Source organism: Micropterus salmoides, unplaced genomic scaffold, assembly GCF_014851395.1.
Source record: "Micropterus salmoides isolate LMB-PRFRI ecotype aquatic unplaced genomic scaffold, ASM1485139v1 Ms_hic_scaffold_5, whole genome shotgun sequence".
Taxonomy (NCBI): Eukaryota; Metazoa; Chordata; class Actinopteri; order Centrarchiformes; family Centrarchidae; genus Micropterus; species Micropterus salmoides.
In genome coordinates this window covers 3745222-3817310 of record NW_024044237.1, presented here as the reverse complement: position 1 = coordinate 3817310, position 72089 = coordinate 3745222, and positions in this window count along the sequence as shown.

Here is a 72089-nt window from a genome sequence, read left to right as displayed (position 1 = left end):
ATTAGCAACAGTAAGTAAGTCGGTCGGGGGCATAGCGACGGGTCAATTATTATTAATTAGTGGAGATGCACTTTCAAACAGCATTGCTCAAATCCAACAGTGCTTTTAATTAAGAGAGGTTTCACACTCTTGTAAATAGACAATTACCTCAAACCATCTTATTAACATTATCCTTTCCTGAGAACAGACAGCCATTATGAAAATAGCTTTCAGTGACTTTAAGCCAGGGCGGTGTGAGGGCTTGAATAACGCCCTCACACATGAACTTGTCATAAAGTGTCATGGATAGGAAGTTTAAAATTTACAAGACAGGTGTTAGATTCAGGGCCATGTGTCGTGAATGAAGTTCAGCGTTGGGTGGGGGGAAACCCCAAGAGCAATTACTCAGTTCAAGAGGCAAACACCAAAATTTGCTCCATTGTGATCTCAAACACACCATCCTCAACATCTAGAAGGAAGTCTCTCCAGTGCCCTTCCACTCTCTTTTCTAGTTACCAGTCGGGACAGTGTCGCTTGGAACAGGGAGATTAAGTCTGTGGCCTTTAGAGGCCTCTCAGATGAAGAAAACACCTTGAAGATGGTGGGGTGAATTTTCATCAGGTCCAGGACACAGTCCTTCAGAAGTGTGTTCAGTCCTTCAGAAAGCCCAAACATTTTCCTCAAAAAATAAGTCAAATCTGGTCCAACTGCTGGAGCATGTTATAAGGCTTCTTTTGTCTTTCCTTCCATGTAGAAACTTGGTGCAGCCTGAACCAACTGGTCCCGTCCCTCCATAGTGGTTACATGCCTCAGGGACCCCAACAAGGACAGGCTCTCTACAGCTTCCTCAATGGCAGCTCTAGCCTCTGTAATATCTCTCACTGATCTTTTTGAGTTTCCACTGCAAATCTGGATCTGCTACCTCTTGGAGAGTGGGTGGTGATGTGGGAGTAGAGCAGAGGTTTTCTCCTCCATGCACCAGTGCCACAGCCATCATAACTCTGTAGCATCTTTGAATTTGAATTTATTAAAGGATAGCCTCTTGAGATGCATCATCTCATCATCTAAGAGGGTCGTATAAACACAAATACAGAATACAAAAGACAAAATCATAAGCAAAAACATTACGTAACATACATTACAGATACACATACAAAACTCGTTAATACACAAAGTCGCTCACCAATGCACACCAACCCCAATCTGAAGAGACCTTTGTTTAATGCTCTTTGCATATGTTGTCTACTTCACTGCTCCAGGCCTGGTCCCTTTCCTGGTCAGTTTGCAGACTTTGTATGTATTGCTCATCTTGTCCTGCGTAAAGCGCACGCCACTCATGTAAGTCATCAGCAATATCATCTACTTCCACTATCTCTGTGTCATAAGATTCACGTACGACACCGGTATTGACATGAGTGCCTATATCATCTTGGTCCAGGCTTTGGCCAGAGTCCAGGACTTCTGTTGCATCATGACAACCATTAAGTTCTCTGCTGGCTTTCAGCACAGATGGTGATAGTGGTGTAACTTTTGGTGATGTTTTTAAGAGTGGCTGAGTCCAGAAAATCAAAAATGATTAAATCCAAATGAGCTAACGAAACAGACATCCAAAACAGGTAATCCAAAACTCCACGAGACAGAGCAACTCCAAGCCACGACAGACAGGGCTTAACACGAACAATGACCGGACAAGGGCTGAACAGAAACACCACACATACAGTATATACCAGGGATAATGACAAGGGCAGGAGCAACACAGGTGAAAGACATGAGGCTTACGAGACACAGAGAGACAGCAGGGAAAACAGAGAGACACCAATAAAGCCATAAGGAAACTAATAACCAGGAAGAAACAGAATATAAATAACTGATCCAGAACATAAGCAGACAGATCACAAATATACCAATAACTTCAACTAACAGGGAAAACAGACTGAACTAAGATTAAACAGAACACAGCACAAACATGGACAAAGTACACAGACCAGTGGCCTGTACTACGAAGCGAGGTAACTGGCTTATCCAGGTAACTTCAGGAGTAACTTTGTGACGTCGGGTGTAACTTCCCGATTAACCCGTACTACAAAAGGTGGATAGGTGTTAACCAAGGTCTGTTGCCATGGCAATTTATGCTGCATATGTCATAAAAATCAAATCTTCTGAATCCGCCCAATCCACGGCAAAGTCGCTAAGGTGCATGATAATATAGTGATTGTGGGCTAAACTCATGAGTAATTCCTCACTGCTAAATCCGACTGCAAAGTTTAATATAAATTTCCAATGCACGCTACTACACAGCAGAGGTGTGTGTGTGTGTGTGATGTTGCAGTTTCCCTCATAAATGTGTGAAAAAACTCTGCCTGCATGGACGAATACACCCCTTTTATTTGAACGCACATCAACTTCAATTGATTTAAAACCTTAACACAGACAGCTAACCAACATCTTATCCACCTTTGTAGTACCATTTAACTCTAGTGTAGATGTTTGTCAACACTGAGTTTGCCTGATAACCCCGAGTTCTGAGTAGGTTGAACTCCCTTCATAGTACAGGCCACACGAATGACACTAAACAGAGCCAAACAGAAAGACACATGAAACAATGAAGTAGGTTAAGTATGCCTATGTAGATTTATCCTTATGGATTTAGGCCTATCATGTTTTTAGGAGTCTGTTTACACTGATATAAGCAAATGTTAATTTTGCGATGAATTGAAAATATGGCAAATTGAAAGTCAGGCCCCTATAGTGTCTGCTTACGAAAATTCGTGACCATATACACACACACACATACAACAAATAGTCCAGCTGCACACAGCCGTAAAGAGGGCATACGTCCAACTAATGACAGGTAGTTTGATTACCTGGAGAAATGCAGACTTATAGGCTACTGGAGCCTAAGCCTGGTTCACACTACACGATTTTTAGCCCAGGTTGCCGATCGGCGAGCTCGGAGACCGTCAGGCTGGGATCGGGAGTAATTCAGCGGTTGATCTGCGGTCACCAGTCGTTATGTGTGAATTACTCAACAACGCATCAAAACGGCTCCCTGACACATTTCTGACACATCACCGACCTCACAACGACTTCAAGACTCCCATCACAAGACGGCAAGTTGTGCAGTGTAAAAGGCCATCGGCCAACACTGATCATGTAGTCTGCACGAGCCTTAACTAACGCTGATCCTTCATCACTGATACTGCCTCATAACACAAAAGACATAGGCCTACCGTTTTTTCTCCTTGAAGCACAAACATGTTTTCACTTTCCTACCATTCATGAAACTGCCTTCCTTCTGCATCAATTTTTTTTGTCTTGGACATTTAGGGATTGTTTGTATACATTTCTCATCTTCACTTGTTGGAAAACTACCGTAGTGGATGTGGAAACTTCGCAGTCTAGTGGCGGGATGCCGTCACTTCTCGAGTCACAAAAAACATGTATTGTGGGAGATGTAGTTTATGGCAGCATAGACTTTTATTTTAGGACAATCATGAATCTTTAAAGCTTTCGCATTTGACACACGTGGTGTAAATGATATGCTGCATTTATATTCAAGAATATAACTAGGCTATAAGGTCGAGGTGGTGTCCAGCAAACAATGTGGGCTTTGTAGATCATTGGCAGACTTTCTGGGGAAGACCTGGTCTGATTCGGAGACACGGCATCCATCCCACTTGGAAAGGAGCAGCTCTCATTTCTAGAAATCTGGCCAAGTTTATTAGTGGACCAAATCCATGTCAAGAGTTGAGACCGGGAGGCAGAGTCGCAGTCTAACACACTTCTCTGCTCCTCCATTTCAGGAGTTACTTAGTGAAAATCCTATAGTGACGGTGTCTGCCCCCCGACCATTGAAATTATTTAAAAAGTTAAACAGAAGAGGAGTTGTGCCTAAAAACCTCATAAAAATTAAAACCACATAGTGCAAATAAATAGGAAAATGAAATGTGGACTCTCTCTTCTAAAGCTGTACTAGTAAATGAACTAATATCAGATTATGATATTGATTTATTACTGAAACCTGGCTGGGTGATGGAGAATATGTTAGCATCCTAAATGAATCCACCCCTCCCAGTCATATTAATACTCACATTCGAGGTGGAGTTGCAGCTATCTTCAACTCTAGCCTACTAATCAGCTTTAAACCTAAACTAAACTATAATTCATTTGAAAGCCTTGTTCTTAGTCTTTCGCACCCAAGTTGGAAATCACTGCAACCAATTCTCTTCGTTATAGTGTACCAAGCACCTGGCCCGTACTCTGAATTCTTATCTGAATTTGCAGAGTTTTTGTCAACTTTAGTCTTTAATATTCATGTGGATGTTGAGAATGACAGCTTCAGTACTGCGTTTATCTCTCTGTTAGATTCCATTGGCTTCTCTCAAAGTGTTCATAAACCGACTCACCTTGTTCTGTTATATGGTATTGAAATTGAACATTTAATAGTGTTCCCACAGAATCCCTTTATATCTGACCACTGTTTTGAGTTTGTATTGCTGAATTACATACCATAGGGCAAAAATTTCTACACAACATGTCTGTCTGATAGTGCTGTAGCTAAATTTAAGGATGCGACACTCGACTCTGTAGCCCCTCTAAAAAAGAAAATAATAAAACAAAGACGGTTAGCTCCATGCTATAATACTGAAACTCGCAAATTAAAGCAAATGTTGCAGAAACTTGAGAGGAATTGGCGTTCCACCAAACTGGAAAATTCTCATTTACTTTGGCAAGATAGTCTTAAAACTTATAGGAAGGCCCTCTGTAATGCCAGAGCAGCGTACTACTTGTCAGTAATAGAGGAAAATAGGAACAACCCAGGTTTCTTTTCAGCACTGTAGCCAGGCTGACAGAGAGTCACCTCTCTATTGAGCCAAGTATTCCCATAGCTCTCAGTAGTTACGATTTCATGAGCTTCTTTAATGATAAAATTAAATAAAAACTATCAGAAAAAAAATTCACTAAGACCTGACCCTAACTAGCACCAACTTACCTCTAAACTCAGGAATCAGGAATAGGCAGGAAACAGCTGTAGAACCAGATATGTTTAGACTGCTTTGCTTCCCTCAGTCTTTACCAACTAACTTCAATAATTTCTTCATCTAAACCATCAACCTGCCTCTTCCCCATCCCGACCAGGCTGCTTAAAGAAGTTTTACCCTTAGTCAGCACTTCTCTACTAGATATGAACAATTTATCTTTATCAACAGGCTATGTACCACAGTACTTTAAAGTAGCTGTAATTAAACCTCTTCTGAAAAAGCGCAACCTTGATCCAGATGCCAACTATAGACCTATATCTAACCTTCCGTTTCTCTCTAAGATCCTGGAGGAAGCAGTTGCCAAACAGCTGTGTGACTTTCTACATAGAAATAGTTTTAGGATTTTCAGACAGCACTGGTGATAATGACTAATGACCTCCTAATTGCATCAGACAAAGGACTTGTCTCTGTACAGGTTTTATTAGATCTTAGCGCTGCATCTGATACCATTGACCATCAGAACCTATTGCAGAGACTGGAACATTTCATTGGCATTAAAGGAACCGCTCTAAGCTGGTTTAAGTCCCATTTATCAGATCAATTTCAGTTTGTAAATGTTAACGATGAGTCCTCCATGCACGCCAAAGTTAGTCATGGAGTTCCACAAGGATCTATGCTCGGACCAATCCTCTTCACTTTATATATCCTTCCTTTAGTTAATATTATCAGGAAACACTCCATAAACTTTCATTGTTATGCAGATGATACTCAGTTATATCTATCGATCAAACCAGATGAAACTCATCAGTTAGCTAAACTTCAAATGTGCCTTCAGGATGTTAAAACCTGGATGACCTGTAATTTTCAAATGTTAAACTCAGATATAACTGAAGTTATTCTTCTGGGGCCCAAGACATGTCGATAAAGTCTCACATTAAGCGAATTTCAAGGACCGCCTTTTTCACCTACGTAATATTGCAAAAAACAGGAACATCCTGTCTAAAAATGATGCAGAAAAACTAGTCCATGCATTTGTTACTTCTAGGCTGGATTACTGCAATTCCTTATTATCAGGCTGCTCAAAAAAGTCCATTAAGACTCTTCAGCTGATTCAGAATGCTGCAGCACGTGTTCTGACAGGAACCAGGAAAAGAGATTATATTTCTCCTGTCTTAGCTTCTTTGCATTGGCTTCCAGTAAAATCCAGAATAGAATTTAAAATCATTCTTCTTACCTACAAGGCTCTTAATGGTCAGGCACCATCTTATCTTAAAGAGCTCATAGTAGAATTATTGGTAGAATTATTCCAGATGCTTTTCTTTCAGTTACTTATTTAAATTAATTGTTATTATTCCAGCTCTCGTGGCTGTGCTGTGTTGCTTATTTAGCGTGCTGGACTGTTTCTTGTTTTCATTTTTCTCTTAGTTGTCTTACTATGTCAGCTGTTTATTGCTGCTGTTGGGCTGGTTGTCTTTTACTATTATTATTATTTTTTATTGTTTGTTTTTGTTTGTGTTTGTTTGTTGTTGTTTTTCTCCTCCCCAAACCCCCCTCTCTGTTCTATTGCAGATTTTGTTGCTTTCTGCAGTTGGTGTTTCCCTCTGCTATTCCCTGTTGTCCCCACCTTCCATCCCCCTTCTCTTACAGGTCTTGTCCTTTCTCTGTGCTGTCTGTTTGTACCCCCCCTATCCCCGTGTCTGACAAAGGAGTATATTAATACTCTCTTGTTAAAGTAAAATCTGTCTGGCACAATATGGTATCCAGGTCATCATACTCTATACCAGGCTGCTGGGAAGGACAGCTTTGAAAAAAAAAACAACAAAAAATAAATTAAAGAGGTCATAGTACCTTACTACCCCACCAGAGCACTGCACTCCCAGAATGCAGGGTTACTTGTGGTTCCTAGAGTCTCCAAAAGTAGGCTAGGAGCCAGAGCGTTCAGCTATCAAGCTCCTCTCCTGTGGAACCAGGTTCCAGTTTGGGTTCAGGAGGCAGACACCATCTCCACATTTAAGAGTAGGCTTAAGACTTTCCTCTTTGATAAAGCTTATAGTTAGGGCTGGCTCAGGTGAGTCCTGAACCATCCCTTAGTTATGCTGCTATAGGCCTAGACTGCCGGGGGAATTCCCATGATGCACAGAGCTACTGTCTCCTCTTCTTTCTCTCCCTCTGTACGCAACCTCATCCCATTATTGCATGTTACTATGTAGTGAACCAACAGTGTGGATTTGTGCATTTTATATTAAATAATTTGGACACTCAATTCCTCTTTTCTCTCCCAGAGAGAAGGAGGAGGGGGTTTGATTATCAACCCTCTACAGACGGCTGAAGAGACCCCAACAGAAGGGGGGTTGAAAGGTCACTTTCCCTAAGTGCTATTCCTGAGCAGTTGATCGAAAAACTGGCCACCTTTGGCAACAGCCGGGATAAGCCTCTCGGTGCCTGAATTGTTAAAATGACAATGAAACTAACCAGAAATTACAAACAGCCTACCAAATCTCTTCTTAAAAGGGGGCAGGAAACTCAAAACTGCTCCCCCTCCCTACACACACGTAACTGTTGCAACTGACCTTGCTCTGTGTTTCATTACCTCATCAAAGAGATGCTCTTTTTCACGCCTAGATGAAAACCTCCAGGCCTTCTTGAGCTAAAACAATGTTTCATTATAAACTGTAGTTCTCTTCAAGCGATAAAATGTTACCATGTTGTTGCTATCTGTTGTTGATATTATTGCTGAAAAGAATCTAAATAAGTTACTTTTGCAGTGTTTTAATTTTCAGCAAGGTTAATGACATTCCTTCATTTTATGTGTAACCAATGCTTGTTCACAATGCTTTCTGACAACACCTTTAGAAATGATGATAAAGAAATGTCATCCTACACTGTATTAGTTGCCAGCTTGAATTTAAGGCTAAATAACTGAATTTCCCAGTTCCTGAGCAAAGATCGTTTTAGGATTAATCAGAGCTTTCCTCATGTAACCTGAGCTCCCCCAAGTGGACGAAATAAGTATTACATACCATCATCAGAAATGCCGTTAATGTATAAATGTCACTCATTATTTATCGTGACCAATAATTTCTGTTACCAAATGCTTAAACTTAGAACGGTACAACTGTTTGACCAGTGAGGTTTGATTGTGGAAAATATTTGATTATAATACGCACAAATAGATTTTCTTTTCCTTTTTTTTAGACATATTAAAAGTTTAGAAAGACAGTCCCTCGGGAAACCGGAAACGGCCACTAAGGACTCTGGGGAACCACGCCACGAAGAGACGGACCCCGGAGCAATTCCCTGGCAGAGAAAGCGACTGGCCGACGGCTTGAAGCTGTCCTAAACGAGAATGCACGGACTCTGCCAGTGTGAGGCCGTTGACCAACACCCGGTGGGGAGAAACACAAGCAGTAAGACCAAAACCCTGCATTCTGTAGTCAGTGAGGTCCAATAGTTGTTAATCCATTCTCTTTAGTCCTTAGAAGGAACCTCCATTCTTATTGTTTAGCCATTGTTTATTTCTCTAGTGTATTTAACTGCATTTTTATATCACCTTAGTTAGTTAATAAGCTCACTGTATTCAAGGAATTGTGTGTGTTGCCTATTTCTAAGCCAAGCCCTGCCAAGAGAATTTACCTTTCAGATGAGATTGACTGACTGATTTAAGATAATTGAGCAATTATTAACTAATTGATCACTAGTGAATAATTGTATAATTATTAAAATGCTACGCAGAGGTCCAGAGACTTTGGGTTAATAACAACTCCGGTGGTGCCATGAAACAGGAGATTTATGGATTAATATTTTCTGAATATTAAAATTTATAATTGGGTATACTCATAAATTTATTCAAAATAATACTAGCTTTAGACCTGCTACAACTGACTCGACTTCTCCCCTTTCTGGTAGTCTTGTGCTTTCTCGTCCCTCTCCTCTCTCCTCCTATCACTTCCTGCACGTGTTTCTGGCTCTGGAGCTGTGGAGTCTGGATCTGTGGTTGCGATTCACCTGCTGCTACAATTATTGTTACTAGTCCTATTGTTATTCTAATCATTAATATTACGATTATAATCATTAACACTACTATAAATATCATCATTCATTCTATAGCAACATCACCTTTACTGTCTGTACTTCTGTCTGTATATTGTGTAGGCTGCCTCCCTCCCCTCTCTCTCCTTCCATCCCTCTCTCTCTGTCACTCTCTTGCCCCCAACCGGTCGAGGCAGATGGCCGCCCACCCTGATCCATGGTTCTGCTCGAGGTTTCTGCCTCTTAAAAGGAAGTTTTTCCTTGCCTCTGTCGCCTAGTGCTGCTCTTGGTGGGAATTGTTGGGCTTCTGTAAATAACATCACAGAGTACGGTCTAGACCTGCTCTTTTATGAAAAGCGCTGTGAGACAACAGTTGTTGTGATTTGGCGTTATATAAATAAAATTGAATTGATATTGAATATAACATAATATACAACAGCAGCGAGTAGATGACATCAAAAGAGCCACTGCGTGCGGACGTGCCCTTCACAGATGCAGAGCGCAGGCGAACAACCTGCATGGTGAAGGCGTAACGCATAGAATTGAAGAAATTATTCTGTATATGCCTGAAATGTGGAGATGCTGTTTATGGGAAATGCAAGCCAAGGTGCTGAATGTTTGCCAATGTGTGTTGGACCAACATGTAGCAGAAACAATCACAAAATGCATTTTAATAGCTGGTAGATTTGACCCATTTTGGTGGTTATAGGTATACAACAAACCCTGGTGGTTCTAGTGTTCACCTGTGACTTGTGATGAAGATGTCTTGGTTTTTGTTTGTAGTCCTGCAGTTACCTTTATGAATACTGTCAGGAACTGCATGTTCCATAAGTCACCACAATTTACCAGAAACAGTTGTAGAACATTTCTACACAACAGAACATTTTTTGAGTTGCATATTTTTACAAAGCAGTGCAAAATAAAGTTGTTTGAGTCCCTGTAATGATATAACATGTATATTAAAACCTGGAGGTGTAGCATAGTGTCATAGAAATGGTGTTAATTGTGGTTTGTGTTCCGAGTAACACACCTAAATTGCAGTGTATGTGGGCAGAGGGAGCAGTGAAATTTAATGAGTGATACGACCAGGGAATAGTATGAAAACCACATCATGTAAGGAATCATCAAGAATGCCATTGTGCCATTTTGTTTGCGATTATCTTCTAATTTTCTTGTGGTGTTTGTCTCTTTTAGTTTCCTTTCTCTTTTTCTCTCTAAAAGCTCTACTTGTCATTAACATCAGTCACATTTCTTTACAAACTGATGTTGCTTAGATCACAACCTGAAAAGCACTTTACTGACAGGTATCTAAAGGATGGGTTCTCATTAAAAGGCTGGATAGCAATGAGGCAGTCTGGCTGTCACAAAACAAGATCATCCTTAAATCCTGGTATTCTCCTCTCCCTGCTTTTCTGCTCTATTAAGATACTAGTTCAGTTTTTTCTAAATAAATTGCGAATCAGTTTGTGTTTCCCTCAACTAATGTTATTATTACAAGTTACAAGGTAGTTTATTAGTCATTATACAGCACAAGGCTGCATAATGAAACGAATTTTGTAGTTCCTTCATGCTACACACACAACATATTAAGTGTAGGCCTATATTGAAACATGGTAACATATAAAAATAAAATAAAACAGTATATACAGTTATTTACATTGGCTACACATATACACCCCAAACACTCCACAGTGCATTTTTTGAATTTGCATCTGGGCTGAATGTAAACAGCAGCAAGCAGATGATAACATGAAAGTTTCATCTTCATAATAAATAATCTGACATCTGGGAAACAGAGTCCACCTCCTCTCATCTTGCGCTCACAGCTTGGAACATGGACCGATTGCCGAGTGCTTGATCCGGGATGTTGATGGGGCAGGTCTCTGTAACAATGTGGGCACAACAGTCTCTTAATTCTGTTATCTGGTCAGTACGAGTCCCATTTTGTCCAGACCGGATCTCTAGGAGCAGAATTAAATCCAAGCTGGGCCAGAATGGCTCCTCTCCTGACTCTCTTTCCTCTCCTCTGAGCGATCACCGCGCCGGTTGTTTGGGCCGGGTGGATCGCGGTCCGCTGCTCTTTAATCCAAAAACCCCGTCTTCATCTTCCAATGACTGTACTTATGTCAGAGGTAACAAGTGTTTCAGCAAGAAAGCCGGAAAAAACAGTGTGGCGAAGTTTGAAGGAGCTACCGGCTGCTGCTTCTACAACAGCAAAGTAAATCTGCACATCCTTGCAATCTAGTTGTTGCTCGAAGATTGGTGACATAGTGACTACTGGCAGGGCAGATTCTTGATGGACCACTATGACCTGCGAGGTGACAGTAATGTGGCTAAGAGGTAGCTGAACTAGAACTACTGCTAGCAGTAGTTATTGGCTGATTAGCTCACTTTTTAGTTTTTCTCATCTTTCAAGAACTGTTGTCTTGAGTGTTTCTTAATAAAGAACCTTCTTACAATACAACTAGACATGATAGCAAGGCTATTTCTGTCAGTTGTCTCCAGGCAGGTGTATTGTAGTCGGGGGAAAGAAACCAAAGAGCACCTTCAATGCAAGACCCACCTCACTGATATTCTAATGTGGGAGAAAAAAAATATTTACCTGTCTCACAGAACTTGTCAGCTGCTCCTTCTGTGGCATGTCCTCAACACCCTGTCCTCTTCTGTTCCTCTCCTCCTCATGATGGATGGTGAAGGCTCTGAGTCCAACGGGGTCATCAGGGTCTTAGTGAAGACGGGACAGTAAGGACCCGGGGAGTGGAGTCTCACCTGCATGCTTGATGCGTCTCACAGTCTCAATCGACATGGCAGCCTAAAGATATGTTAGTGTTGGCATCTGATACTGCTGTAAATATAACCCGTTGGTGGCCATATGTCCACCAAAGGGGTTTTCCTGAGGCCAGCATTTTTATTTTAATTGTTTGCTAAAGTATTATAAACTAATCATAACACATCTGCTCCTTGATGTGAAGTTGACATTTGCCTGTTGGAGGACTTTTGACAGCCGTGCAAGATGTGGCAATATGTCAGCCTGGAGGTACACCGATGACACAAACCTGTTGGTCTCACAAAAGGTCTACAGGCCCTTTCCAACCACTCATCGTTTAAGCTCTGCCTCCTCTGCCAATGTGGAAAGCACAGCTGTGAGATTTGTTTGGAGTATCTCAATGGCCAGGTGTTGAGATAGGCAGCTTGTGTCTTTTACCTCCTGAAAATAATAATCCTGTGTTAATGTTAGTATAGACTTCCAATACTAGTTAGCAGGGTGCGAATTATACAGTGACAACCGGGGGGGTCAACTTTTTTTCCAGGTCAAAAAAGGAAACCCAGTACACCGCAGGCGCGAGCTTCAGTGTACTAAAATCCTACAATGCTTACAATATCCTTGCTTTTTAACTAATGTCTGCAGTCTGTAGATGACGACAAATCTAACTCCATCTTACACCACTTTACGGGTGCCCCATACCGCACAACAACTTTTGTAGACAGGGGTCACCAAGTATTGTAGAGCAAAACTGCCAGAGAGTCAGACACACAACAGCAGACCATCATGACTGCTCAAAACAAACCCACAAAATGCTGAACCAGAACCAAAGACACTATCATAAAATACAGTCTGCATTATCATCTCTAATTGTTACCATTCTCATGAAGTGTAAAGTTTCAACTTGCTCTTTTTTTAAGCAAACATCTCCTTTCCTCTTGCTCATGTTGACTGTGAATGATGTAATCTTCGTCCAGTAAAGCAGTAGTCATACACTGTTGTTGGGGAATAGGGAAATAGGAATTCCAGAGTTTAAAAAAAAGGCCATGTTTAATGTGAAAGGACTCACAAAACACTTCAAATGAAATAATAAACTCTATATTGATGTAAAAATCTTTACAATAACTAATCCCCAATTTCATTGCTCATGCCTAGGCTCCAGTGTTAGCTGACAATTACATAATAATGAAATTATGGGGTGGGCTCTAGCTAGCTAACATCAGATAGTTCATTTTAAATAAAAGAAATGCTAATTGCAAAACTCTGAGGTTAAGTTAAGTGTAGATACTTAACTACTGACATTAACCTGCACCGTCTCCATTGGCGTGTGATGCACCGGACTGGATCAGCTGCCGCTGTGAGTGATGCAGACAGACAAGACGTTCAACTGATGTCAAAGTTAGGAAATGGTACGGTCCATTTTAGAGGTGTCTGAAATCGTATTTCAAGATTCTTGATTATAAGGCATGAGTATGGGAAATATATTGTAATATTTACAATTACAGGTAAGAAAGATCCCCCTGAACTGTTTTTGCCTATTTTGGGGGGGGTCCAAGCCTTAACTAGGGTGTAATTCGAACCATGCACTGAGTAGATGGGAAATACAAACTGAATGGTAATATACGTGATAAATAGTAGGTCAGACAGTCCCAGGGTGGTAGCTGCTGCCTTCAGTGCTACAGTCTGGTTTGCACTGTGATGGAAGTACAAGTGTAGTGGTCCCATAAGGCCAACATATTTTTCACATCATTTGACACATCCTCACAAGCCAGGGAAAGGCAGTGGGCAGCACAAGCCACAGCAATGATCATGGGAAATGTGTTGGTCAGCGGCTTACCAACCCAGTTTACACGTCTTGTGTTTACGTGTCCGATAACACAGCAAGGCAACTTGCATAAAGCACACCAACATGTAGGGATGTCACGATACCAGAAATTTAGCAGGCAATACCAATACCAGTGAAATTCCACGACTCTCAATACCTACTTTGATACTGCGGGGGGGAACAAAGCAATAAATCCCATGCCAAATTACGTAATTAACATACACTCGCTAATTTAATAAAAACAACAATAGCAACATGGTGCCTTCAAGTAGGCAAAAAAATAAAAAGCCCAGGGGTGAAAGGAGAATTATGAGATTTCAGTTATCAGGAAGGCTAAATGTCAATGACTGTAAGAAAACAGCAGCCCACACACACACACACACACACACACACACACGGTGAAAGACAATTAGTCTGGAAATATTTATTTACAAGGCTAACGTTATGTTTTGGTGACAGATGACACAGACTGAAGAGCAATGACTTCTGCCTACTACTATGAGCTGTGTTTACATTACATTAGCATAATCACGGCAGCCTTATGGAAAATAGTTGGCTAGGCTATACAGCAATGCCAGCATCTCAAACAAAAATAATGGCAGTGTTTAAAGAAAAGGATACAAGAAGGCTAACACTTGGGATATGTTGATAATGTAACGTGAATTGAAACTCAGTATGAGGTGCTTCGCTAAGTTCAAAGTGTTAACCTATTAATCTGAAAAGTTCAATGGCACTGTTTGCATACTGGTTTTTGCGAGTTTATTATTAATCCTGCTGTACGAGTTGGATCTACGGAACCTCCAAAAACAAGTTTGTTTTTCAGAATTTTGGTATTGACTTTACCCTACTCTACACGAACACGGGTATTTTTCAAAACCGTGACATTTTCTATGTGGTTTGGCCGTCCATACACACGGAATCGAAGTATCAGGTCACTGAAACCGAACACATTTGAAAACCCCTGCCAGGGTGAGAATTTTAAGAAACACCGGTTCCTGTGTTGTCGTCTGGACAGGAAAACCACAACTTTTTGCCTTGCGACGTCAGAGTGCACGCTGTTATCTGCTGTTTCATGTCAGATTGTGCACCACTGCCTGCTTTGTTTACTATTTTATTAGGCTCCGAACAAGGTTAGGATCATGTCGTCGCCTGGTGGTTTGGCATGCTCTTGACAACGCTTGAGAGTGTGATTTTGGCATTTTCAAGATTTTTTTAATATGAAGGAGGAAAAACTCTGGTTATAAAAATACCCATGTATGTGTGGACCATGCCTTGGTACCAAAGTATTTGTTTTTGTGACATCCCTACTAACATGGAATGGTATAATGATCATAGCCGTTATAATTGCTGCTCCATCAGTGCCAAGACGACAGAGTTTCTTTGTTGGCACCTGTTTGTCACTGCTTTGAAAGCTGCTCTGCAGAACAATGGTGTCTGCCTAGCCATCACTGACTAACAGTGAGGAACTGGTTAAAAAACAAAAACAGCATTAGGTTTAGCATGGTAAGGGGTTTGATAAAGATAACTCGAAAACAAAGAGCTAAAGGGGGAAAGCAGTTATTCATGTCTTTACTAGCATCTGTTACTCCAACTACAGTAGAACCCTCCTAATTCTTCCCCCCTGACAACCTCTTCTACGGGTTCCAAATTGAGCACCACGGTGCTGGCTTCATAAATGAGCTTTTGAATTTGAATTTTCCCAAACTCCTTCTGCTGGGGGTTATATTATCTGCAGGCTTTGTAGGAAATGCTCATCCTCTGAAAGAGGAGGTGGGACAGGTGCAGCAGGCCTCCTCAGGACTTGGAGAAGAAGCCTCTCAATCTCTGGCTGCTTCTCAAGTGTCTTATTTGACGTTTCCTCGCTGGAACTGAAGTTGCGGACTGTCTCAGAGCTCTTATTTGCGTTTCGAGGAGCGAGGATTGAGGATCCAGGAGCGACCTCTGAGGAGCTATGAGAGATACACCAGTGCATCCTTTGCGGAAGTTTTTTACTGACCGACACGCCCCCCTTACTAGGTAGCCGTTATATTAATTGGACGCTGCAGCTGATACTGGCCCACAGAGCAGTGGGTGGAATGCCTGAATTCAGTGAAACTGACCAAATCTGCATTTTACATGAGAGTATATTCTGTATTGTAGAGCTATGTGGTTGGTAAAGACAGCATTATAGAGCCTTTGAACTCAGCCCAGCACCTACAAGAACATTCACTCTCGTGGCACTCAGTAAACTCTTTATACTTATCCACTTGTTGACTACAAGATTGGAGCAACCCGCATGGTGACTTTGAAAAGGCATATTGAAATCAAAGGTGCGCTTACCTTTTGCATGGATCTATCACATGTTTGTTTAGTAACAAGGTGTATATGTAGAGTTTGTTATGTAACTGTTCTCACCTACTCTTTTTCATAATTCTATTCCAGGGTGTCTGCAGTTCCTTAAAATGTCTGAAATTTAATTGTATAACTATTAAGTCATAAGTCATTCAAACGTCTTTAATTTGAAATCATTAGGTCTTAATTTCAACATTACCTTTTTCAACTTATTTTGGTGGTTACCTAAGTTCTGCATCAGAGGTAGCATTTCTAATATTAAGACTTTTAAGCTTACCACTGAAGCACATCCTTCTTTTACTCTTATATGCCGGGAAAATGAGCCAGCTCACATTATAGGGACCCACAGAGGGAAAACCCAGAAAATCTAAAGGAAAATGATAAAATTTCAGTTCATAAAATCATCTATTTTAACAACCCACCATATTCCTACTTAACACTGACCTCTGGTGTGAACCAGATTTACAGTACTAAGCTTAACACTTACCTGCAGTGATGTCTTTTTGGGGAAAAGCTGATTCGATCAAAAATGTAGTAATGTCTGAAATGTAGTTGGAATTTATCTTTTTTGGTTATCTGTTTATTTTTATTATAAACTTAAATACCAGCCACATGCAAGCAATTGTAAAAGTATGCTTTTAACACTGAATTTAAGATATAACATTTTTGGATGTCTGATGTCTAATTCTTTGTCATAATGCAAAAACTTGAGGACTCAAAGGCAGACTCGGTACAGTTCGAAGGGGTGACAAAAGGGTTTTATTGATAGGTCAAACAGGGCAGAATGGAGAACACGGAGGAAGGGAGTAAGTCCAGGTAAGATAGGTGCAGAGCGGGGTGTGGCGTTCAGCAGGGTTCCCGGAGGTAGTGTGATCCTGGGCACAGAGAAAAACAGGTTAATCCAGGGAGAAACAGAAATTACTAGGACTCTTACAGGAGAAGGAGATTGTCAGCCTTGACACATGTACCACATGTGGTTAACTGACAATCTGGCGAAGAACGTGAGGAGGACTGGGGTTGAAATACTGCAGGAGCTTGATTAGTGGAATGAGAACCAGGTGCGCCGCTGGAGCCAGAGAGTGTAGCCACGCCCAGACAGACACAGACAGGGAGGACAGACAGAAAACACAGGGAAGGGGGGAACAAAAGAACACAAGGTAGTGGGGAGATTCTGTAGCACCACAACAATTTTTTTGTGTCTTTTGCAGAGTAAACAGCTTTGAAGATGCGGACTCCTGTGATCCTTAAGATCATCCTGACTGATGACAGCTCGGAGGATTCCTTGTTTGGAAATGAGTTCCTCAACCTTACCTCAATTTCAGAAGTAGAAGACAAAGGTACTGTTAGAGTCATTGATATGTCAATGGCCCCCACTTTGCCGTATAATGATGAGAGGGGTTCTCCAGTCCTAATACCAGTATTCAACCCTTCATGTTCCTCTTTAAGTGACTCTTCGTCCCTCTCAGGTGGATCTGTGGATACAGATGTACTGTCATCGTGTGAGTCGACGAGCTCACGCTCTTCTTGGCCAGCTGTTTTTCATGTGCCTAAGTTCTCCTACGATGCTGAATTAAAACTTCAGCAGGCAAGTTTAGCCTATATTCGAAATGGCACTGTACTGATTCCAGATCCCATGTTGAAGTCAGCCGTCCTTGATGGTTTAGTGCAGGAAATTGTGCAGTATAAAGTTTAGAACAGGTAGCCCAGTGTCTTATCAAGACACATCCATGTTTAACTGAGAAGGGGTCCTGCAGTGGATGTGCCGTTTTAACCTTTCTTCTATTTACTTATTATCTTCATAGTTTTCTCTACTTGCTCTTTTGTTCTGAATCTTCCTTGTCAGTCTACTTACTACATGATTTAGAGCTCACAGAAAGGCTTGTACCATCATAGGGACCCTGGTTTTATATTCTCAGAGAGATATGTACCCTTATGACAGTTTACAGCAGTAGTTGACTTTAAAATAAAGCAGACGAGCTGCATGAAGACACTAATTAAGAACATTTCCTTTCAGTGTGATGATGTGGATACTGGACGAGAGTGTATCATTAAGGGAGCATGTATCTACGTGGGTGAAGATCCAGAAAACACATGAATCTGTGCTTACTTTTCCCCTTATCTTCCACTCTGCTATTGTGTTTCTCTGTAATCATTTGAGCTGAAATGATCTAACGATGTGCAGCATGTCCATACTGACATATTGATCATACGTTTAAAGATTAATATTTGTATTAACGATCTAAGTAGCTTAGAAGCTTCTAAAGCGGACGACCACACGGGGTTAAAGAGGTTTTATACATCCAAAGAACTTCTATAAAAACCAGATCAGGTGTTTAATGGAGACCTGTGTTTATTTGTCAAAATGTGTTCCCACACCAGGCCATACCATACCAGGGGTAGGCGGCTGTTTGGGACTCGGCTATTGATTGAAGTTTTATGGTAGTTGATTTCATCTAGATATCAAAACTTGTTAAATTCAGGTTTTCCCTCCTAAACATAAAGACAGGTGAGATGTGATAAGCATTAGCATGATAACATCTAAGCTAACTAACGCAGGTAGAGTGCAAACGCTGTGCTCAGTTGCAGACCTTTAGTGGTGAAGAAATATATGGTCCACTTTAAACACTCATTGATTTGAATGTACTAGTTACACGGAAAAACTTTAAAAAGGTCATATTATGCTCATTTTCAGGTTCATAATTTTTATTTAGGGGTTGTACCAGAACAGGTTTACATGGTTTCATTTTCCTAAAACACCATATTTTCTGTCATACTGCACATTACTGCAGCCCCTTTTTTGCACCCTGTGTGTTGAATGTGTTTTGTACAAGATCTTTGTTGGGAGTTGCAAATGCGCAGTTCCTAGTTAAGGACTACTAACCAATCAGAAGCAGAGCAAGGCGAGTCCTGAAAAGCCGGTAAAAGCACGGCTTCAGTTCAGCTGAACATGTTGCTGGACCAGCTTAGCAACATAGACTGGAGCAAGATTTTCAGAGTGGTGAGTTATTAATCTGTAACAAAAGTCTCTTTCATCCATAAAGTTTTAACTGAGCTCTGTCTCTACATCACAGTAACAACTTTATGTCAATTGACTGCCTGAAGGGTAGCTAATGTTTGAAAGGGAGTGGAGAGGCAGCAGGCGGACGTTTTGTCACTAGCCGTGTTTCATCAACATCAACATTTTTTAATGCGCATTTTGAAGTATCGCATTAGAATAGGTTGATGGAAATCCTTAATTTTGCAATAAAAAATTTACACTCGCTTGAGGTTTTTTTCCTTTGTCGAAAAAGAGTAAATGCGCTAAATGGGAGATGGAAACACTTTCCGAATAAGTTCTGAAGTAGCGAACTTGTAACTCACGTCTGATCAGCTGTTTCTGCTGTCGGCGTGGGGAGACATGGCTGGTAGCAAGCACAGGTGCAGCGAGCCCAATACTGGTTGAGAGACCCACTCCCAAAATGGACAATTAGCTTCACAACTCAGCTCCTTTCCATACCAGTTTTACCTCTACTTCCATGTATACTAGCACTCTGCCAGCTAGTAGCCTGCCCGATCCCCGATCTACTAGTAGCCTGTCTGGTCCTCTGCCTGCTAGCTATGAACTAGCGAGCAACAGGCCTGCTAGCAACCTCTGGTATTCACCTCAGCCAGCCAGCATCTGCCTGCCTGATCCTCTGCCTGCTAGTCGTGAGCCCTTGGACTGCTAGGTCACGGCCTGCTAGCCATGGTCAAGCTAGTCCTCTCGTGCTTGGTTCCCGTCTTTCTAACAAGCCAGCCAGCAGCCACCAACCAGCCTGCAACCCACCTGCTAGCCTCCTGTTTGGTAGCATTCTCCTGCCTGCTTCATCTGCCTGCTGTGGTGGCTAGCCATATGCCTGTCCCGCCCGCCCAACCTGCACCAACTGCCTGTTACGGCTAGTACTGCAGCGTCTACGACTGAATTTGTACAGCAGCATTCCCTGGCTTCATCAGCCCTCAGTCGGTCTCCAGTCCTCCTGCCTCTGTCCCTAAGCCAGCTTCTGTTGTCAATTCTAAGCCCGGCTATCCTGTTCACGGTTCCCACCCTGGCTTCTCTGTTGCCGGTTCCAAGGGATACCGTCACGATTCTGCCTGTGTGTGATTATTTGGTCTGTTCTATATTAGTTATTTTATTCTGCTCTGTATTTGGTTTATTGGTCCATGTTTTCTGCCTGTCTGTGTTCCCCGTATCAGCGTTCTGTTGTTCTGTTTTGTTTGGTGTTGTTCTAGTCCTGTGTCCCCTTGTCTGCTTGCCTGATTGGTATCCCCTGGTGTCTCTTTCTCCCCGCTCGTTTGTGTCTCTACATATATACCCTGTGATGTGTTCAGTCTTTGTCGGATTTTTGTCATGTTATGTTGAGTGAGTTTCCCTGTTTTTCCCTGCTTTTGATTGTTTGGACTGTTAGTTACTTTGTTAGTTCCTTGCTATCAGTACACTTTTGGTTAATAAAACATCAGAACTCTTACTACCGGCTCTGTGATTTATTGTGATATTTTAAAGTGATCTTATTGATATCTTAATGTAGAATAAAAGAAGTAAAATAATTGTATCAAGCAGAAATAGCTAAATTAGAGGTATCAACAAGCAAAGCAAAGTGTATTCCGTAGAAATAACCATGTCACTGTTACATATTTTATTTAGCATTTAGCCATGATGTGTGAATATGTTAGATGCCTAGCTTGATTAGGATAATGATAAACATGTTTATTAGAATAATGTTTAAGGTGTTTATTTAAAGATACACTGACCTTTGAGGGACAGTTCACTCGCTCAGCCCTGTTACTCTCTCATGCTGCGGCCGAGGCAGACCCAGACCATAGACTTCACAAACAACACACACTCACACACCTCACATAGTGCAAAGACACACACACCCAGCCAGCAAGGCCAGAGGGGAAGTTAGGTGACAACCATGATTCCAAATGAATTAAGTATCCAAACGAGAGACAATAAGGCCTTGTTGGATTCTCTCATAAAGTTGATAGCACCTGGAGCCAGGCTTGATAGGAGTAAACTAAGATTTATAAACAAAGGAGGCCCGGGTAATGAGGGCCTGATAAGGGAAGGAAATTAGATTTATGAACACAAAGGGGCCCTTGCGAGGAGGCTGTAATGCTGAAGGTCAGCATGTGATGTCACCCACAGCCAGCGTTGGGAGTAACGCGTTACAAAAGTAACGCAATTACAGTAATGTATTGCTTTTTGCTGTAACGCAGTAATATAATGCATTACTAAATAAAATTTGGTAATATTTTACCCATTACAATCTCAGTAATGCGCGTCACAATGCATTTTAAGTCGAAATGAATTGTGTTTTGTTTATTTAATAATTCACCAACATGCAAACCTTTCGGCACCAGAAAAACAAATCCATGAGTAAGAGTAACATTATTTCCTGTTGCGGGAATCCGATGGTCGAGATGTAGGCAGGGTGCAAACTACGACCCTGATGGATCATGCATAAATAGATTTCTATAGGCTATGTGTTTCTGCTCTAACGATTTACTTTCCTGATCAGAGAGGCTGCTGTCAGTTCATCCTGACCGATCCTGTCGGATTGTCCGGAGATTCAAATAATCAATGACATAATGCTGCTGTACCTCGTGCGTAAATGTGCACAGCGTCTTTCTTTCATTCGTTCATTTTAATGACGAAGACCCAGCCACATCACTAGAACCCACCTGTGCACATCTTACTATCAGAATAATGCACCCATTAAATAGCAGTTAAAGTAACTCAAAAGTAACGCAAAAGTAGTGTAAAGCATTACAATCCAGAGACAGTAATATTGTAATATAACTAATACTTTCAAATAAAAGTAACTATAATCTATAATGTATGTCATTTTGGAAGTAACTGTATGATTATTTCAGGCACAAAATATTTTTCTAATATTACGATGATGTCTTATTTCTGATGCCACATTTCAGTTTATTTCTTTGGAGGTGTTGTAGAGTTGTATACACTATTGTTTTAATATTGAATATGTGTGGAGGAGGAACCACAAGAGGAGGAGTGAGACAGGACATATTAACAAATGTAATACAGGGTGCTCTGCTCTTCAACGTGGTCTCGGTGCGATTTCAAACGAACTCTGGTGCAGTTCGCTTGTAGTCTGAAAGCAAACAAACCATTTTTATTTATTATTTATTTATTTTATGCTAGCAGAGATGTGACCTTAGCATTATTTCCAAAGCTAAACCACTAATAAATCCATCTGCTGACAGCGAAATGTGTTCAGTGATCTTATAATTGATCTGTATAAGCGCTATGTTTATGAAAATCATTAACGGTCAGCGGTATTTCACTGATTAATAGGTTAAAATATGCTAAAAAAGGAGAGCAAATAGCACTCTGTTTACCCTGTCAGTTCATTAAGTCCATAAAACATTTGTGACAGCGATACCACAACAGGCTATACTATACTCAAATTATTCCTGTACATGTCCCGTTTTTACATTATTATTCATAGCGGTCGATCCGCGGTCTAACATTAGGCCTACTAGTCATGCTTATAAGAAATTATTACTTTGTGATCTCTTTGTGATACAGATCAGAAGCATTAAAGTGCTGCATAAACGTCTGTCAGTCACCTGAGTTTAATTTCCCCACGTGGGTCCTGATGATGCAGGATGAAATTGCCAAAACTGTCCAATCAACAAGTTACCTGTAAGTCTGTGTAACGTCATGGTTAATTCTCTTGGTTTGTTTGTAAAACTGCAGTGTGAACATGAACCGACCAGAACTGAAATGCAACAGTGTATAATTTTTTTTCACTTGGTCTGGGCCAAATGAACCAAACTACGGGTGTGAAAGCACCCTAAGAGTGAGGGCCCATTAGGCCTCTGGCCCAGTCTGGGGTTTTTATCTCCAACATTACGCAGTGGCTATTTCTAACCTGATGCACAGCAGATGAAACGCATATTATTCAAAACATGGGTGAACATGAGACAAACAGCAGAGATGTGGACTATAGCAAAACAGAGTCCAATCCAGCACAGCCCAAAGCACCATGATATGGTAAGATTGATGATGATGTGCCCATTTCATTTACTGTGCTCAGGGGCTCAGCTGAGGTTATTACTTTACTCGAGGAGAGCTAGATAGGTGTTTCTAGTTTTGAAAATATATTTTAATGGCTCATTTTGTGATGCACTGTACTCGCCTAAAATTCTCAAGAATCCAGGAAAAAGGTCTCAGACCCAGACCAAGAGTGCCCAACAAATGATTTGTCTAGAGAGTAGGCTGACCATGGACAAATTACCAGGCCATTTCTTTTTTGCCCAGTCTGCCCCTGCATGTCACATCAGCTTATCAGGTCAGAACAACTAAATAAGCTTAGGGCTGTGAGACTGTCAACATGTTTTGGAGTCCTTCTGCTGTCTAGTGAGTGATGAACAGACATGATTGGCAGAAAATGATTTTCTGTTAACAGTTGATATAACATCAGTGGATGATGAAGCATTAGACAAATCCAAACTCAAACTGCTTCTCATTGTTGTGCTGCTTTGTCACAGGCCTCAAGACTCTCTGGACGGCTTAGCCATAAAATAGATCTTCTTAACTCAGCCGTCCTCAAGATCAGTCAGACACTTGTTGCACAATAACAGAGCTCTAGATAGAGACATATGTATGTGTGTGTGTGTGTGTGTGTGGAGAGAGATGAACAGAAAGGGATAGAGAGGAGAAAAAGAAAACACAATACAATACGCTGAAATACAGGTACATTTGAGCTACATCTGTACACTTTTTGAAAATTATTATTTTGTTAGCACCCATAGCAACCTGTGTGTCTCATTTGGGAGAACGCACATGTTCTGTAGCTAGTAGGATGTACTTGACAATAAATATTTTGCAAGAATTTAATTTGGGGTTTGAAAACTGATGGCAAAGTTTGATGAATGCCCAAACTTAAGACTGAACCTCAAAATATTTGAATTTTGTCTTTCAAATTTTTTGAGATGCACCTGTACACATACAGCTGAGAGCAGAGGTTTGGTATTGATGCATGCTCAGTATTCACCCAGGCTAGAAGAGCCTCCATTGAGAACTAAAACATTACAAAATGTAACGAGCAGACTAACAATTCCATTTCAGATTTGGGAGCTGTATACTTTATAAGGAAGGTACAGTGGTCTAATTTTCAGTCTTTTTTTTTTTTTTTGTTATTCCAAATTAATTTTCTAAAAAACCTATTAAGCTTATCAAAGAAACAATTTGGTAGTGGGAGAGGGAGTGACTGAAAGAGGTATGACATTTCTGATCATATATTCAGTTTAATTGTTTTTATATGACCACTCATTGATCGATCGTTACTAATAACAAATTAATGAACAGATGCAGCCATGAGTAACTGAATAAATGTGAACAAATACATTGAATGCAGTCAAGAATGATTAATAAATGCATTTATAAACTTTTGAATACAGCCTAAGAATTCGCAGTATAGTAATAGATGATGGTAACGTCTCAATTTAGGTACTCCTCTGCCAATATTTTTCGGTTTACAGCTCTTCCATGCATGTGGTAGTGACAGCAACATTTGGCTTCACCTCTGACATTTCAGACATTTTCCAAGGCAGCAACAGAGCTGGCCATCTTACCCAGGCTGTCATTTATATTGTCCAGTTTAGGTTGGAATCCTCCAAACTCAGAGCGAAGTGACATTAGTTCAGCCAGCCAATCATTGCATTCGGTCCGAATGGAACAAGTGGCTGTGTTTACTGCAGCCCTGAGAGGACTACAGACAGCCGATTTTTATACTCTTTTTCAGAGCACCTAACTTTTTAATATGCATTGGTTTATATAGACAGTTTCAACAAATATGACAAAAAGTGTTTGAGAAGCAACTTGCCTACCCTGCCTTTAACAAATGCTTCAATAAAATTGATGGAGACATGTCCCCAGCGTAAATTACATCTATGAAATTAATCCAATATTTGTGCACTAAGAACTCTTAAGGAGTGAAATCAAAAATACAAACAAATCGAGCAGAATGAGTTGTTACAATTAGTTACACCTTGGCTAGATAAGGTAATGTAATATAATATGCCAAATGTTTCAGTGATTATTCATTGTGTTCGGTTTTTACATCTTAATGCTGTTTGAAATATAGTACTATATAGTATTAGCTTGAAACTAGCGGGGATAAGGAGTTGGGCTCTGGTTTGTTTTTTCCTCGTCCCGGTGATCAGCGCATCTGGGGGATGTAAGTTTATGTGCGTTCGGATGTCGGATGTTTCCATCCACATAACGTTACAACGGCACAACGCCGACACACACATGGTCCTCATACACAACTGTCTCTCCATTGCTGCTGTAACATTCACTGACCAGTAACCTGCAGCTCTGCTGTTTCATTAGCTGTTTCATTAGCACTCGCCATAGTGTGAGCGCCACTGCCTCAACTGCCACTTGTCCGTGTCTCTGGCTTTCTGAATTTCAGACACTTTCCCATTCTCAGGCAACGAGTTAGCTTGTTAGTAGAATGTCAGAGACATTTTGTGTTCTTTCCTAACTGACTGATTAGCCCAGAGCTCGGATGCCAGAGCTCGTGCACCGCGAACACTCCACAGTCCAGAGTGTAAAGCTAAACAATGACGTAAACAGTATTGTTACCTGTACTGCCTGTACTAACATCAGAGTCACACCAAACGGAGTAAATTATAAAGTCACACACAAAAAGTGTTTATTTGTAACATTATGGCATTTATTTAATCACACAAAAGGACAAATTTAAGAACTTGGTAAACAAACTTTAATACTTTCAAGGCCTTATTTTTGGAATATGAAATTTAAGACTTTTTAAATAATTTTAAGACCCCGCGGCTACCCTGACATACAGGGTAAGTTATTCATTCATGACTTTTCCTACCACAGCTATGCAGATGACGCTCAACTAATTCAACTAATCTATTCCCCCGTCTGAAAACCAGGTGGCAGCATGAATCTCTATATGCCTGGGTAACAAATCTCAATTGATGTCTGCACACCACCAGAATCTCAACTTTGACAAGACAGACCTGCTCTTCCTTGTCTCCTGCTCAAACTGCAAGGAACCTGGGTGTGACACTAGATGACCAGCTATCCTGAAGCTTCAGTAGGATGCATCTGTTCCTCATCCAGGAGGTGGCGCAGATTCTCTTCCAGGCTATGGCTGGTCATCCTGCAACTTGACTACTGCAACCTTTTTAATCTTTAACATCTCCATGAGCCCCAGGAAATAAGGGAAGGATCTATTTCAATAATTTTGACGCTGGCATGTAAACACCTTTTCCAGGTTTCTGAACATTCTTCAGTTGGTACAGAACATAGTTCCTGAGTTGGTGAGAACACAAGACACAATTGTGCACAGATGATCAGAAACCTAGATAGTGTACACAGGGGTATGAATAACCAGATTTTATATGTTCCATCTAAACTTCAAACCCCGGATATGATAAGACTCAAAACCAGGATACTAATGTGCATGCAAAAGCACTTGCTATATGAGTATAATTAAAGCACAATACAGCCTCAGGTGAATAATTAGCATTACAGTTTCTCAAGGCTATGGAGACCTATTTAAAGTGCTAGTGATGATGATGATGATTATGATGACAGAGGGTTCCTCCTCTGGCAACAGCTGTTCACACAAATGCACAAATAAAAAACTCACAGATACTCACAGACAAACAGTATGAGTGAAGTTTGAGAAAGCTCAAAAGATTACATCAAGAAATCAACAAGAGAGAAACAAAAAAAGCGGCACCACAGTTTATAATAATGAAGATTCTACCGATACCAACTTACATTGTTGTATAGTTGTTCTGCCGTTCTGCAACCTAAAACACTATTTCCAGTCAAAAACGTGTAAATGCCAGTTTCAGATTCAGGTTAGTTAATAGTTAGTTAATTTAAAAGGGGACTCAAATTTCCTGGGGAAGTTTGACCATTGGATGAGGTTCTCTAGGGACATTATTCAGAATGACCATGAATATATATGTTCTTTTCCTCTCAAATACACATATGACACCAAATTCGTTCACATACTACACTGAAAAGCTCACACACACTGATGGGATCAACAATTTGACAACCCCCCCAACCTTGACTGGCCAGGTCGGCGGGTCATACAGAGCCTGCATCAAGTGGATCCCATTGGGCGGTGGGTTAGACGTCGTCATACTATTCGCCTAAGGGTCTATAATGCTCAGGCCCCCAACCAATTATGGTACATTGACTTGTAAATGTTTAGTAATATCTGTAAGTTTTGCAAGTTTCAAGTCGTCTATATGTTCTGTAATGTAGTGTATATCTCTCAACAGGCATTTTTGACGGCAACCACAAGTTGGTTAGGTGGCGGATGGTCCTGCATGGCTGTGTTGATGGTTTCAACCGGACTATTATATATTTAACTTACAACAGAGCATCAAGTGTCTTGTCATTATTTTTAGGAGGGGTAGAGAACTTTGGTTTGCCTTTAAGGGTCAGATGTGATCACAGTATGGAAAATATACATGTTGCATGTTTTATGTTGGAAAGAAGGGCATTAAACAGTCGTAATGTTATTACTGGTGTTTCAGTACACAACCAAAGGACTGAGAGACTATGGGCAAAAGTCCATAGAGTTGTATCTAGACAATTAACATTTTTAACTTCATGGAGGAACAGGGTATACTGGATTCATTGAATGAAGTACATTTATTTAGTTTTAGTATGTTTTTTTTTTTTTACCAAGAATTATAGGGTCAGTAACAGAATTTGTCGACCAGTGGAAAAACCATGGCCTCTCCACACAAGGGGGGCAGACACCTATTAAGCTGTCATCTTTGATGTTGACAACTATTATGGCATTGACGAATAAGGGCCATTACCTGAACTTCAGACCAATAATAATTTTATAATTCCAGACATTGATGTAACCTTTAATGACACAACAATGAACATTATTCAACAAGTGAATCCACTTGAAAATGACGGGAACCATGGAATAGATGTGTTTCATTCTCTTTTGCAATAACTTCAGTGAATAACATGGGAGTTATGTTAAGGTTTTGGAACACTGGAAATTACAAATAAATGAACAGAATTAACATTTGTTCAAAACTAACAAGGCTTTCTTCCAAGCATTTGTTCTTCAAAAAGACAGACTGACAGATGAGCAGATGCTGAGACAGACAGAAAGAAAGAGACAGACACGCAAGAGACTGACAAGTGAAGGGAACATAGACAGACAAGAGACCAATAAAGTGAGACAGAACTAGATACAAATGATGTCAAGGGCCACTCAAGCCATGACCAGATCTGTGCAGCGGCTACAGGGGATTGCGCCAGACGCGCCGATCCTAATAATGGGTGATTTTAATCACTGTAAACAGGGGAAGTCTCTGTAATTTTTACCAGTATGTCACTTGTCCGACTCGTCACTCAAAGTGTCCGGACCTTTGTTTTGGGACGGTTAAGGGGGCTTACAAATCTCTTCCTAGAGCCCCTCTTGGATCGTCAGACCATAATGTGTATTTGATTCTGACATACAAATCGGTCCTGAAGAGGCACAAGGCGGAACGAAGATTTGTTCCGGTATGGACAGAAAACTCCATTCATTGTCTTCAGGACTGTTTCACCGTCACTGATTGGGATGTGTTTAAAAACGCCTGCCCGGATTTAGATGAACTGACAGAAACTGTGTCTGCCTATAAATCTTTTCGTGAGGAAATGATCATCTCCCAAAAACCCATCTCCATTTATCCAAATAATAAACCCTGGGTCTCCAAATCAGTCAAAAGCATAATTAATCAGAGAAACATTAGTTTTAATCAGGGGGACGCGATACAGCACAGGGCACTGGCTAAACAGATGAAGAGGGAACTTGCCAAGTGCGTATATAAAGACAAAGTAGAAAACTTGCTGCGCACTGGAAATTCATGTCCTGCTTGGGAGGGCGTGAAAACCATATTGGGGTTGCAGTCCAAAAATTTTTCCATTACTCACAATGGAAAAACCGACCTTGAATTTTCTAATGAACTGAATGTTTTTTATAATTTTTTTAATATCCATGATTTTAGTGAGGAGACATCTGTTTTTAAAAATGTTGATTGTAATCCTGTAAATAACATTGTGCCCATTAAATAAATTCATGGTCTTGAAACTCTTTCATGGTGTAAAAGAAAAGAAGAGCCCAGGTCCCGATGGGATCGGGGGTTGTGTTCTGAAGAAATGTGCTGTCCAGCTGGCAAACATCTTCTGCTTCATCTTCCAGTTGTCTTTACAGCTGCATAAGTGTCCCTTGTCTTTGGAAGGATTCAATAATTGTTCCTGTGCCTAAGATTCAAACTCCTAAGACCCTCAATGACTTCAAACCAGTGGAACTCACATCTCTTGTCATGAAAGCTTTTGAAAGGCTAGTGAAGGATGCACTTTTGGACACTGTACAGGATAGGTTAGACCCTATCCAGTTTGCCTACAGGTCGGGCAGAGGCGTGGATGGCGCAACAGGGTCGCTTTTAAACATGGTTTTTAAACATCTTGAGGGGGCCAAGTCCCTTGTCTGTCTTCTATTTATTGACTTCTCCTCCGCTTTTAACTGTATTCAGCCCCATGTTTTAGCAGACAGGTTGAAGAAAACTCATAACATTGATACTGGACTGATCTGCTGGCTGATGGATTTTTTAACAGTGAGGTCACAACGGGTGAGAGTGAACGGTGTATAATAAAGTTACCTTACCTTACCTTAATGTTTCATTACTAAATTGTAATTTTTTAAACTCATATCTTCTGTTATGAAACGGGAGACATCTAAAAATAAAAACATATTTTTACCTTAGGCTGACTAAGTCTGTTGAATAGCAGTGGAAATATAAACTGTACTGTATTCTCTAATAAGTGCAAATTATATTGCGGAGATGTAATTGAAAGGGATGGGCCTTTCAGAAATGCATATAACAGGGGTTACGTACTGTAACCCGGATTCCATGAGCATAGGTGCAGCCCTCTAAGGCTATCGCTATTGGGTTTACCCCTTCCGCGTGCCTGCACGGCACTGAGAATTTTAGTCTACGCCCACCCACAGCGTGGGCCTCTCCTATGTCTGCACCTTGTATATATACACAACGGTGAGACACAGCCATCGGCTCCCAAATGCCTTTTCTTCAGCACTGAAAACCAAGGTCCAGTGAGGCCTTCAACTTAGAGGGCTGCGCCTATACTTATAGAATCCGGGTTACAGTACGCGTTATAGTACGCAACCCCCTTTCTATTTAGGCTATCGCTATTGGTTTAGCAGCAAAGCAGCATGAGTCAACATCTCACTGGCCCATACGGTACCACCAAGCACAAATCACCTGCCCAGAGCCATAATGAGCCACCCAGTCGCCCGCTGACCGCGGCATTGGTGTCGGCGTGTGCACGAGCACTGATGCGGCATGGGAGGCCTGTCCCCGAAGCCCTTGTGACAGGACGAAATAGCGGCAGTGTAGGTTTTAACCGTACTGAACGCCAGCCCCCCGTCCATGAGCAACTAGAGGAAAGAAAGCACCGCCAGCAGCGGACGGGCGACCAGATCCGACCCATGATCCAGACACCAGCGTTGGAAAGCCGACCACTTAGAGTAGTAAGAGGACTGAGTGGAGGTGGCCCTCGACCCCTGGATGGTGCGAGCCACCTCCCGGGATGTAGGAAGTGTGTGCTTGGAGTGGCTGGTTCGACTGAGACAGGCACAGACAGCATTTGTTCAACAACTTCCACAAAAAGGAGCAACAAGATTTCACACAGCTTTTTTCGAGCCATAGCTTACCAGTGGTCGGCTCTGACCAACAAAGGTCGGCCAGCAGCAATAAAACCGGTTGCTAAATGTCATTAGCTGCAGCTAATGTGGTGTAACATGGACACACGGGTCTCCCTGGCCGGCTGATCCAGGCAGACCGCATGTGTCTTTTGTTCTTTAGACAATCTTCTGCTTTTTAGACCGCAGGCGCATGGAAGGGGTAAACCCAATAGCGATAGCCTTAGAGGGCGAAGCCTATACGAAATAGAACCGTCCTTTTAAACCTTTTCAAGACAAACAGACAGAGAATACAGAGCGTGATTATGTTCATGCCCTGCCATGTGTTTCCAAATACAAAGTCAAACTTCTCCTTGAACAGCTGGTATGACATGTGTTGGCCATAGGGAACATTGGGGTAGATGAGAAGCCGTCATGTCCTTTATGAATGAACTGGAACAAGGGAGAAAAGCCAGTAGGTGGTACCACAGATGCTCCAGTTGAGAAGGCCAATATCTTCTTTAGTTTAGATGACCCTCCTTCTTCTATAAAAAACAGTAAAAAAAATGTATCTATAGAACATAGAAAAGATATAAATTCAGGTATAAACGTGAAACAAGGGCTTGCAAAAGGTTCCTAGGAACGTATCGAATATGCACCAACAGGCATTGGGGGAATACATGTGTTATCTTGGCTTGCAGACGACAAGACGACATTTTTCCACAATTTTTTAAGAAAATGCTGACTTAAATGACAATTTTGAGCATTAAACACTTCATTTTCTGCATTCTAGTGAATTTTTATGCACCGATTTCTGGTGGAAATGTTTTCATTTATGTAAAGATAAACAAAATCCAGATGGCATGTGACTATTCAAAATCTAAAACTAGTTGACAATTTTGTCTAGTGAACAATAGGCTTAAAACTAAATGTACAGAGAAAGTGAACAGTGAACTTCTAACACGCTTTTTCAATGACACTTTAACAGGATTCTCAAAGTTAAATTTAAGACTTTTTAAGACCGTTTTAATACCACCTAGGATGACATTTAATACCAACTTCACTGCCGTATAATGGAAAATCTGTATGAATTTTAAGCCTGAGAAAATTATTTACAAAGTTACATGAATTTAATAAAATATTTTCTTATAAAACATATATTATATTTAATATATTTAATATTCATATTTAACACACTATAACTTTTTGGGGTGTGTTTGTACTTTGATAAGATAAAATTAATCAAGGATGTCACTTTGTGTTGAAAAGTGGTGGGGACTAAGGGTTCAGATTAGGGGTGTGATGATAAATTTATATTTTAAATATTGGGTTCATGAGAACAAGACAAGAAGATATTTTAACACTATTTGATGAAATATTCAATGCTGAAATATATAAATGGGTGGTCTGGGCGTCCTCCACTTTAAAATGTTGAGCATTAAACATTTAATTTCCTCCATTCTAGAGACATTTTATGCACCAATTTATGGTAGAATTGTCTTTATTTATATAAAGTGATTCAGGTGAAAGACCCCGCGGGTACCCTGTTAAATTTACACAGTGGCGTGGGTACGAGTCACTCTGGCCTGAGTTACAGATCATCTTGGTAATGACTTGTCAATCATAGATAGTCCCGCCCTGAAGCATACTCTGCTTTATGGTCTATTTTCCTCTAAATTAAAAAATGAACATCATGTTGTATTGAAGAAGACATGAAACTAACAGCTGAGACCATAAACTCATTAGGAAAGTGTTTACTGAGGTAATAAATCAGGTTAGAAGTAGGGTCATTTTACCATTATTTCTAACAGAGCCGGACTTCTTTTTGCAACCAGACGAATCGCCCCCTGCTAGCTGTTAGACAGAATGCAGGTTTAAGTTACATACACATGACTTTACTTTTTAGACCCAGAGGTTGCCGCTTGATTGAGATTAGAGAAATAACATTCGACAATCACACGTCACATAACTACATCTCTTGATTGGCCAACAGTGCGCGCCAATAGCTGCAAAACAACTGCAGGATGTTGAGTTTCTATTGTGATTGTGCGAACAGCTTTTAACCTTGTCACACCCCTTGCAATAGCCATTTGCATCAGTTGATACCTGAATACATTCTCCAATAAGAAATATAAAAAATTCTTCATTTTACTTTACCTTCTGCATCCTGGAGCCTCTCCTGAAGGTAACAACCATCTCCTCAGAAGCTCTCTTGTTGCTCCCTTCTGGAGACAGACGAATGCTGAAAAGATCGTCCACCTGATCAACAGTCAGTGTGCTTGCCTTGTAGCAGAACAGGGGGCGAAAGCTGTCTTTTGCCTTTTGATTTTCTCCAGAACCCCAACAGTTTTTAATCCGTCACAGAACATCATTCATTTAAAGAAGTGGTATTATGCTCATTCTCAGGTTCAAAATCCTATTTAGGGGTTGTACCAGAACAGGTTACCATGGTTTAATTTTCAAAAAACACCATCTTTTTTTTCATACTGCATATTGCTGCAGCTCCTCCTGCTCAAGGCTTCGTTTTAGCTTTGGAGTGATACATCTTGTCTCTAAATGATCTTTGTTGAGAGTTGCGCATTTGCAGTTCCTAGATAAGGACTACTAGCCAATCAGAAGCAGAGAAGGGTTTAGCAGGATCTATGATGTAACATTATGTCTGGAGAGACCTGACATAAGTCCTGTAATTGAAATCGGATTTAACTTCAAATGTGATCAATAAAAAAATAAGTAATAATATTTAGCAATAAAACTTCAATTCAATTCAATTTTATTTATATAGCGCCAAATCACAACAACAGTTATCTCACAGCGCTTTTCATAAAAGAGCAGGTCTAGACCGTACTCTGTGATGCTATTTACAGAAGCTCAACAGTTCCCACCAAGAGCAAACGGGCCTGTGCTGAAGACTGTCGTTTTTATTATGATGCTGCAGCCTCTGCTGCTCTCTGTATCGCACACACACAGCGGCCAGCAGAGGGAGGGGCCACGGTGGAGATGGTGAGGTGAAGGTAACGTTAACTCCAAACTGCTCGAGCTGATGACAGTTTAACTGTAAGTATGTGCAATTAAACCTTCACGATTAAAAAGATAATACTTTATAAATACATCTGTTCAACAAGCATAAACATGTAGAATGTTAATGTAAATGTTAATCTGCTCTGTCGAGTCTCTCATCCTCTGTGTATTGTTTAAGCACTACACATTGTCTGTAGTCTAACTGTTCAGCTTAGTTTGCCATGTAGCTTGTTACCTGCATTCATTAGCCATTTCATTATAAAGTACAGCCGATTGCTGGACACTTTTTTTGAGAATTTACCAGGTAGTCCAACTTTTTCCCTGACTTTTCTTCAAGCAATCTCCTTTCTTGTCTAGTCTTTGTATAAATATAAGGTAGTATGATAGTATGGTTCCCACACATGGCAACAATAACGACAGTGGAGGTCGTGCAGGTCACACCGCACACTCACAAGGGAAAATCACATAGCCAAAACACTCACTACTGAGTGAGTCAGCGAGAAACAGGATGAAAAAGCATGAGGAAGACCAGTGAGCTGCCGTGCAGATGTCATCCACCGTCAACAGGGCTGCTGATGCCTACAGAAACGCCAGGGCGGGATGTGCCCGGCACAGCTGCTGCGCCTGGCGAGACGGATGCTGTTTAGGGCGCACACTCACCTGCTCTCCATCAGAGCCGAGTACATCCCTGGTGTGTTGAACAGAGGGGCTGACATCATGTCAACGGGGGGCCCTCGCCCAGATGAGTGGCGCCTTCACCCCAATCTGATAGCCCAGATCTGGCTAAGGTTAGGCGTGGCACAGGTGTATCTGTTGCCAACCGAGAGAAAGCTCAGTGTGCCCTATTGGTTTTCACTGAGCTCGCGGGACGACCGTAGAGCCGAAGGCTGGGTCTCACTGTTGTATATAAGTGTTCCCAGTGTTGGGAATTAACATAGCTGAAGGTTAGCATAGGTAGCATATTATAGGTTATTAGCTGAATATCAAAGATATTCTAGAAATATTAACTAAGATGTTAATATTGAAAGTAATATTGTGTATATTAGTTATTGTCATTTATAAATATGGGGCAGCACCATGGAATGAGCCAATAAACAGACCTTAAAGAAGTCTCAAAGGGGGATTACCTTTAAACTGTCAATAAGGCAAGGCAATAATTAAACATTATTAATTTATAATATAGGCCAACAGTTACAGGCAAGACCGTAAACTGGCTGTTTAGAAGATACTTTATTGTCACATACATGTTGCGAAATTCATTCTCTGCATTAAACCCATCCCAATAGGGAGCTATGAGCAGGTGCTGTGCAGCTCCAGATCTTTACCAGTGTCTGGTCAATAGCACTGACGAAAATCAAGTAGGTTAACTGACGCAATACAATTTGACTTTATTTCATCAATAGACATTTCTTTATGAATACAAAAAGCAGCTCCACCAGGCTACCGGTAGGCATATAGTGTGGCACATAGCACATGATGGTTGCTAAGCAACACACATCAAAGGCTAGAATTATTAGCTATTAACTATTTATCTATATCTTATCTATAGACGCGTTTCCTGAAGTCAACTTCCGTTCCGTTTGTTTATCACTGGGTTTGTGTTTACTGGCTAATGAGTGATATCCCATACATTCATTTATTTGTGGCGGCCCACCATATTATCACCACTGACTGCCACATATTGATTTCCGTTTTTTTTTTACTATTTAAGATGGGAAAACATGTATCTGAGCTATTCGCTCAGGACCTCTCCCTTGCTCCCACTCTCTCTCTCTCTCTCTCTCTCTCTCTCTCTCTCTCTCTCTCTCTCTCCCGCAAATGGTTAGTATCATCGTTACACAAATCTGTCCAATGTCAATGTCGGAGATGCGATCTGTATCAGTTCGCATTTTAATACCAGGTGTAAATGGGGCGAAGCTCAGATTATAACTATACGGATCTGTGCAAAGGAATTCAACATTGACTGCTTGATTTGAGCAACCCATTTTATAATACAAAAATAGAAGGTAAGATAAAGAGAGAGGTGGTGGGTGAGACCACTTTGGTGGTTCTTGGATCAACAGTTCAATATAGTGGAGTCCACTCAGCCACAAACCTTAACAGTACATCCTCTGCTGGGCTTTCTTGGTGAGGGAGTTGCTGTTCAGGTCCCACTTGAGGTCCGGAGTGATGGTGGTACCCATGAATAGCGTCACACAGGGTGATGGCGGCGGTTGGTGCTGGGGTGTTTCTGAAATCCACAACCATCTCTACTGTCTTAAGAGTGTTGAGCTCCAAGAAAACATGATCTGATTTCCTTCTTTGACCTGGTACCCTCCAGTTACTTTAAGTGGATGTCCAGCCTGTCATGCTCAGGCGTCACATACACACGCTTTGGCCGTGTCTATCTATCCAGGACATTCTTGTAAAAGAGATTAAAAATCTCAATGGATTTCTTTCCTGGTAAAATAAAGGTAAAATAAATTTAAAAAAATAAAATTGTACGCAAAACGTCGATTTTGCGTGTATAGTAGACACTCCCAGGTACATTTGTATGAGACGCCCCTGGGCTAGCTAGATAGCGATGTTTATGTTTTAGGAGTTGACAGACCCCCCCCCTCGCCGTGGCAACTTCACTAACATCAACCATGGCATTAGTTAGTGCCTAAACCTAAGTCAGTAAATTTATGTAAATGATGCAAGCGTATCATATGCACGCAAAATCGCCGTTTTGCGTACAATAGACATGGCTTTTCCAAAGCGTGCATATGTGACGCATGAGATGAAATCGGGTTGGGATGTCATGTCGTGTCAGTGAGGCAGAGACAGGTGCAGCAGAAGAAGATACGTATAAGATGGAATCAGAGAAAGGAAGAAAATGACTTTAAAAATGGTATTCAAGTTGCTCTCAATGTTCAAATTGTGAAACCCATTGACTGGTGAGGCTGACTGCTTCCTGTTTATTCCCTGGGCTCAGCCCTTTGATGTCTGTCTCTGAGGGGAGCGTCTGGCTGGGATCTGTGCAAGTATGTGTGTTCATGTACAGCATGCATGTGTGTGGGTCTTTGAGTGTTTGTGATGCTGTGTAGAGAGCTGTTAAATTGGCTTGTAGCTCCTGTTCACAGACGGTACCTGTCACTGTGAAGCCTGTTTGTTAGTGAGCTAGCACGGCACATGGTGAAAATTAGCCATAAATTAACATTAGATCTCTCAGCAGCTGTAACGCCACAACCAACAACTTTGATTTCTTTCTATTTGCTCTCCTTCTTTCCTCTGATTCTCTTGTCTCTCACTCCTTGAACCTTCTCACTTCCCTCCAGCATTTCTACTCTGTTGTACTTTCATTACATGCTGGTCTTCCTCCTGTGCATTTTTGGACTTATGCAATTGACATACAGTATACAGTTCAAAAGTGCAGCGTGTCAAAGTATTGATAGGTTCCCCTTGGTTTTTTCAGTCAGTCTTGGTGTCGTGCTGGTGCGCTTTTGGCATTGTCAAGAATGAGAAGATGTGAGCGTTCTTTTCCCAGGCATGCTAATGATGCAGCCCACTGCGAGCTGAGAAAAGAAGCTACTCTCCTATTCTTACTGCTCTCCTGGTGACCAGTTCTGCTCTATTATACAGAATGGCACGTTTTAAATATGAAAAAATGCTCCTTGGTTAAAACAGCATTTTTTCCTCAAACTATTTTCTGACCTTGAAAGTATTGTGACACAGTCAGACGTGCAAAAGCTTGAATCATCACTGTGTATTTTAAATATGATGGGAGAGAAGATTTGCTAATCCTTGAATTACTGTCTTTATTATAGTTTTTATCCATACTAGCAGCATGACAATGTTGGTTGTCAGTTGGTCTACCACTTTGGTCCAGATTGAATCTGAACAACTGTTGATGCAAACCGACTGTTGCAGCAGCTGGTGTGGTTACATGTGGTCTGCAGTTGTGAGGCCAGTTGGATGTACTGCCAAATTCTCTGAAATGCCTTTGGAGACGGCTTATGGTAGAGAAATGAATATTTAGTTCAATTCAGTTGGCCTTTTATTATGGCCAGCCAAAGGAACACCTGTGCAATACCCGTGCTGTCTGATCAGCATGTTGATATGTCACACCTATGAGGTGGATGGATGCAAACAAAAGTGTTGTGTTTATAATTTAGATCAGTGTATGTTATGGCTTATTGGCTAAGTACTCTGGCACAATTAATTCACTCTGCTTCCTATCGGTCTTACGGGAACTTTGGTACTACCTGTGTGGTTTCTCTCTGCTCTCCCTGATCCAACGAACTTGCCCATGCCACAGGGGCGGTGTTGTCTATTTATTGTTTACGCTTCTGAATCCCCTCTGTTCGGGGGGGTTCCTCCTGTATGATGTCTTTTTTGTGTAATAACTGATGTGACATTTTATTCCATGCATAAAAGATGTTGCTGGTCCCAGCCCAAACACTAATATGCATTGTAAAGGTCACAAATGAGCAACATTCTTCTTCCAAAAGTCAAAATTTTGACAGTGTATCCAGGCATATGTCTTGGTTTTCAATTGCATTCTTTTGATGGTGGCAGTCACTCTTTAATGACATGCAACGGTTTTCAGCACATTTTCAGAAAACCTACATTTTACACACTTCCTTGGTATTTTTACACGCGTCAGAGCTCTAAGACTACTTTCTGTTTGTGTTTGAGAAAAGATTCCAATCATCAGAATACACTATTTGCAAAACATAGAGAGTCCCCATATTATTATTACTATCCGTGTTAATAATGGCAGAGTTGTACTTGTGATTGCAGGAAATGTCATGTCATGGTTGCTATAAGTCTGTACTGTGTGTTTTTTTGAAACGGCGTGCTCTGTGTATTCAGTTTTGTGGGGACCACACAAAAAAAAGAACCCCTTATTGTTGCTCTCTGGCCATGTTAATGACACATCACAATGTGCGCACACAATTGCGTCCACCCTTTAATGGAAATCTAGTGTTCTTCTGGCTTTTCTCCAACAAACCCATGACGATGAAGGTCCGGTAAACCTGTCGCAGGTACTCTCCGATGGTCATATGTAATTTTGGGAGTCATTGGAAAACGACCTATTCTGTCGTTTAGGTATGAGGATGTGCTGGTGTCTTTGAAGTGTGCGGTTTCCTTTCAGGGAAAAACTGACAGAAAGAGGCAGAAGACGAAACAGTTGTCAATCATCTCTGCTCCTCTTCAACTTTGTCAAATGTCAGTGAGCAGTGAGGAGGCCATGGGCTATTACTGGCATTCACAACTGACATGTGGAACACAGACACACACAAACAAGCACACACACAAACAGAGATAGACACAAACCAAGCCACATTTCTGAAACCGTGTGGGCAAATGTTGTGGCATACATTGAGGCAGGAGGAAGGGTTAGTTTTTGATTGATGCTGACAGTATAATCCAGTTTCACACAGTTCTAAGAAAAGACACACACACACAAACAGAGATGTCTGTCAAAGCAAAAGCAGGTTGCATGTTGAGTGGGCCTCATTTTGTAAAGTGTGCGATTAATCTAGAATATGGGAAGAACTCTGTGTGTGTTGTGTGTCAGTGTGTGAGCCATCATGAGTGTGTTTGACGTATGTGTCTATTAGTGGATGTCAGTGTTGTATTTGTCCTGTGGCTTTCAAAACGCCTCTATCTGCTCTTTCAGGTCAGCTTTAATTTTCCCCAAAGCGAAACGCTGACAGACAGACACACACAGCAGGTTTGGTAAGAGATTTGTTACTCTGTTCAATCAAACTCTTCCACTTCCTCCACATGTGAGAGATTCAGAACAACGTCTATTAAGGATCAGTCCAACCTGCACCCCAAATAACATAATGAGGCTGATCCTTCCTGGGTGTTTATTTCAAATATACAATAAAACAAAGTAAACAAGTCACAAACTGCACTAAAGACTCAAGCTAAGGAAAAGAAATCCTGCACATCCAGCCAATCTCACCAGCTGCACCAGATGAAAGCAGCCAGCAGCTCTGTGAATAAAATCAGCTGATGAAATACATGAATGGAAGCGATGCTGCTTTACAAAACAATGTTGGATCGATATGAACACAGTGATCGATTGGAGACGAGCGATGCGATTTGCAAATTAAATGTATGAAGTAGTGTTAAAGGATATCAGAAGATTAAATAAAATAAATAGAAAGGCTAAAACTGAGCTAAAGTCGGCTTTGATGTGAGTTAGGGCCACATTATTTCAACTTCCCCTGGAAAAGTTAGCCTAATAAATGAAAAGACACCTTGATCATATTCTGGGTTATTCAACAGGCTGTATACAGTAAAACGACACATTCTCATCTCAGGGCATCAAATAGGCCAACTATGCTTTGAAAAAGCCCGATAAATCCTTAGTAACCTATTTGACTCCCTGGGAACGGGCTCAGTATAATTACAGAATACAAGTTATTCTTCATGAGCAGGTGTTTGTTGTTTGAACAGTTAAAAGCTACATAGAGAAAACATGCTGCTCTGCAAGGATAACCGTGAGACGTTCTTAGTATCAGCACGTGTGTAGACACAAACTCTATCAAAGGTCTCTCCAGCTGTTAAAGCCGACTGACGGCTGACAACAGCGATCACTTGATCCAGCTGTGATCAGCTGCTCCTGCCATCAGAAACGGACGTCACTTCATGTGAAGCTTCAGAGGAAGAGACCTCTCACGGCTCTAAAAACACATTTCCTCGTTCCTTCTACCCCCGCGTGGTTTCCTTGCATCTCTACATGCATAAGACACAAGGGATAGACGCAAGTGAGGGAAACTTGGATGTAATTAAGAGAATTGAAAAGCACCCCATGTTCTTTCCCCATTAGCCTGGCAAAACCACCCTGACAGAAAAAGCACTTTCTACAAGACGTAATGGACAAACTCCAAAAACCTGGAGTAGTTCTGAGTAGAGTAGTCTCACATAACAAGATGTATGTACACTTGGTTTTAGGGCCATACCTGCACTGGAGAAAGCGTTATGAGCAGTGTGGGTGGATGGGAACGTCCCTGAATTCGAGAGCATACTGTGCCTGGAGCAGATCATGAGCAGGTTTGCAAGGACACAGCTCAGGCTTCAGAGTGCTCTGAATACTAGGTGTCCAACGTTTCATTATTTAAAACTTTGGCCACGTTTAATATGAACATCTGACACTATAACATATTTATGACAATAATGATTTATGAAAATAAGAGAAATCATTATAGGTCCTCTTTAAAGTGGAGTTTCTAATTCCCCTTCGGTTGTTCGGTGATCCCTGCACTAATGCAGTGGCATTTTCTTATTGAAGCTAAATTAATAGTAGAGTCGAAACTTAAACCTCATTTACCTCTCCCAGACATTTCTTCCATGTCCTTATATCCTCCCGTCTAGCAGCGGGCCTCTGTGGCTGCTCTTGTATTATTCAGAATGCCAGTCATCCTCATGCCTCCCTCTCTTCACAGAGTGACATGTCTTTTAACAGGGGGCCTTATTAGGCAGCTCAGGGATGGATCCCCATCCTGCAAACTTATATATTTTTCTTCCACACTTGCAAATCTGTCTTCCTAATTTTTCTCTTTTTACCTTAGCTTCTCTTATCCCTATCCATTTTTTTCTGCCTTTTCCATTCTTTTTCTCTCTCTGACCTTCTGATGTGTATCCACGGTGTCTTACCCTCTTCCTAATGTCATTCTTGTGTTTGGATTGTCAAATGATCATTTTTCCTTCTCTTTCCTTCTCTTCTCAGCCTGTCTTTGCCCTTAGCTATGTTGCCATTCAACTGCCATTCAATGAATATTCAAACAAACTTTTGAAATGGAGCCCAAAATAAAGAGCTGTGTCATACATCAGAAAACCTTGAAAGGCATGAGAGCGTTTCTGGGCAAAATAATGGTGCCTTGCCAGCTAATGTCAGAATAAAGTGATTCGCTATCATCTTAAAAGCCAATGCATGTTCAATCACCAGCAAAGGGTCCAGCCGCAGATCCACAATAGCCAGTGGGACGAGAGTATGTCATAAGACCATTATTTTAACTTTGGTTAATGGCCAAATACCGTCAAGATACCTGAAAGACTAACAGAGACATTCTCAGCCTTAGCTTGAATTTGTGTTTAGTTCTAATTAGCAAATGTTACTGTAGCATGCTAACATGCTAAACTAAGATGGTGAACATGGAAAACATTATGTGCTAAACATCAGTATGTTCTTATCATCCTCAGGATGTTGGCATGCTTGTGTTTGCATTTAGCTATCAGCTAAGCACAGCTGTCCCAAAACCCTCCCTCATAGAACCTCGCCAAGCCGCTACAAAGAAATGACTGTAGTTACCTTCTGTTCCTGTGCGAAAAGGACTAAAAGTTAACCTCTTAGCTTTAATACATTGTGCTAGAAAACAAAGTGATATACTTAATGTCTTTGGACCCTACTCCGCTCCTACTGTTTTGGAGATATCATCTCAGACATAATTTACGACTGTTTTGCAATAACAACAACTAATTAAAGTATAATTAAGGCAACCTGCATCATCATTTTTAAATTATTTTTATGACTGACAAATACTGTTTTATCATAACTGGATTGAACAGTGATTTGTTACTTGGAACGCTTTATACATTTTATGCTTTTTAGTCTGCCTTTCTGGATAGAAACATAAGTCCTGTCTATTTTCTGCTGTATCTCTTATTTTTGTTTTCCAGTCTCCTGCTCATTCTTTTCTTTATTCTTATAGATGTCTGACAGAGAAGCGACTTGCCGCACTGTGTGAAAACAGTTGGCAAGGTAATGACAAAAAATATTCAGCAGACTTGGTTATACTATTGATTAGGGGATGCAGTGGACTCTGGCCCTCCTGAAATAATTTGTTCATGAGATGTGTTGGCTAAGACTTGTCAAAGCAGATTTAGGATTAGATAAAGCAACCTCATTAGGAACACATGCTTTATAGTAGAAGAGGGGTTAGAAGGAAAAGGAGACACAGAAAGCCTAATGAATTTACCGCTTCTGTCTCTCAACAATAATTATTTTACATTCTCTCTTATACATATACTATTCTTGACATATTCATACATGATTCCAAGCAATCATGGGTCCACCTAATCATTGGGTTACTAGCCCAAGACTTTATTTTGCATTTCAAATGTAAATTTCACAATGTCTGAATGTACATAATATACTCAGAAAATGTACATTTTGACAGCTTTATCCCCTAAAATCTTATTGTATTGATCTTCAAAAGCCTGCATCATAATACCTTACCTTACACACACACACACACACACACACACACACACTCACACCTGCCTGTGACAGCAGGACTTTTAAAATGAGGTGGGGACACAGCATTAAATGTTAAGTGTTTTTAGGGCTTTATTTATGATACAGCAGATAAAATACATGAAAAAATAAATAAAATATATAAAAATACATGGAATCAAATCAAATCATAAATAGAATAAAATAAAATAAAATTAGGAAAGGCTCTCCTATAAAAGTATGTTTTAAGAAGGGACTTAAAAGAGTTCTAATACTTAGCAGCCCTGATTTCCTTGGGCACGATGATCCAGAGCCTTGGGGCCCTGACTGCAAACACTCTGTCCCCTTTAGTTTTCAGTTGAGACTCTGGAACAAACAGCAGACCTCTGCCCAAGGATCTCAAGGTACGTGCTGGTGCGTATGGGACTAAAGGTCAGAGATATCAGGACGAGAGGCCAATTCTAAAAGTCAATTCTAAAACATACTGGGAGCCAGTGTAATGAAGCTAAAATAGGAGTAATGTGGTCATATTTCTTTGTTCTGGTTAAAAGCCTGGCAGCTGAGTTCTGGACAGTCTGGAGTCGATCAGTAGATTTTTGAGTTAAGCAAGAAAAAAGGCTGTTGCAATAATCCAGGCGTGATGAGATGAAGGCGTGTAAAATGGTTTCAGTGTCCTTAAAAGTTAACATAGATTGTATTTTTGATATATTTCTAAGCTGGTAAAAACATGATTGAACAAGCTTTGCGGTGTGCTGCTCAAAACTTAAACTACTATCAAACCAGACACCAAGGTTCTTTGCAACAGGCTTAATGTAATTCACTAGAGAACAAGCAGATGGCAGCATTTGCTTTGCCATCTGCTGGGACCTAATGACCATGATCTGCAGGCTGATCAACATCCCACTGTATCCCTTTATGTGTCTTCAGAGCCAGTGAGCAACCGACTTTCAAAATAATAATAATTAAAAAAGAAATTTGCATTAATGTGCGATAATTAATGCGCTAACGCAAAAATAACGCGTTAACGTGCCCAGCCATAGTAATCAAAATCAATTTATGTATGTGCAATAATTTATGGGAACCTTTATTTCACAATAGATGAAAACAGTAGGATATTATAATACTATAATACAGATCCTCTGCAGGACAGCCTCCATATGCTGTTCAACCACACGGTCTAAGTGCGTCTGACGGAGGATACTCTTATGTTTGGTCAATGCTCCTCCTTGTTTACAAAGCTTGACCAGAAACAGACAGTTTTTTCCAATGGAATATCTGACTCCAGCATACAGCCATGAAGTCAGTCAAACTGATTTTTACAAATTGATCCACATTTTGGCAAATTCCATGATATTCTGACTTTAACAGTTGATTCCATTTTTTAAAATCAAATTCCACAAATCTGTCCATGTTTTCCGCATCGCAGTAATCATTGGGCCCTAGCTAAACTACATCTTTAATGTGGCTTGGCTTCTCTGAATGTAAATGTTTTGGGATTGTCTTTGCCAGTCTAAGGTTTGTCATATTGCCACACAGACAGTTGTTTTAATATGTTGCCCTAATTCACCTTTTTCTAATACAACCTTTTCATTGTGCCAGACAGTTCCGTTTAAATATGATGATGGCAGAAAGATGTTGGTGACATTGGATGTAAAATAAATAGAGCAATTGTGGAAAAAGACCAAAGCAGGTCCATAATTTCAAATGCAGCAGCCTCTTTGCCTGCAATAATTGAGGCAGAATTTATCACAGTGTTAATGTTGCCAGTCTAGACTGCTCATACAACTCCATCTGCATTTAGATGGTACATGGAAGGAGCAACTAATGTGGAAAATATAGCTAGACTGCCAACAGCATGATAAATATATTAATAAATATTAGGGCTGGGGAAGTTAATGTGTTATCGCGTTAACGCATTAATTAATTAATGCTGACAATTGTTTTCTCACGTTAACGCAGTTTTTATCATTATTATTTTGAAAGTCTGTTGCTCACTGGCTCTGAATACACATCCAGTCAAACCATGGGTCACAGGAGGGGTGGGATGTGGATCAGCCTGCAAATCAGCCACCCAGACAAGCAGTGGAGGGAGGCTTCAGCAGACTACGCTGGATGCAGCATGTGGGAGAAGTAGATAAACAAAAGCAAGACAAGCGAACCGAACATAGTGAAGTTGACAGCTACACACTGCATGCTGATTAGTATTGGGGAAGATGTCGGTCTTAGGAACGTTCTTAAAATCAAAATGTAGTGGCTTGGCCCTGCAGGGTTGCTCTTTGCTCTGGTGATCAGACATGATATGGCACTCCGCGAGTAAATGGCAGGCACTCTATGGATAATAACTACGGCAACAGCTTCTGTGCACTGCACAGCTGTAGCCTATTTAACTGAAGTTAAAATTATAAAGAACTTCACGCCTTCATCTAGTTTTGCAGGGATGCTCTGTCATGTGAATTCCCTCCTGTTGATGTCCTGATAACTATTTAGTGAACAGTAATAGATTCTGGAAACTCACAAACAGCGAGGATCAGTCTCTCTTCCAAGGATTTCTGCTGCTTCAAAAAGTTAAAGAAAATTGAAGTCTGGCAGCAGGCGGGCGCGTGCGTGAAACAACCTTCCCTCCTGCCTCTTATTGAAAATGACTTACGAGATACATACATCACGTGTGAAAGGGCTCTAACAGGGACACTTGCTACTGAACTTAGACTGTTTCTGCTGCTCCCTGATGAAAGAAAACTGTTTCTGCTGATACCTGTTCAGTAAAAAAAACTAGAAAACCGATTTATGTGTTAACCTGTTGCTCAGAAGCTGCCTGTTATGATGTTCTGATCGTGGCTCTGGACTCTGATGGTAACTTGTTTTAACAAGCTAGTTAAAAAGGTAACGCCCTGGCAGTGGCAAATAGCTTTGGTTTATATTTGATTTGATTACATTAATGTTTAAGTTCAGATTTACAAGAAATATTTTATTGCTACTGTGTAAAGGAAATACTGCTGTTTGTACTGATTGTACTTTTGTGTATACAGCAGTACAATTAACTTAAATTAAAGTGCGCAATACATTACTTTAGAATTCATTATTAAATTTTGCACGTAACTATGCGGTTAATTGCGATTAACTGCAAGAAAATTTTGCGATTTATAGCGGTTAAAAATTTTAATCGTTGCCCAGCACTAATAAATATTATATTTCTTATTATTTTTACTTACTTAGGTATTGGCTAATTGTGTCTATACTAGCCGTGTTTCTATCAACGTTTTTTAATGCGCATTTTGAAGTATCGCATTGGAAAAGGTTGAAACTGCTAAATTCGAAAAAATATCCTTAATTTCGCATAAAAGTTTTTACGCTCACTTGAGGTGGTTTTTGCCTTTGTCGAAAAACCGCTAAATGGGAGATGGAAACACTTTTTCCGAATAAGTTCTGACTTAGCAAACCTGTAACTCATGTCTGATCAGCTGTTTCTGCTGTCGGCGTCTTGCACGGTTGTGCAGAGTTCTGCATGCCTGCCGAGAATTTCCCGCACCTCGCGGCCAGTAACGCTCATTTGTGCTGAGAAAAGAGGTGGATGCAAATCTCGGCAGGTAACCTTCATCAGCTGTTCTGCCGAATTATGCATTCACCTCTTAAAGGTCCTTTTCAGATCCTTTGCTCTGCACACTGATCAAACAGTACTTAGAATCATTTATCCCCATTGATGAACCCCACAAAGGATATTATGGCGTTTAAAAGCATTATTTGGATGCGCATGCAATCCTCGGAAGGCATGCAAAACTCGCATAACACCGGATATTCTCATAACGTGCGGAGACATGGCTGGTAGCAGTTTGCCTGCTTTAAACACTTTTCTGAAGACCTCTCTCCATTCTTCTAAGATGACCTGCCATCAGGTTCAAGCAACTGGTTTTGTTTCTGGTTTGGAACCCATACCTCTTGCTTATTACAGCCATGTGCAACGTCAACTACTGACGTAACGACACTTGCTGTAGCCTAGTTTATTCGCTCCAAACCAGCTTAAAATTTGCATGACAATAGGATGGAAACATGGCTACTGTCTTTTCTGATAGCAGGGGAAGACCTGAGAGACCACGAGCAGAGGTACTTAACTCTCTGATTTAGAATGTGAGCATGTAATCTCAGTGTAGTGATACACATGCTGATTCTTTTCACAAGCACCAGGAAAAAATGTACAGAAACTGGGGCAAATTCTGATCAGATTATTGAGAGGCTGTCATGTCAAGGGTATCAATGCTTGACCCGAGATAAACCGTGGGCCTTTTCACTCGCCACAAAGCTGTTGAGGTAGGAAAATGTCCGACAGCCCAATGTGCATCCATAATCAAAATGCCAAACCACTCACCAACACCATCATCATTCATCATCTTCATCTTCTACTTCACACGCTGCTGGATCTGCAACCTCCTCATGTAATCACAAAGATTTATTGTGTTGTCATTACTTCTAAATAAATACGCCAACTACACATCACATCAGGCCAATCTGTTTTTGCTATGGTATCATTGCAGGAATGTCCTGTTGTGCTTTATAATTTGATAACAGAATCACTTTGGAGCTTGACACCTCCTCTCGACAGCGCCAGACGCATCATTGAAGGTGGACAGCACATGTAGACACTTGCCTCTATTAGCATACTCTTCAGCAGTCAACGTACAATGAGTTGTGCTTGCTTGCACTGTCAGCACAAATGTTATTTAAATAGGTGGAGGATACTGTTCCAGCCTCTGAATGGGCTTCAGTTAGGGCTGCCCCATCTGCTCTTAGATGGACAATCTACAACCCTGTTGCCTAAAGATGTGGATTTATAATATCAATTTGCAACAGAAAGGTTAGAAAGAAATGCGATCTTGCCTGCATAACATTTTAATTAATGTGATAAGAAAACTTGTACAATGAACGAATGATGCCACGATGGAATCAAAGTCAAAAAGATTTTTTTAAACTAACTAACTAATTAACAAGTATTGTACATAATGCCATTTAAAAATAAATAATAACTTTTATGTTTACTCATCTTGGTTCATTTGTAAAATGTCAGAGTGAACATGAAATGGACCACAATTAAAAGGCAACAATGTATTTTTGAACATTTGAACATTTAGCAGCAGGAGTGCAGAGCAGGAGGCAGGCGGCTGAAGAGCAGTGCTTGGAGCTGGTTACAGCTGGAAGACAGGCAGGTTAGCTGGTGGAGCCAGGGAAACAGGAGGCTGCTGAAACACAGCAGGGCATTGTTGCAGCTCAGAAACTGGTAAAAACTGTAGTTCAGGCACTGTAGGTCGATGCAGCGCAGGAACTGGAAAGAGTTGCAGCTCAAAGAGGAACATTTGACTATTACAGCTCAGGAGGAGCTGCAGGACGACTTCAGCAGATTACTGCAACAGAGGAACAGCTGCAGCTCTGGGACCAATGACTGCTACAGCTCAGGAAGAACTGGAGCAGCAGGAGTTGGCTTGCAGGGTTTTTCCTGGCTCACAATGAGTTTTAGGGGGTGACTTCGCACGACAGTATGCATGATGACAGTAAAGGCAATGAGTTACCTTATGATTGAAATCTTCTTGTTAATCTGACCATTTGATGAACAAAATTTATATTTTCACTAGTATAAATCAATGTATTAATAAATATTGTAATATTAAAGTATAATGTTAGCATAATAATATCTTTACAGATTTGGATATTAATTATTAATTCCAATTGTTTTGAGTCATTGTTGTGCAAAAAAAAAGCTCTACATCGTGGTTAGTTGTCACAGATGTGTGGGGTTGAGTAGGTTGGAGGACCCAAACGCAGGACACAGAGCAGGTTCAATTCAGAAAGGTTTATTAACCAACTAAAAGCGAGTCCAGGTAATCCAAAAATAATAACAAACAAATCAAACAAACCAGGCGATCCAACAGAAAAATCCAAGAAGGGGAAATAATCCAGAAAGCAGGGAAACAGGATGACACGACGAGACAGAGCGAGAAACTGCAATGAGCGGACAAAGACTGAGGGGAAACAAGCAAGCATATATACACAGGGCCTAACGAGCAGGGCGGGAGCAACACAGGTGACAGATGAGACTAATGAGACACAGGCAGGCAGAGAGACAGCAGGGGAAAACAGAAAGATACTAACAGGCTGCAAAACACAAGTCAAGACTCTGGCTGCGTTTTTTTGCTTAGGAAGGTTCCTAACTGAGTGAAGTGAACGGAAGTATTTCAGTGGCAGCCATGATAAGAGCTGTTTGAATTCTCTAAAAGCTGAGGAAAGGTGACTCAGTGCTTCCTTTCATATCTCCTTTAGCATAGGGTACACCGGACCATCCTTTACGAAAGGAAAAGGAGAGAATGCCGTCCCACAATTCCTTGCGGCGGCGACATTTATAGCGGCACACATTCTCAAACTCAAACAATAAAATCCATCAACCACATTTAGCAAGATCCTTGCAATACTGAGCACATTATGATACTTTAATGATTCATAATTACCTTCTTTCTTTTGGTTTGCTTTCTTTTGGCTTTTTTGTAATCTAATACTGTTTCAACACCGTTTTATGTTTCGGGTTGTTGAAATATGCCATTGCCTAATTGTTTTCTACAATAAAAAAAATAAATCACCAACCATGACGGATAAAGGAGGTTGATCACCACGTAAGTTACCATTCGCTATTAAGCCTTTTCTCTCTTATGCCATAACTTGCTAATATGCATATATCTTAACAACTGAGACCCATGCCAGCTGTTACTAGTCTTGTAACGTGATCAAAGTGAGGATAATGTTGCAGCGTGTGGCCTCACGTTATGTACTGCAGCCTTCAGCAAATTAATATTACTACAGTCACAGACGCTGACACTCTTGCCTTAATAAAGGCAAAGATCAACCTGGATGACCTCTACAGTAGGCGTTTCCCACACACTGATTTATTTGAGCAATGTGACAACCCTGGTCATTATTTAGTGACTGGTAGGATCCCTATCTGCCTTTTTGCTATCTTGGTTATTAAGTAATATATTCCACCATCTTGTCCACCTTTAGATGGCCTGCATTACAACAACATGGGACGCAGTGTCAAAGATGCTTTTTGTAGTCCATCTTCAGAACATTGTAGTTTCATCACGACAGGTCACGGCAGTAAAATCCGCATAATTACGTCACTTAGAAAAGAGCGGATTCTCTTAGACCCGCCATCCTCTTTTCCTAAGTCCTTACGGATTTTCCTTCACATCTTTTCTTGAGCTCATGACGTTTTCCATCGAGCTCAAGGAAAGGTGGTTAGGAAAGGAGATTTTTTTTGACTTTTCGGATGCAGCCTCTAACTGGAAGTGAAAAACCAGAACAGACAGGACAGACCAAGTAACTGAGAAATACAGGCAGATACAGACAGAACAGACTAAGATGGCTGAACAGAACAGAACAGGCTAAGATGGCTAAACAGAACAGAACAGGCTAACACTGAGTGATCATAATCAAATGAATAAATGAAACTGGCAGGGAACATAAACTGACATCTAACAGACAGACAGAAACCAGTCATGACAGTAGGGAAAATAACAACAATAACTAGGTAGAACAGAATTAAACAAGAAATATAGCCGTGAGTGGCAGTGATCGGGTTCCAAGCAAGTCGCGAAAAATGGAACATTTGACATTTTCAGAGGAAAAGAACAGACGCAGAAGACTTAAGAGATTAAAGTGAAGAAAGAATTTGGAAAGGCAAACTTCATTTTAACAGCATCACCTTGAGATCAGAGAGTGTTGTTACATGCACCTGACTCCAAGATTTAAAGATTAAGCTGCACAAACACTTTTAAGCAGAGAAAAATAAGAAGAAAGTGTCACGGGATCCAAATAAAATAGATACCTTAGACTGACTGTGATCTGAACAACCCTTATTGTCAGCAAGTCTGACTCAGTCACCTGGGGATTTAAACCCAGGAACTTCAGATTTCCAGAATAGGTGACTTACTAACTGAGCTACTGGTGAGAGGCTTTTTTCCCACACCTTCTCACAAGTTGAGGTGGTGACGTCACATGTGCCAGACCCGGATAGTTTCGTCAGTTTAAACATAAAACAAGATGAACAAGATGCAACAGACAGGATCAGACCAACAAGCAAAAACACACGGAGTAAACTGGACACAAGACAACAGACAGGACTGAAATCCAAAACACAGACAAAATAACAGATACCGAACTGACCAATGAAAAAAACTCACAGAGACCTAAACTAAACTCGCCAGGCAAGTACCCTGAAAAATGTGACTGCTAGATGTCAGGGTGGAGGATTCAGGAAAAGCAGGCACTGGGGTAGCAGAATCAGGACAGGTGGGTAGCAGGCTCAAAAACCCAAGCCTTATTGACTGGAGTGACAGCCCAAGGCTAGCATGCTGGTGGCTATCATACTGGAGGTTAGCTGACTGGTCCTGAACCCACCCAGGTAAAAGAAATCCTAAGCAAAAGGTTCAGTGGACACCTCTTTGCCGGTTCGAATCCAGCTCAGACCAGAGTTGTGGAGCGTGGACTGGTAGCTGGAGAGGTGCCAGTTCACCTCCTGGGCACTGCCGAAGGAGGCCTTGAGCAAGCTCCTGAACCCCCAACTGCTCGGGGCGCCGTACTGACTGGCAGCCCTCCTCACTCTGACATCTCTCCGTGTGTTGCTATGGGTCGTGTTTGTGCATGTGCATGTGTGTGTATTTCAGACCTGTGTGTATACTAACATAATAACAGAGTGAAAACATTGAGTTTCACGTCAGGGGATTAAATAAAGTATATATTCTTCTTCTTCACGTACAACAGACAGAGCTGCCTCTTTGTGCTGTCTACTAGGAGCCCCCCTCCAACTAACTTGGAGGCACAAGAGAGTCATCATACAAATCATCTTCAAAGCATCCGTGGGCAGTCAGGTGATGGGGAAATTAGGGAAAATCCAAAAGGGCATCTGGTAGACATCTTAAGGATGGCAGGTCAGGGGGGTTGAAGGAAAGAACATGGCCTGAAGAGACAGGACAGACAGAAAGAGTAATGCGCTGGGCTGGGGACGAGGCTGGGACTGAGGAGCAAACTGTGACACCAATGTATAATCATCTGTATAATCTCTAGGTGAACAAAAACAAAGAGAAAAAATCACAACTTAGTTTAGCTAATTTATAGTTTCCTTCAATACAGGACGATTTTCATTTGGTAAATTATGGTCCCATATAGAGTAAAATAGACAACAGGGGATGCTTTTGGGCAAAGCTACCTTGTGATTGACTAGTTGGTTATTCAGTTTATTTGTTAGGGACAGCTTATTAATCAACATAAAAAACTATATATCAGCCAGACTTATCTTAAAAGGCTAATTTTCACATGTTGAAGCTGGCCAGATATTAAAAAGCCACCCTTAAAAATCATATTTTAAAATAATTAATATTTTTTCAATTACAACACTGCTCTGAAGTCTCAAAGTTCAGTCTTTGATGCACAATGGTGCAAAACATACTGTTCCTCAAGCTCAGGAGAAGTAACTCTTGTACCTCTTGTAACTCTCTCTTCCCTCCTCCTCTTTAGTCTCATTTGTGCAGATTCCCTCTCAGTCTTTTCCCACAGAGACACATTATCACAGTGTGCATAAATATAGGCCTACTCATCCAAGATACAAGTTCAGCAATAACTTTGCACACATGTAAGTAACAACATGTATTTCTCCTATGCCTCCTAATGCTGTGGATACATGGGATGAGTTTGGGGAGTTGTAGATCGGCGGCTTTGCTTTGGGAAATGGGAGAAAAGCCAACAAAACACACAAACGCATAATTCTTAGCCAAGTCACCCCTGACCACTACATCAAAATGTTGTCCTGCTGCCAAGATTTTAAATGTTTTCTGCAAGCGCTGTTGTGAAAATAATCTCTTGAGTGGCCCTGTTAAAGATTCTGATTTTTGAGGTACAGCTTGTTGTAATCATTACTCCTCTCCGTACTAGCTGTGAAGCGATCACTCCCTAGAGCGGCCACTGCTCTGTGTAAAAGTCTGAGTCAGAGTTTCCTATATCAAGTGGTTATCTTCATTCTGGCAGCGGCATGCAGGTTTATTGCCAGTGTTATTTTCTGGTAAAAAAAAGTTTAGTATTCTACTGTCTTTCAGCCGAATAGAAGTTGACTGCTATAACAGAGGATGCAGTTGGTATGGATCTGTGGTTTCCAAAATATTTCTGTCAGGACCCCTATTTGCAGATAAAAATATTGTCAAGCCCCTGCACCTCTCAACATCTAGTAACTAAATTGATCACAAGATGTCATGCATCTGATTCAGCTCAGCGGATGACAATGATTGATTGATCAATTACATTGGACCTTTATTTCGTAGTAATTACTTAGAGCAGCACATGGTGCTATTGGGAAAAACAAAAGACTTTTCCTTTGAAGTTGGACAAAATAGAGGAAATGCCTCATTCAGTCACAATCAAGTAGGAATGTCTGAGGAAAACGTCACCGCAGCAGTAATGGAATTTGGAATATTTTACTGTATAGAGAGCTGAGATGATGTAAGTAGAATGGAAGGTGGGTCCAGGTGGATGAGGGATGAAAGAATGACCGGATAGAGGAACCAGGGTGGGGGGTGAAGGATGAAGGGATGGGGATAAGGGATATAGGGATGCTACTGAAGGGTGACGGATGAAGAGATCAAGGTAGAGGGTCGAAGGATGAGGACTGGAGGATGAAGGGGTGAGCGTAGAAAGATGACAAGTCCCAAGTCCCACGGGTAAAAAAAATATATAAAAAATAAAAGGGAGTGAGTCAGAGGTGAAATAAACAGATAATGTGTGCACAGTGGTTGAAGTGGGAGACCCCCCGCACTATCCTCAACCACTAGATGAAACTAGTAGATATTACTGTATAATATTAACAACTTAATTTCTTAATTGCGCATTAACCACTTAATTTCTTGCATTCTGAACACATTTTAAGGTGACAGGTGACAATTCAAAATATAATGGAATCTAATTCAGATAATTCAGTATTCAGCTTTTGGACAATGCAAATTTGTTTCTTTTTCAAATGTCAAAAGCATTGCCTGTTTTCCTTTTGTGCATTGCTTCATTTGTTATTTAACATTTATTGTTGCTGTTTTTCAGATTATTTTTAACAAAAGCGTTCAAAAAGTGATGGACACATTCAGATTCTGACCTGTCCCCAGCGTCCCCAGTGCAAATGACACATCTGTCAATACTTTTAAATGTCCCGCCCCATCCAGGCTGTGATTGGTCGGTTCACAAGGGGCGGCTGTGGCTCAGGAGGTAGAGTGGTTCATCGGAATGTCGGCGGTTCAATCCTCGGCTCCTCCGGGCTGCATGTCAAAGTGTGCTTGGGCAAGATGCCGAATTGCTCCTGGCAGCTGTTCCGCCAGTGTATGAGTGAGTGTGAATGTTAGTTTCTGTTTGAGCACTTAGGCTCAGTGTATGAATGTGTGTGACTGGTGAATGCAGATGTAGTGTAAAAGCGCTTTGAGTGGTCGAAAAGACTAGAAAGGTGCTATACAAGTACGGAGTATTTACAAGTGACATTGACAAGCTACATTCAGCACACGGCTGCTTAAAAGACACCTGAGCTTCTCTTCTCCCTCGTCAGTTTTTCAGGCGAGAACGGGAACAGGTGAGCGCCACGTAGCGCCCAGAAAACCTGGTAGGGAGAGGGCAGAGGAGAGGACCGCTTGGGAGAAGTCCCGGAACGCAAGAAAATGTCCCGGTATGGCAAAGAGTAAAATGACGGCCCACTTCAAGCACTGGGTGTGCAGAAATAGGATGTGTTTGAGGTGTGGTCTTTGTCTTTGGGGTCTCTTTCTGAAGTCCACTGCTATCTCCATTGTCTAAAGAGCTGTCTTAGTGACTCGGTTTGCATTAGTGCTGGGAGTTACTGTATTTATTGTTCCCTTCTTATATGAGTATAGCAAACAGTTAAACCTCAACCGAGTTGCTCTTCCTCCCGCCCATGACATCTCCATTACCACTGAGAACTCTGTGTGTGGCACTGGAAGACCAGCTGTTCTGCCAACTTGGCTACGACAATCTGCTTCTACAGATCATCATCCTCCACAACGTGCCGACCGGGCATCAATGTTCTTGCGTGCTAGCTGAACAATCAATAAATTGCAAAACATGAAATTAGAAAATGCACTATTTTCGATGTCGAGTTTTTTTTATTCAACCGAATTTTCTCCACAGTCTCTGGTGTCAGGAGATTTCTTAAAAAAACAAAGCTGGTTTTTAAGTTGTTGTTTTACCTGGACCAGCAAATCAACACGTATTAGCACTGATCTACTAAGTCAAAAGTGCCAGATAGCACCTGTCGTTCACTTACTACTTTCGCCTTAATGAATATGCAATTTGGGGTGTTTCAAATTTATTGTGCAAAGTAGTGGGAGGGTAACATACAAATACATTTATTTACTACACGCAACGTAATCTAACAAGCCCAAACGCAATTTTATGTGAGTGCAGCAGCATCTGTATTTAATACGTTTGAAAGGAAGGTACAAACCGCCAAGTGTTGCACAGAGATGGCTGCTGGTATTGAAGGAGACACAGCCGTAATGAAAGAACACATAGAGAAATTAATAATATTATATGATATTATTCTATATCTAATTTATAGAAATACAATTATTTTATTTTATTTATTCGATGAAGTATATGAACTGAACTGTTTTTTTGTATTTTCCTTGAAATTTTGGCAGTGGTGTGGTATTAACATTCATGCCAATAAAGCAAATTTGGTTTCGACCTGATTTCTTTTCTCCGTAAGATGGAAGAGTTTAGAAAGTTGCGTGGCGCTGCGGAGAGCCCCCAGCTGCAGTAGTGCATGGATCACGCGTAAAATTCATCCAGCCAGAGGGAACGATCACCTGTTCACAGCCGGTTGTACTAGCGAGACAACCCACTGTAGGTGTCGGAGAAGGAATGGGGCGTTGGGCAGGAGGTGATTGTTCCCTCTGGCTGGATGAAGCACGATCTGCTGGCATTTCCTCGCGTCTGGGTCATTCCAGCATACTGTAGCTGTTTCTGCTGGGGTTTCCCAAAGCAGTTTTTCAGGTGTGCTGTCTCAAGTACTTAGTGCAGTCTGCAGGATGGGCAGGTACAGACGATTTCCACATACTCAGGACGCACTGAATGAAACAAACCAAGGTTTTTACGCAGTGGCTGCTTTCCCTCCCGACTCTCCATGGCGGAAACCATTAAAACACACATAACCCTTATTTAAATACTGCCACCTCCATTGTGTTTTCACCTGTTGTCATCTACGCAATAATTTATTGTAAATCACCCATAACAGGTACTAAAATTGCACTTGCAATATTTTAGAATGCAAATGCAATTCAGTACTCTTTATTCGGGATGATAGTAAATTGGGCCCTAAATGTAGTACTTGAAGCAGTTCAGCATATCTGATGAAGCTGATGTACTCGCAAGTTCTGTGTTGCATCCACATGGCTGAATGCACCTATTGAACATCACATGGGACAAAAGTGTCAGCTGAATAACTGTAATGTAATGACAAGCACTCTGTATGATGGAGATCATAATAATGGGGAGAAAAATGGACAGAGATACGGGAACATAGTGGAAGCAAGTAGAAGAAATTTGATAGATGAAGACAGAATGAAGTCAAATGTGGAATTTGTGTTAAATTTTTCAGGCTGTCTGTGTCCCGTCACTGTCTTTCCTTCTCTGTATCAGCCTCTTTCTGATTTGAGTATTTTCATTTTAAAGTCAGCAGTTCTATGACAAATTGTACAATATTTTCATTTTTCCCACTTAAGTGTGACAGTAATCCATGCTCAGTGTGTAAGGAAAGAGATGACTGAGTAAATATCACACAGACCCATAATTGAGAATCTCATTCAGCCTTCAAACTTGAAGGATTATTGCACTAGGTAAGACAGGCTTTTATCTTTTTAGAGGAATACCATTCTCGTACTGAAAATACTGTGAAATATAAGCCTAATTCAGTGGTGACCCAGAGTCCCAGCCAAAAACAATAAATAGTATGAAAGACTAGTACATTTGCTATTTTATGTACCCTACATACTGTATTTGTTTGGCTGTGTTCAGTCTTTCATGAAGTTGCAAACTCTCCAGGGTATTTCCCTGCCTTTCACTGGCTGCATGTTTATTTATGATCTGAAATAAATCAAGAGAGTCTTATGTTAAATATGACTGCATTTGATGTGTTAAGGGAAATAAAAATTATTACATGATGAACTAGAAAAAATGTTAGAAAGCATTTATTTGCTGTTAAAAGCTTACAGCATTTTCCCAATTCCCAAATACTAACAGATTTACTGAGAAAGAATCTCTTAGTTCCATCTTTCCTGAAGAGTTATGAATCTCTCACTCCCACTCCCACAACAGCCAAGATGCTGCCTTGTGCTTTCACAGAAGCAATATCATGGTGTATGAAGGTCTACTGAAATGTGATTAGACCTGATCTCTTTGAAAAGCGCCCTGAGGCAACCTCTGTTATGATTTGGCGCTATATAAACATAATTTAATTGAATTGATCACTGCTGGTTGAAATACTTCCTCCTTAATAATTCCTCTGCCTGGGAAAGACCAGATTTGGTTAAAAGGTCTGCAGTATACCTCTTAATCATTCAAATAAATATCTGACATTATAAATGCAACCTTGTATGTGATTATACAAAGTGAATGTATAATTAATTGGCTCCGGTAACTTCCTGTTGACAGGCGTACAAGCGCACAGAACAGGCAAAATACCTGGCAGCAGTGTCCTCTTTTCATAAATTCTTTATGGATAGCAATAAGCATTTGTGCATGCTTGAATAAATTTTCTTAATTAAATTATATTTTTTGCCAATTAACTTCACCTTATGCTAAATTGTTGTGGCAAATGTTAAGCTGCAAAAACAGTTATAGACTTGCAGTCATTCCTTTGATTATGGAAATGTCTTCTGGGTATTTGCACTCGCTGAGTTATAGTTGGTGGTTTTGCATCTTTCAAGTTCAATTATAATTTTCTTGCCAATCAATAGTATCCACAGTAAATACCTCTGATCTGTGCTATGTGTGGGTACAGCTCCTAACAAAATAATTGAGGGAAGTGAGGGAAGATCCATTCCATAATGTTTCTTCTTTAACATTTCTCTAGAACCCTTGAATTATTGGGCAACCCCAAAAGATCTGTGTGGTCACCTATTTCTCCACAGACATTGTGATGAGGTGTATTAAAATATTTGATTTTTAATTTCCAGTTAAATTATTTCCATAATTGTCCTTTCATGACATCACTGGAATCACTGTTGGTGATTGCTGTATTTGTCTTATTTGTCCACTGCTTAAAAGAAGTTATAAAATAAAGTAACTTTGAATTGATCTGAAGGGAACAACAGATGTCAGATGATAATTATCTGTGGGTTCCTTGCTACTAGTCACCCCTTTCATATGATGTCATTTCATTGATTATTAATGCGGAAAAAGGATTATGATGACATGATGCTCCACCCACAGATATAGGCAAATACTTTATCTAAAAACTCTGAAGCGATTTGCAAAGGCGTTTTCCACCACTTGACGTGCCCTGAAAAAATGCTAATTGTAGATCCTTTGACTAATGTTCAGATTTTGAAAGGGATAAGGCTTCATGAGATCCGTTCTGAGTTGATAGGCCTCATCAGCAGTGCTTGACATTTACACCGAAAACCGAAACTAAATGAAAATTCAGGCAAAGTGAAATACTAATGTCCAGGCACCCATAAGTGAAATTATTGTATCTACACTGAATGTTCTAAAACAAGTTTGTTAGCCCTCATCAATGAAAAATGTTACTGGACATTTGGTTTTGGTAACTTTCGCTTAGGGCTGGATGATACATGAAAAATGTATAATCGTTTTTCTCCTGTAACATAATATTCAAGTCCATCTTTAAAATTTTATGCATGGGCTCCCACCCCCCCTGCCCCAAATAGTCCACTCTCATTGGGTTTCTGCCACAAAATCTTTATTGCTGTGTGTTATTTTATGAATATGCTGAATAAAAACTGCATCTTTATTATTAATGACATCACCCAACAGAATTAGAAATTCCATATTCTGTATCAATTATTTCTATGATCTGTACACCCTATATTATTGAATTTTAGCCAGCCCCACTTCCAAGTTTGATTAGTATTTTGTGTGCAAGCTGACCTGTTGCCAGGAACCGTAATGTGACAGAAAACCTGTCCTTTGGGCTAGTGGCCATTGTTCGATGGGTGTTCTGCTTTAGGATAAGATGAGTTACTCTCTACAGAAAGTAACCAAAGTCCCCCATAGACAGTCTTAGAAGGACCTGAATCCCCTTTGTATCGTCCATCAAATTAATACACGTAAATAGGTAGAGATAGTTCAAAATAAAAAAGCATACTAATGTCAGGCATATTTCCATCACAGTACGACGGTGTACTGTGTATGATTGTGTATGTGACAACAAAGTTCACCAGGTTCAGTATGAAACCACCTTCCAGTATTTTGCACCATATAAAATCCAGGACACTGACCAGATCACTAGAGCTATTAGCTCATTGTGAGCTCTCCAGGATCTACTTTTTGAGATAAAGAACCTTTTCCACAGATAACGTTGGTTTTCTACCCACCTTATATGCGCGTGCATCTCACTGATGACATTGTCTTGAAACCCATCTATAAGGCTGGAGGCCAGGAGACAGCTGACTCGACTGATAGATGACACTGAGGTATAGCATGTCTATATTGTAAGCCAGCATAAGAGTACTAAAATGCAAATGAGTAAAACATTCCATGATGTCCACAAACTTTAATCTTCCTTAATGTGCGTGAAAGTGTGTTTTTATATGACTCCAATTACATAACAACATGATTGTATATTTTGTGTACTCACGTTAGTGTCTTTTGTGTTGTGTGTTCACACGCCTTGCACACAAATCACAAAGTCGACAAAATGCAACTGGAATACTGAACCCTTGCCATGCTGGAAATCATTCCAGCCAGAAAATCCCATCCTCATCAACTTTTTAAATTGGATTTTCTCCTATGCTTCGCTTTATTGTTTTTGTAGCAACATTTCAATTAGACATACATGGACAGAAATAGACGGTGCTCAGAGCTCAAAGGAATTACATTCCTCCACGTGTGCTTAGACACAAAGGCTTCAAAGAGCTAGGGTGGCCAGCTTTCACGCAAACTAATGGAGTTTTGTTTTTAGCTGAGGAGGATCTGGCATACATAAACTGGAACACACAGGCATACAGATATGCTTACACACTGCACACACACACAGACGCACACACCAAATACTTTTCCAGATAGAAATATGGTCAGTGAGTTTTGAAAAGCAAATTAAAACAAAGTGGCAGCTTCTAAGAGTGGTAGCCAAGGCTTGGAATATTTGCACATGGTTCTATATGGATCATATGTAATGATGTACATCATTACATATGATCCATGTAGCTCCATGGGGATGTAATGACCTGTTTAAAAACGTATCACAAAGCAACACAAATGCCTCTGATATGGTTAAATAACCATTTTGTGGAAGAATTTAAACCTCTGAGTGAACTTTGAACAACTTTGGCAGTTATGTTTCAAATCATTCAAATTGGGTCTTTGGGTGTGCTGGTGCATTTTTCATACAGGCTCACACAAACAGAGCATTTGATCACTACACTGTTACAGCTGACAGCATCATATTACTCTTACATATAAAATACTTTGCTTTGACTTTGCTGCTACTAATCACAACACTATGTCACACTGCTTGAACCTTGCACTTTTAGTACAGTCTTCTTCGTATAGGCTTCGCCCTCTAAGGCTATCGCTATTGGGTTTACCCCTACACACGTATCCGCAGCAATGAGAAAATCTTGTCTACACCCACCTGCGACGTGGGCATCTCTGGCGTCCTCACCTTGTGTATATACAATGGTGACCGGGGAGACTCCATGTGTCCACGTTGCTCCACATTAGCTGCGGCTAACAACATCTAGCAACCGCATTGCTTGCTGGTGGCCGACCCTTGTCGCTCAGAGTAGTCGATTGGTAAGCTATAGGTCGGGACTGTGTGTTAAAATCTTGTTGCTCCTTGTGTGGAAGTTGTTGAACAAACACTGTCTGTGGCTCTCTCAGTCGACCCACCCACACCAAGCACACATTCCCCACACTGTGTGAACCAGCTGCCTTTAGCCAGGCAGCTAACCTGCAGCTCAAGCTCAAAAGCAACAAGCTGTACACTCTCTGTTAACCGTCAGAGGTCCCTTCAGACACCCCTCTACACTGAAACTGTGTATGAGCCCACGAGAGCTGTGCATCCTGATAATTGTATTTCGGTTCTCTGAGGGGTCTGGTGACTGGTTGTTGGAGGGGTGGGGGACCGGGAAGAACGGGTTGACGGGGGTGGGTTGGGGGTGCGGGCTGGTCCTTTTTGAGCTGGTTGGGGGGGGTCAGTGCCCGGACTGGATGCTTGGTGGTTGTGCCCTGTGTGGGAGTGATTGTGCTTTGGGGTGTGTTGATGGTTGCTTTGCGGCCGCGTCGCGGCCCTCTGGATTGTGGTCGTGTTGAGTCCTAGGGGCTGGGTGCATCTGCTGACTCCCTAGGGCTGAGGGGCTGTTGCTGCTGTCGTGGGGTGATTGCTGTCGGGGGTGCTGTGGGGTTGTTGATGGCCTTGCCTGATCTGGTGGGCTGGGGGGGTCGGGGCTCCCCTGGCGTGGGGGCCCGCTCTTGACCTAGGGATCTGGGGAATCGGGCTTGTGGCTTTTGCTCATTTTTGGGCGGGTGGTGTGTCCCTGGGCCGCGGGGCCCGTTGTCTCCTCTCCTCGCCTGGGCCCTTTTCGGCAGGGATGGGGCTCCCGCTGCTTCCCCCCGCCAGCTCTCTCACAGTGGGGGCATTCGGGAGTCTCTGGGGCGCATGGCCGGTGTAGGTTTTGGTGCTCCTCCTTGGGGGTGCTTGACTGGGGGGGCTGGGCCCCCCGTCCAGGGATGAGATCGGCCTCGGGGGCTGCTGGCACTGCCTGCACTCTGTGGAGGGATGCCTCTGGCTGGGCTGGGGGACCGTTGGCCTGGTTCTCCCGCATTGTTGCTCCCTGGCGGCAGGGCCCCCTTGGGGCGGGGTACAGCTTCCCCCGGGACATGCGGTCTGGGGTCCTTTGCGCTTTGGGGGGTCGTGGGGTGCCCTGGCTTCTGGGTTGATCCGGTTGCGGTTTGGTGGGCTGCGGTGGGATAGTGGGGCATCTTGACGCATTATACTTTTTCCCTGGGCAGGGTCTCTGGATGGCTGCTGGGCGTTTAGTTTGTGCATTGGAGTCCGGGGGAGGCATTTCCTCGTTGGCTTGGAGGGACCAGTTTGCGTCCCTGTTTTGCTTCGTTGGCCTCGGATCCATGCTTCCCCATTTCTCTGTCGGCCAGTTGTTGGACCCCTCTGGATACTGAGGTATATAGTTAGATTTCGGGATGTGCAGTGTGGGTGCGGGGCAGGGCTGTGCTCCGGTTTGTTCTGGACTTGTGCCTGGAGTTCTCGGCCCTTGACGGGTGGGTGGGTTGTTGGTGGCATGCAGCTGAGCTGGTTGATTTTGCCTCGTTGCTGGTTTGGCTGGTGTTGCACGGTGGCCGGGGGGCGTGCTGGGCATGGGGGATGTCGGCTGACACACAGACACACACAGACACAAACAAATTTAGGTTGTCCCTGGTAGAATATATTCCTGATGCTTTTCTTTCAGTTACTTATTTAAATTAATTGTTATTATTCCAGCTCTCCTTGCTGTGCTGTGTTGCTTATTTATTGTCCTGGACTGTTTCTTGTTTTCATTTTTCTCTTAGTTGTCTTACTATGTCAGCTGTTTATTGCTGCTGTTCGGCTGTGTTTTTTTACTATTATTATTTTTATTGTTTGTTTTTGTTTGTGTTTGTTTGTTGTTGTTTTTCTCCTCCCCAAGCCCCCCTCTCTGTTTTATTGCAGGTTTCGTTGCTTTCTGCAATTGGTGTTTCCCTCTGCTTTTCCCTCTTGTCCTTCCATCCCCCTTCTCTTACAGGTCTTGTCCTTTCTCTGTGCTGTCTGTTTGTGCCCCCCCATCCCCGTGTCTGCCCCCCTGTCCGGCCCGGTGACAAATCAATACATAATTAAATAAATAATAAAACAGACAAAGGAGTATTTTAATACTCTCTTGTTAAAGTAAAATCTGTCTGGCACAATATGGTATCCAGCTCATCATACTCTATACCAGGCTGCTGGGCAGGACAGGTTAAAAAAAAAAGACAACGTTTTAATAAACAGGCTTTTATTCATGATCTGTACAACTGTAACTTGGAGAATGTCTGATGAGGAAGATGCCTGGGAATATTTTCACAATGTCTTTTCAGCTATTTGTAAAAAGTATGCTCCTTTTTTTAGACATTTAGGGTTAGTGGGAGGAATCACCCATGATCTATTCTCTTCTATGATCAGAGATAGAAATGTTGCATGGGGCAAAGCTCAAGCCACAAATTCTACTGCTAACTGGACTGCTTTCAGAACTTAAGAAACAAATGCTCAAGCATGACCAGAAAAGCAAAATCAGATTACTATTTAAAAAATGTGTCCGAAAATCTCAATAAGCCCTCTAAATTCTGGAAGTAAATTAATCTTTCTCTGGTTCCAGTTCTTCTTCAGGTCTCCCACAACATATTTTTGTAAATTCAGTTAAAATTAAAAACAAAATTGACATAATTGGACATTTTAACAATCACTTTGTATCAGCTGACTATATTTTCAATAAGTCCAAATCAAGTTATCACTGCACTGAAACGCCACCGAAAACATTTGTTTTTAGACCCATGTTAAAAGAGGATGTCTGTATTGCTCTTAAATCTATTGACCCGAAGAAATCATCAGGACCAGACAACTTAGAACCTTTCTTATTAAATGTTGCAGCTGAAATTATAACGTATGTCGTGATTGACGTAATGTTGATCATGAGCTTTTGCTAAATAGATTAAGTAACATTGGAATAGGAAACACAGCAATCAATTGGTTCAAAAACTTACATCTTACAGAACGAATGCAATGTGTTTCTATAGATGTTCTTAATTCAGACTTTTTAGAGATTAGCCGGACAGCTAACACACAGCCTGGCCCCAAGCGGCGGAGCACGGATGGCCCCGGTGAGGTGGAAATCAGCTCATCCTCTTCGGTGGCCGCGCCTTCCCGTCGGATTGACTCACACATGCTCGCCACGCAGGGAGGTGGCCCCCTGCCCACAACCCCAACCTCGCAGTGGGTTTCCCTCCCTGCACCAACAATGTTAGAAATACTTTTAGCCACATTTAGGCTAAATAAGATATTTCTTGTAGATTTTGTTCTGTGACTGAAAAACATCTGTCCACTCCAACGGACGTTATGCGCCAAAGGGTATATTCTGCCTATGTAGATTGTAATATTTGTTTAAAATGATTATATTTTGCACTTAAATACTTTCTGGTTTTTCGACCTATATCGAGTTCCACTGAATCACTTTTTTATTGCATGGTGTCACTGCAGTGGACATATTTCAAAAATATATTGGAAAGAAAAGTTTATAGGCATTGTATTTTAAGTGCTTAAAAGGAAAAACAAACTTATACTGGATACCATGTTGTGCCAGACAGATTTTACTTTAACAAGAGGGTTTTAATATACTCATTTGTCTGTTTTATTATTTATTTAATTCTGTACTGATTTGTCACCAGGCTCTACTGGGGGGCATAAATGGGACACAAAGGAACAACAACTGCAACATTCTCCTCATCCTAAAAGCTACCCCTCTCCCTTTGCTCCCAGCTCTGTGTCGCTTTACACTCAGGACAGATTTGTCTGTGGTGCTAAAGCACATGAGTTAATAGGGGACCTTTTACCAAACTCTCATAGGAGCTTCATCTTTCTTGCCCTTTTCTGTGTGCATCACATGTCTTCCCAGCTCTCTCTCTCACAAAAAAAAGACTCTTCTGCCATCTTTCTTCCCCAAAGTCAAATTTGTTGTATCACACTCCAAGGTCGCTTGTTACTGCAAAATATTTCTGCTTCAGCACAGTTTGTTCCCCAGTTATAGTACATGCTCTGTCTTTTGTACTCAACCTAGTCAAATGTCATTATTAAAGGCTCATCACAGTTTTATATGAAAAACAACCTCTTTCCATCTTGATAATGACATATTTCAAGTTTCTTAGCCCTTCCATCCTTAGATTAAGATTAGATTAAGAGGTCAGATTGTGGTTTTTGGCTTTTTCCCTCTCCTTTATTGAGTTATAAATCTTTTTTTGTGCATGTAATAGGTTTGTAAAGTGAAAAAGCCCAAAGTCCAGCCCAAAGGGAGTTCCCATCTCCCAAAACGCTGCTCTGAATTGCCTGAAAACAGCTCGTTTGTAGTTCAGCCTTTTTTTCTGTTACCATATTACGTCACATATCAACCACGAGTCATAATGCTCGCCTAGCGGCTAGTCAGACATGCCCTCAAAAACACCGGTGATAAATACCCTCTGAGCTGCAGCACACAGTGACAAGACGTCCACCTGCTGCCTCCAGGCAGTCAGTGGGCATAAAGTGTGATGTAGAGACAGAGCTCGGTTAAAACTTTATGGATGAAAGATACTTTTGTTACAGATTAATAACTCACCACTCTGAAACTCTTGCTCCAATCCATGTCCAATCCACCTACCAAACCGAGACCAAGTCAAGACCAAGACCAGTTCCCCACATTACATGACGCACAATAAAATGTGGAACGCGATCATAGGTACTTCACTGGAGAAGATCCGCTTTCCCATTAAAACACCAACATACAAACACCAAGAATTGAAATCAACATGAGCATCTTGATTCAACTCTCCTTTTCCATGCTTAGCATTGTGCGGAGGGGTGACGGCCGTTAACGGTAACAACACATTTTATATCGAATCAAAGTTAGGATGTTAACAAAAAAATAAGTCAATGCAAAAGCAATTTATTGATATTCCCAAAGTTATGGTCTTGAAATAAAATCCAGAGTCCTCAATGTCCGAGACCGAAACAAGACCGAGTACAAATGCGGTCGAGACCGAGACCATCAAAAAGTGGTCTTAAGATCAGTCTCGAGACCAAGACCGCTCTCAAGTACTACAACACTAAGGCCCTACTCTGCTTCTTCCTTAACTAAGTACTGCGCATGTGCAACTCCTAACAAAGATCTTTTAGAAGTGTGATGCATCACTCCATAGCTATAATGGAGCGTTCAACACACAGGGTGCAAAGAGTGCTTCAGTAATGTGCAGTATGACAAAAAATATGGTGTTTTTTGAAAATGCACACGGTCTCATGTATTTCATGCTACTCCGTGCTGCTTCTACCCTGCCCATTTCCATTCAGTCATCTTCACCACCCTTCTGCCTGCCACCTACCCACCAGCCTTACTGTTGTCATTAAAGATATTTATCTAAACACTCCACCATCGAGTTTGTGCCTTTTCAAAACCAAAACAGTTTTACCCTCCCTTCCTGTATCAAAGCTCAAGGTGAGCCATTACTCAGAGATGTTACTGCTTTTCAACAGTTAGCCTCCTCTCAGTATATTTAGTTTCATCAGAAATTTGAATCTGTGCCCGTATGAGTAGGAATAGGGGGGCAGATAGGAACAAATGTGTTCCTGCACAGTTACAAATTACTTAGTGGTGGTGAAGAACTTCCCGGTGCCAAAGCAATTCCAGCAGTCATATATCAAAGGTGGACAGCTGGCTTTAATTGAAGACCAATTCTTTTCAGAGAGGAGGAGATGAAACATGAATGGTAATAGAGGGTTCAGGACAGTAAGCTAATGTCTTTTTGATGTGTTTATGGTACTGGCACAATGAAGACAAATTAAGTATAATTAGGCAACTTTATTAGGTATGCCAGTACCAGGTTGAACCCCTTTGGCCTTCAGAATTGCTTTAATGCTAAAGCTGAAATCGAGACTCATCAGTACAGGCAACATTTTTCACATCTTCTATTGTCCAATGTTGGTGAGCCTGTGTGAACTGTAGCCTCAGTTCACACAGGTGTGGTACCCGGTGTGGTCTTCTGCTGCTGTAGCCCATCTGCTTCAAGGTTGGAGATGTTGTGCATTCAGAGATGGTATTCTGCATACTTTTGTTTTAACAAGTGGTTATTTGAGTTATTTGAACTGCCTTTCTGTCACCTCGAACCAGTCTGCCCATTCTCCTCTGACCTCTGACATCAACAAGGCATTTTCATCCACGCAACTGCCACTCACTGGATATTTTCTCTTTTTCAGACCATTCTCTGTGAACCCTAGAGATGGTTGTGTGTGAAAATCTCAGTAGATCAGCAGTTTCTGAAATACTCAGACCAGCCCATCTGGCACCAACAAACATGCCACGTTCAAAGTCACTTAAATCTCCTTTCTCCCCCATTCTGATGCTCGCTTTGAATTTCAGCAAGTTGTCTTGACCACGTCTACATGCCTAAATGTATTGAGTTGCTGCCATGTGATTGGCTGATTAGCTATTTGTGTTAACAAGTAATTACTAACAAAGACCACACCTATGTGAGGTAAAAAAGGTAGTTTATTCAGATAATGAGGAGTATAAGGATGGAAGGCTAGAGGGGAGAGAGATGAAGGGATCAGAATGGAGGGATTAAGGGGGTTGTTTGTTTTTGGGTAGGAACCCGGGGATCGAGACTCAGGATGGGGGCTTGTCTTGATAAGCAGCTTGCTTATTATCCTCCGGTGGTAAAAAAATGACAGTTAATAGGTGGAATTATGAACTCTGGCATACATGCCTTTGATGGTGGGAGAAAATCGAAGCACCCAGCGGAAATCTACGCGAACACGGGGAGAACATGCAAACTCCACACAGAAATGCCTAGGACGACCAAAATCTGAACTGTGTTAGTTTCATCCACACTCGCCATTTTCGTGGCCATTTTTCTGTTGCCGTGTTTCTGATTGGCTAAATTCTTGTTTGCTCTAAGTGGTGTCAGCTGTCAAGACCAATCACTGAACAAATCGCAGATTTGGACGGTGATTCAGAGGTCTCACAAGCCTAAAGGATTTGTCAACCTGATCAAAAGCACAAATGCTCTTTTCCTTCTGTCAAAAGAATGACCAGATTTTTGGCCCTCGTGTCTTATTAGCATCACTGATCCTATATGTTGCATTACCATATATTGTCCACCAAAACAAACAGTATTTTTTTATCTGCGTTCTCTGATTTTATGCTGATGTGGTTTTCAAGTACGACACAGTGATTATGGCTGGTGATTTTAATTTTCATGTAGATGACCCTACTAATGCCCCAGGAAGGGATTTTATTGGTTGAGTCTGTTGGGTGGTTCCCCCCGGACTGTTTTGTCCCCTTGGCCTGCTTGTGCGACCTCCCGAACTCCGTCGCCCCCTTGCCTTGCCCTCTGGCCACCCTCCTGAGAGTTCCTGGGCTGTCACCTGTGTTGCTCCCGCCCTGCTCGTTAGTCCCTGTGTATATATACCTGGTGTTTCTGTCTTGTCCTTGTCCGGTCATTGTTCATGTTACCCCCCAGTCTGTCGTGCGTGTACTCTCTGCCTGCCTAACCAGCCTTGCTTGTCTTGTCTTGTCTTGTCTTGTCTCGTCTCCCTGTACTTTTGGATTTTGGATTTCAGTTATTCAGCCACTCACCTGTAAGTGTGCTCGCTTTTGTTTGTTTATTAAAACCCTTCGTTGTACTATACCTGCTCCGCTCTGTGTCCTGCGTTTGGGTCCTCCAACCTGCCTCAACACCACGATCGTGACAAGAATAAAATAAAAATAAAAAAACACCATAGGAGCATCTTTCCAACCTCCAAGCCACCACCCCCTCCCCCGACCTCTATACTGCGCCACCTCACACCTGACCTGTCGTACTTGATTCCTTTTCCCTCATCTCCCTCAGTGACTTGATTGAGACTGTTTCCCATACTCAGTATTCCGTGTGCCCCCTTGACATTGAGCCTCCCATCTCAGCTGACTATTATAAACCAGTCCCTAAAGTCCTAAATCTTTTAAAGTGGCCTCAGTTCAACCCCTTCTGAAGAAACCACACCTAGATCCTACCATACTAACAAACTATAGACCTATTTCTAAACTGCCCTTTACTTCAAAAATCTTAGAAAAACTGGTCTGCAAACAACTTCTGGAAATGGTTGAAGGAATTTACATATTTGATATATACCAACTGGCTTTTGTGAAAATACATAGCAGTGAGACAGCTCTCCTCAGGGTCACAAATTATATTCTGATGCAGTTAGAAAACGGTGAAATTGCCATTTAGTTTTTTTAGATTTTTCTGCGGCCTTTGAAACTATTGACCGCACTATTTTAATTGATTGGCTTTAAAAATGGTTGGGATGTCACTTAACTGGTTTTCCTCTTATTTATCCAACCAAAAGTTTTTCAGTTCAGCAAATGGTAAGACATCCACCTGTGCTCCTCTGACTTGTTCGCCTCAGGGGTCAATTCTAGGACCAATTTTATTTTTGTTATACATGCTCCCCTTAGGGCACATAATCCATCAGTATGGCTGTGTGCTTTATGATTGGTACACGGATGATACACAAATTTATTTATTTGACTTTTCAAATTTAACCACGCTGTACAAGTGTATGACTGAAATTGAAAATTTGATGTCTTTTTTCCAATTAAATCATAGTAAAACTGAAGGTCTGGTCATGTCTCCTCAAAGATCCTCCAAAAACTTAGGCATTATTTTTGACAGTCAACTAAAATTTGATAAACACATCAGGGCCGTCACTCAGTCCTGCTTTTTTCATCTGAGAAATATTGCAAAAATAAGCCCCATGTTGTCTCAACATCTGTTGAAAAAGGTTCAACATCTGTGTGTATAGCATTTTTTTATATTTAACTTTATTGTGGAGACCTGTGTTGTAGAATGACAAATCAATGTAAATCTACTACCTTGAACCTAGTACAGGATCACTTCACGTTCTCTTCTCCTGATCTTTGGCACTCTTATCTTTTATCTTTTACATTATTACATGATAACAGATGCTGACTGTGGCAACTTTCACGTATGATTACATCTCATGCATAGCCTGTATTAAAAGTCAAGTATGTTCCACCATCCACCCAGACCTCCTTTTTAAAGTTGAAGTTATTCTAGATGTTCAACAAATCTCATAAAAAGATCAAAACCAACTATGGGTAAGTCCATCTCTCAATACTTTCTGAATTCTCTACCCTGCCTGTGGCACTCACCCATTGGTGAATCTAGTGAAGATATAAATCTTTAAATACACCTCACAAATCTATAGTTTGTTTGAAAAAACTAATTTCCTAAAACAGCTGGCCACTGTAGTTTTGTTCAAACCTCACTCAAGCAGGAGGAAATAGTGCATTTGTTGTTGGCTACTTTTAGCAGCAGATTTATCCACATTTGGTACTCTAGTGAGTATCTGGGGCAGCAGGACGGTGTATGTGGAACTGAGTCAACATAAACTACAGTGTGTGTGTGTGTGTTCATGGTAATGAAGGAACATGTCACCCAGTGCAACAGTGTAGCTCATTGATGTGTTTATAATATTGTGTGCTTGTGTATTTGCTAAAGATGGCGCTGCGCCTTTTCTCACATTTTGTGTTTGTCTCATAATGATTTGTGTGCCTGCATTTCACCGTCTCTTGGTGTGTTTGGCCAACCTAGTGTGTCAGGTAAAGATTAGGCCACTCTCATACAGACTTTACTTGTGCAGGACGAGATATATTTGGCGACCCATTTTGGCATTTTGCAGAGAAACACAGTCACACAAGTCAGCAGAGCAGACACATACAGCGAAAGAGAGACAGGAAATGGCGGGGAAAGCTGATGTGTTTGCAATGAGAGACCTGAGGTGAAGGTGCGTGAGTGTGTGGGGAAAAGCAAGGTCAGCAGATTGAAGTAGAGAGTAAACACTAAAACAAGGTGGAGAATATAGGAGAATTAAAACGATGAAATAAGATATAACTTATTAGAAATAGAAATACACCCTGCTGCTGTGTGTGTGTGTATGCTTGTGAAGAAACAAAAAATTGTGTGGAAATTTATCTTTGGCTTCAGAGGCAGATTAAAAACCACATCATTAAAAATCACAATACAACACAATAAACAACACAACATAAACACAGGCCATAATGGGTAGGATTCCAGTGTGGAGACATTATGATTTTAATAAGATTATTGCATTTGATATGAAAGACATTTTGTAAATGGTCTTAGTTGCTGCAGCTGCTCTATAGCGCCATCCAGAGGGCAATTTGGTAAATTCATTAAACAAGGGGTATAATGCAATTTGTCTAGCTTTTTGTTTCACCTGCTTTTTATATATACATCCCAACTGTTTCTTTTCTTTCCTAATAATCTTAACAGCCAAATTTGTAATTCTGCACAATCTGCCCCCAAATGTCCATACCATGTACATATATCAAAAGTTAGAATGCATTCGATGAGACTTCGATAAACACTCTCTAGGATATTCTTGCTTATGTCGTATGAGTCCAATTTCTGGAGCAGATACAGACGCTGCATTGTTTTTTTTTTTTAAATGTACACTGTGTTGGCTGTAAAACTTAATGTACGATCAAAAATGGTTCCTAAGTATTTCAACTCATCAACTACTATCTCAACAGGCTTATTGTTAATCAAAACAGGAGAAAAATATGGATGTTTTTGTATATAAAAATAACATGACGGGTGAAAGCACACAGCATTGAGGTGCTCCTGAATTCAAAATAAATGTATCAGAGAAAATATCACTACTGCACTTCACTCTCTGTGGCCAGTCCGTAAGGAACTCTTTAATCGACTGGATCATGTGGCTGTTGGTGTTTATATCACAAAGTCGCTTAATAAGAGTACATTTCTGCATACAATTAAAGCTGAGCTAAAATCCGTAAATAAGAGAAATAGAGCCAGAACACTGTTGGTTATCAAATCTAGAATATATATAAAATTTCTGGTCCAAAATGTTACACATACCAGTCGTCAGTGACAAAATGAAGTGGGACAGGTATTTCAAACTCAGGCAACATATGAAATTCGTCACTGATGATGACTTCTCAGAAGAAATGAGGACAGTGAACAGATTCTGGGAGGTTGGGCCGTTTATAGATCACATCTGAAGAGGCTGCCTGCTTCAGGCCTGACCACAATGGGCAGATGATCCCATTTACTGGAGCCAGTCCATTTAGACAGCATG